This window comes from Molossus molossus, unplaced genomic scaffold, assembly GCF_014108415.1.
Source record: "Molossus molossus isolate mMolMol1 unplaced genomic scaffold, mMolMol1.p scaffold_m16_p_18, whole genome shotgun sequence".
In the NCBI taxonomy this organism is placed as follows: domain Eukaryota; kingdom Metazoa; phylum Chordata; class Mammalia; order Chiroptera; family Molossidae; genus Molossus; species Molossus molossus.
Window position 1 is genome coordinate 30,287,967 of NW_023425353.1, and position 72,089 is coordinate 30,360,055.

General features: G+C 40.0%; 1 protein-coding gene across 2 annotated transcripts; it reads right to left on the reverse strand.

Moving 5' to 3' along the window:
* Positions 1-204: 204 nt before the first annotated feature.
* On the reverse strand, positions 205-38,814 carry SLC25A36 (solute carrier family 25 member 36). Of its 2 annotated transcripts, none has more exons than XM_036266712.1 (7): positions 27,498-27,923; positions 25,478-25,642; positions 21,148-21,225; positions 17,773-17,873; positions 9,955-10,021; positions 6,691-6,980; positions 205-4,005 (listed from the first exon to the last, which is right to left on the reverse strand). In XM_036266712.1, exons 2-7 carry the CDS (start codon positions 25,531-25,533, stop codon positions 3,812-3,814), a joined length of 786 nt encoding a protein of 261 aa, XP_036122605.1. In that variant the 5' UTR covers positions 25,534-25,642; positions 27,498-27,923; the 3' UTR covers positions 205-3,811. The 2 variants fall into 2 exon arrangements, with proteins under 2 accessions (XP_036122605.1, XP_036122604.1); XM_036266711.1 differs by lacking the exon at positions 27,498-27,923 and adding an exon at positions 38,615-38,814 and having other exon boundaries at positions 3,634-4,005.
* Between the last annotated feature and the right edge of the window lie 33,275 nt (positions 38,815-72,089).

Genomic DNA, 72,089 nt, shown 5'->3' on the forward strand with positions numbered 1-72,089 from the left:
AATTATTGAACCTTTTGATTCCCAGAGATTTCACTGGTCTAGCAGTTAGGAGCCTAACACACATCTTGAAAATGGTAATGCACTTTTGTTCTACACATAATCCTAAGAAAGTGTGATCATATTCTCACCATACCAAATATTAAGATACATATATATATTTTAAAACACCATGTTTTCATAAGCATCTTTTAATTTTTAAAATTTTAACAATTCAAATAAAATTCAGCTAGTTAACATAAACACAGAGTAAATGCACATAATTTACAGCTACACACAGAATACAATAGCAACCCTCATATAAATGGTCAAGATATCAACTCTTGAAGTTGATTATTTAGCTATGACTGCAAGGTCAAGATTCAATTGTTCACATATGCAGGGGTACACATTCAAAATGTTTATTAACACAAAGAGAGCGAAACCAGAATCTCCAGTTTCTGAAAGGAGGCATGAAAAGCAGCTCGCCGCGTCATGAGAAATGTGAGGGCATGGCAGAGAAGAGATCTGGGTAGGCAGAAAGTTAGCACATTAAATGTTTTCATACAATTAAAATTCCTTCCAATTTAAGTCATTCAGAACTGTCTCTGTTCTTAGGAATGTTAAAGTCATGATCAACATCAGAGGAAGAAAAAGCTGAACTACTATATTTATCAGCCCCAAAGGGTGCCTATAATACCAACAGCCTGGGCAGAAGAGCATGTAAACAGAAGACAGGCATGGGCAATGCTGGGAGTCAAGGATAGATTGATTTCTAGCATTTAAATCCTTCAAGTTCAAATCAGTATTTTTAGTGATTTAACACAAATCTAAAAATACTGACATGTTTATGCTCCAGTAAGAGTCAACACTCCATTTTCAACCCAAACTCTGCTGGCCCTAATATACTAATGCTTTTCTACAACGGGCATTAGGTTTTAGGAGACAAAAGGCTGGATTACATAATCTAATGATATTCTATCTTGGTTTTGAAGATACAAATCAAAAAGCTGGCTCCACTAAGTTACATACGTAATAAAAATTAGGAGAAGGCTTTGGTGATAGTTCTTTCCTGGATTGATAACCACTGTGTGGGACTCCAGTCACAGGGCTGGTAATTCTCTGATCTGGACTCTGAAATTTAGGGAATTGTTTTCTATGAGCCACCGGTACCAGACTTCTTTCTGCTGCTCTGAGAGTATGCTCTTTCAGTACCTACGGCTTGAACCTGAAAAAGTTCAGTTTAATTTTCTGAGAAGATTCTACAATAAACGTACATACCCATCTGAAGAGTGCTGACTACCTCCATATTGGACATAAACTGTTATCTGACAGAAAATAGATGAAAACAAAACACCGTTTTAAAAAAGGAGTCCAATGCTTTAAGTATGAGCTTTTCTTTTTAAAAACATTTGTATCAATTAAAAACAAAATCTCCAAAGAAATGTTTCAGAGACAAGTTTTATAAATAATTTTTAGGGTTTAAAACAATTATTATCTGTCATACATAAAATAAACTACAGCAGACTGTGCTTTGGGGGGGAAAAGACAAATTAAAATAATATTGTTCCTTTCCGGTTGTCACACAAAGAAACAAAGCCTAAGACTAAGATCTTTTCCTTCCAGTACACACATAAAACTCACTTTGAAAAGCTAAATATAATGCACTAAAGGTCAAAGTAAGTTTTATTTGCTAAATACAAAAGGAATAGAATAAATGTTCATCCTTGAAGGACACTTGTTATGAATTTGCTGTAACTCAGTAATAGGATGCCCCTCAGCCGCTGGTTTCACATCATTCCCAATCACTTGTGGGTACCAAGATCATTATGATAAAGCAGCGTCTCTGTCCTACATTCAATACAACTAACATTTACGAATCTTCACAAGGCAAATGGCACTATGTTAGGCAGGATGAGTGGCACCTGAAGAGGCAAACACTAGAGATGAAGACTTTCTCTACAGATTTAAGTTAGAAACCCCTGTTTTTGTGACTTTTGGCATGTTCTTCATAATAAATGTCAAAGCTGAAATTCACCATAGAAGTTATGAATAATCCCAAAGGTAATGAAACTGAATTTGCCTTTGGTTTCCAAATAGATTGGAATATTCTAAATTCCAATCAAAGCACCTCAAAAACATCCAGTTACTGCTGATTACAAGGAAGTTAAGAAGGTGAAGGAAATTTAAGAGGGCACTGTGTTTAATTGGTGACAGCAGAGAAAGCTTGCAATGACATGCTACAATTTTCTATGTTAGGTTACTATAGCATACATAGAATACTTAAACATTTATTATTAAAGATCTCCAAAACAACATACCTAAAGCCCAGAAAAATGTTATGAACACTGTTTCTGCCTAATACATGACCAATGTTTAAAAAAATAATCTTAACATGGAATTCTCTTCTCTTACTACACCCCCCCCCCAAGGCCACAAAGTGCATTCACAAAGAGTCATTCTTAAGGTAAAGCCATTGCACAAATGTACAGTTTACATTTACCGAGATGAGTACCACACTGGAGTTTAACTGTAGAAGTTTTCTTACACCAGTACAGCAACAACCGTAAGCTAAGTCTCTTAATTGAATGATAGCCAACGTCTTCCTAAGGGCCATACATACAACACATTTGAAGTATTAAAAGGTGCAGCTGAACTTGACTGCACAATGTAAAACCTCTATCCTGTTAGCATACTTAGTCTGAATTAACTTGAGTCTTTCTGATTTACCATTCAAGAACTTAGGATAGAATACATTTCTTTGCAAAAGCAGTTTGTTCATTTACAAAACTAGGTCAATTAGGATCATTTACCTGCTCAGAGAGCAGGACTCAGGTATTTATGTTGACTTTAAAAAACAAAAAAACAACCAAACATTTGTAGGGGTAAAGCTGAAAATTACCATTTTCTCTACAAAATAAATGCAATCTATACAGATCTTCCGGAAGTAATTCAAAGGTTCAAATTCTTAATGTGAAAGCAAACTGGGAAAGACTCGGAAGTGGTAAATTTTTTCCATTAAAAAAAATGCTTAGGAAATTCAAAACCAATAAATCGCTGAAAGACAATTGCATTCATTCATGTGTCATAAAGTTAGAAAAGATATGAGGACATGCTCAAGTTGCTTAAAATCAATTTTACTGGTTCATGTTGTCCCAAACTATTACCAGTTGAGTTTGATAGGTAAAGGAACAATTTAAGTGTCCACATTATGCTAAACATCAAGCACCTGTTAGCAGTGGGAACCAAAACATTTTAATGATTAAAATATCAAGACATTTAGATACTATTTCATTAGTTGTCAAAAACAGTGACAACTGATGCCAAATAATTACTTTAAAGTACTGAGCCAAAGCCTCTCAAGGACTAATGTGAAAATGATACTGAGGATCTCACTATTGTTATTTTTATAATTACACAGAAGCCAAAAGTTAGAAATTTATGACTGTCGATACTTTGGACAGTTTATAGAATAGTACAGCATTCGAAATGGCTTTGTTTAGAAGACTGGAAAAGTATTCATGGAATAAACACTATACTCTGTCCGCCACAAATAAACAAAATGCAACCGAGTCCCGTGGACAGGGTAGAGAAAATGGCAATTTTGAGGAAGGAGTGCTTCTAAAGGCCTTTTCTTGGAGGCAGCCCAGGTTTTGCTCACATTACTGAAAAGATCAAGTAATGTGGTTATGGTTATTTGAATTCCGACAACCATTTCCACTTAGTTACACGTTCCCAAAACATTTTTCTTCTGTCCACCACGCTGGTTCCAATACTCCATGGTCCACTGTAATCTTTTGGTCTTCCCTCTTTATACTTTGGTGGCCTGATGTTGTTATCCATTGAGGAGGTAGACCACCAATTCATAGGTGGCCATCATAATGGCTGTGTTGGGAATCTGTCTCACCAGATGAGTAGTTAGACCACGGTAAAGAGACCCATAACCTTCTTCTTGAACAACCAAAGATAGTGTCTGAAAAAATGATCTGTATTTTGTTCCCTCTTCACGTAGTCTTGTTCTTACAACTTCTGTTAAGGAAAGAAATAAAGGCATTTTATTTAAACATTCGTGCTATCTTTATAACCTCTAAATACTGAGCACATTCCATTTACCGGTAAGTGTAAACTTAGGATAAAATAAGAAGTAATTTTTAATATGTTACTTATTGAAACCAGTCACATTATAATACCACCAAACTTCTAAGAGAGCTGGCTAAAATCATGTGTACTTATAAAATTTCATGGGTTCCTGAATAGTGAAAGACAGAATGGAATAAAAGGAGCAGGTGTATACTAGATATAGATTAAAGGTTGAACAAACATGATAAGGAAAAGGTGAAGAAGAGGAAAAGGGAGTGGAGGTGGTATCAAGAATGAAACAGACAGACAAATGAACAGCACAATGAGAACACAGAATTACTAATCCGTTCACAATGGCCTGCATGTACCCACATAAACTGCATGTAGATAGGCTGAAATGTTTAAAACATAAGCTGCCAGGTAGAAGGCCCCCATCTGGGAAGCAATTAAGCAAATAATCATAAAATTTTAGAGCTGAAAGGGATCTTTTCTTTGTTTTTTAAATCCGCACCCGAGGATGATTCCACTGATTTTCGGAGAGGAAAGGAGAGAGAGAAACATCACTGCAGAGAGAATCCAGGGATCAAACCTGCAACTTGACTATGTGCCCCAATTGGAAATCGAACCTGTGAGCCCTCTGTGCAACACTTCAACCAGCCGAGCCACATTGGCCAGGGCACGCTGAAAGGGATATTAAAGATTATAGTAAGCCTGATTTTTCTTCATTTTAAAAAGTGAGGAAATTGGGACTGAGAGATTTTCCACAGGTGAGAGCAGAGACTGAACAAAAATTCAGAGCTTCCTACAGAACAGTCTGTTCCTTCCACATTTATTATTTGTCAAACTTTCTCAACACGTTATTCTTTTTTTTTTTTATCCTCACCAGAGGACATTTTTCCATTTTTTGTTCAGACAGAGCGGGAGGGAAAGAGAGAGAGAGAGAGAGAGAGAGAGAGAGAGAGAGAGAGAGAGAAATATCGATGTGAAAGGGACACATCGAGTGGCTGCCACCTACAGGACCCAACCAGGGCTGGGGACAAACTGCAACCAAGGCACGTGCCCTTAGCGGGAACCGAACCCAGGTCTCTCTGGACCGCAGGCCGACACTCTAACCACTGAGCCAAACCGGCCAGGGTTCAACACATTATTCTTGATGGGCCCGAGCAAAATGGCCTAAAGACATTTCCACTGTAAATGTTAACATCTGAAATCTCGTGACCTACCTTAAAAATTTATGCCATTTATACATTCCACTCCAAGATATTGATGATAAAAGGTCCCTCTTCTCATGATGACTTCATGTCACATGAAGAAACAGAACTCCCAAACTCTCTCACCTTGGCAGGTCACCATGCTAGTCCTCCCCCAGGAGCCCTGAAGCAAACAATGCTGCTGACACTGTCCTCGTGACTTCTCTTAAAGAAGTCAGGACAACCCTCCGGAAACTGAGCTAAATTCATAGTCCAATTTGGTTAGAGTTTGTTTTATTCATAAATTACATTTTAAAGCAAACACTCATTTCCTAGACTTGTTCATTTTTCCTGATTCGGCTTTAACCACAGAACCTGAGCTTTATGGGGTGAATGTAAATGCTGGTCAGTGTGACAAAACTGAAGTACTTAGCTCTGGCCAGGTAGCTCAGCTGGTTAGATTGTCGTCCCCATACACCAAGGCTGCAGGTTCGATCTCCCGTCAAGGCACATACAAGAATCAACCAGTGAATGCATAAATAAATGGAACAAATAAATAAATGGAATAAATCAATGTTTTTCTCTCTCTCTCTAAAAAGCAATAAAAATAACCCCTAAACAAAACGGTAACAAAAAACAAAACAAAACAAAAAACCCCACCAAAAACCAGTTTGGCTGCTAAAAAAATAAAAGTGAAGCACTTACAGATTAAAAATCTGAATCAAAACAAACCTCAAACACATCGAAATCAAAGGCTACACTTGAAACAAAAAGTTACCAGAAAAACTCAGCATGTTGCAGACCAACTGTTAAGTTATTTCTTTAGCTATTTATGAAACGAGCTAACATTATAAAACTTACACAGAAATAAAAGAAATTATTCATACATACTTATTTGCCAACATGAAATAATGCAAAATAGCTTGATGTTTGGGAATATAGACTTTAAATTCAAATGGGCTCCATCACTGAGTATACTGTGTGACCTTGAGTAAGTTACTTATTCTTCACATTTCTTATTTCCCTCTTGAAAATGAAGAGTTATGGTTATAGTCTAGCATACCTAGACTTGGAAGGATTTTTATGTAGATTAGCAATAATGTATTTCTAGCATGTATAAAGTACATATAGCACCTACACCCAAACTTAAAAAAGAAACTTGCTTAAAATGATCTGGCTGGAATCTGACTGTCTCTGGGTTAAGATCTGTCCAGAGCTCATGCTAAATCACCACCATGCTACTGCAGCATATACTGATATATTAAAATTGCTTTACATTACTTATATAAACTTAATCCCATATGATGAACTAAGAACTGTATTTTGTTATACTGAAATTCAGTGAAATTCTAAATGCTCTAATAAGTGGGCTATTGGCTAGGGTGGGAGAGCATTTCTGAATTAACAAAATATCACATCTAGAAACTCAACTTCTCTTACTTACCGTGTGGATATGCTATGCTTGTGGCACAAGTTTTTGAGGTGGCAGCAGCCAGCATCATTCCCACAAAATCGGATGCTTCTTTTACAGACTCATCATCATTTTCCATCGTAGAAGCAATCTTATATTCCAGTAGTTTTTGCTTAATACTTTCATAAATAACAAAGTGGATAACAGTCTCTGATATGCCAGCATATGAAGCAGACATGCCCCTATAAAATCCTCTAAGTCCATCTGTCTGATACACTTTACGAACACATTCGAAAGCACCCATTTGCTTTTCTCCACGGTTTCTGAAAAGAAAAAGAAAAAAATCATTATAATGTAAATAAAGTAGTACAGGTTTACAAATAAAATACTGTAGAAATACGCCACTCTAATATAAAGAATGAATCCCTTTAACTCATGAAGAAGTAAAATCAGAATTTTGAAACATTCGTTTAAAATTTCGTATTTTTGCCCTGGCCAGTTTGGCTCAGCGGTTAGAGCGTCGGCCTGCGGTCCGGAGAGACCCGGGTTCGGTTCCCGCTAAGGGCACGTACTTCGGTTGCAGTTTGTCCCCGGCCCTGGTTGGTCGTGCGGGTGGCAGCCACTCGATGTGTCCCTTCACGTCGATGTTTCTCTCTCTCTCCCTTCCTCTCTCTCCCTCCCACTCTATCTGTACAAAAAATGGAAAAATATCCTCGGGTGAGGATAAAAAAAAAAACAAAAAAAAAATAAAATAAAATTTCGTATTTTTTTATCTCACATGTGTCACATTAAGATGGGTAGCATGTAAGTAGTTTATTTTACAGAGTGAGAAATACACTGTACTGAATCTTCAGTTTCATGTCCTCACTGAAGTTTGTATTGTAGGGTAAGTAACAAAATCCTTTGGTCCAAATACACTGTGACTGTAGCTCAAGATAAAAACAAAATGAACAAAAATCATTACCATCATTTTAAATCCAGTTCTAAGTTAAGATTTCTTTTGCATTTAATAACATAAAAAGAATGGCTGAGACACCACTGATGACAGTACATCACAAAAGCAGGGAACATAATTAATCTAATTTTTGTGCACTTGAGGGATTCTTCCAACCCCATCCAGTTCTCTTCCCAAAAAGTGACTGGGTGAATTAGACAAATTTACTATGATCCTTTGAGGGCCATGGCCATATTTTTCATTTCAATATCCTAGTGAGTAGTGAATGAGGACCTCTACAGTTATCAAGTATTTACTGAATACTGGGCCCAAGAAAATGTTCTCAGTGTTGCTGCTTCAGATTCTGTACCCTTTTCTTGTAAGTATGTAATTTTGAGTTTATAAAAATATTTATAACCTTACATGATGATTTCCCCAACAGAATCTCATCTATAAGTAATGGGTTTAAATGCTACCCACAGGGAAGAAAATGAAAGATTTACCTATTTATAAATGATTTACAACCTATTTCTGACATGAAATAAAACCACAACTAAGATACCTATCCGATAACCTACAGATTTCTCCAATTTTATGAACTAAGGCCTGTCTTCAACTAATGACACTAAATAAGTACTTTTTAGTTGAATAATCCATGCAACCAACTAGAATGAGTTTCTGCCATCAGATTCTTCCTTACAAAGTTAAAAGAGTCCCAAAGGGTAACAAGCAAACAACCACATCTCAGCTCTGTTCTTCACTACATCCTTATAAATAAGCATCTTTAAATCAATGTTTCATGATTACCCCAACCCTGTCCCATTACCCACTCCCAAGTCTAAGATCCACTGTTAAGTGAAAGAATAACATTAAAGAATTTTAAGCCATGTTGTTTCCTGGATCCTCTACAAATCCACCCTATGACATACTGAAAAATATCAGCAGTAGTTTAAAATAGTATAAAATAGACTGGCATCTCACACTTTCCGTAACCTTTGGTTTGTCTTACCCACCGTTATTACCTTTCAGATTTTTGGCTTTAAGAAATAAACTTTCTGGCCCTGGCCAGTTTGGCTCAGCGGTTAGAGCGTCGGCCTGCGGTCCGGAGAGACCCGGGTTCGGTTCCCGCTTAGGGCACGTACTTCGGTTGCAGTTTGTCCCCAGCCCTGGTTGGTCGTGCGGGTGGCAGCCACTCGATGTGTCCCTTCACGTCGATGTTTTTCTCTCTCTCTCTCTCCCTCCCACTCTATCTGTACAAAAAATGGAAAAATATCCTCGGGTGAGGATAAAAACAAAACAAAACAAAACAAAAAAAAAAGAAATAAACTTTCTGTTTTCTACAACACTTAAGATTTCATTAAAAATTGTTCCAAATGAAAGAATTAGACATTTCTTTTCAAGTCTCCAAACATTATACAGTTCAGCATGACAGAACTTAGAAAACAGATATTTAATCAGGCGTAACTGTTAATAATTTCTTAGATCAGTTTTATTTAGAGTCTACAAGATCTAACACTACTTCCCAAGCCCTAAAATATAAAATAACAATGGAAATTTGTTATGCATAGTCTACTCTAGGCTGAAAGGCTAAATCAGTTTTAAAACTATTAACATTAACATTATTATTATTATTATTATTATACACCAGGTGGGATAATCTCTCTACTTAACAGTATTAGCTTTCCCCCATCCTCTGTCCTAAAGGCCAACAGGAGCTGGAATGGCAAGACTCTAGGACTTCAACTTCAAACCTGCATGGTTTGCATGGATTGTTGCCTCTGCTTAAAATGGGCTCAAAAAGACCATTCCTTGACTATTCCATCGAAGTTGGTCACCACTCTTTCTGGTATATCTCTAGAATCTATCAGTGCCTGCTCAATATAGATTTATCGAATGAATGAATCTTGGTATCATAAAGTTGTCAGTGGTAACAGATGAAGTCTATAAATAAAGGAACGCAAAATCCCATGCCAGGACTTTCTGCGTATTAGGTTACTGAATTTGAGCAATGATCCTCAAAGATTTAGTCTAGACTAGTTGATCATGTGGGTTATTTAGCTGTTGAGAGGCCGATTATAATCACCCATATAGAGAAAATATTACTACTTGGGCTAGGTTAATATATCCTTCTTTCTTCTCCTTTTACTTAAAAACACAACACATAATACACTTTCTTCCCTGAAAGTCTCATACTGCCAACTACTGTATCACTTTTGCTTCTGACAGTAGACCCAAGGTTCTAAAACAAAACAAAATAATACAGCAGTAAAAAAGGAGACACTGAACTTATACCAATATAAATTTATAGAAAAAAAATTAGTTCAAACCAAGTTTAATAATTTTGTTTTAATAAAATCACATACCTTGCATCAAGCTGTAACCGAGTCTTTACAAGCCAAATGGGGTTGGTTGCTGTGATTGCAGTAAAACCTAAACAAACATGTTTAAAATGAACTCTGGTAAAAATGCATACACTATTAACGTCAAGGTTTTTAAAATTATATAAATCTATATTAAAGAAAATGCATATAAATACTTAAAGTATTAACTGATATATACTTTATGGTTTTATTTTACAAATCCATACAAACATGAACATTTGTGCTTTATTTCCAATCTACATTTTCAAATTCTGACCATTATAACAGATAATCTTTTAAGAACAAAATTTGACTATATATAAATTTCCTCTCCCAACACATTCAGGGTATTCTTTGGATGCCCTCTACTCTCTAGCTAAATTCAGAAACCCATTTCTATAGACAAACATACAAAAATTTTGTGTTCTAGGGTATCTTTAGCATGCAAACACTTTCATCACTACATTTGGGGTCCAATTAACATCATAAACCACTATGTTCAAAATGGATTCTCTATGTCAACATTTACTAATATTTGATCTTAGGCTGACTGTATAACAGGAAGGATTGTTGTTTGGCCTCATGAATACTTTATATAAATATACACTTAATACTGTTAAAATAATGGTATCAAAGAGGTAAGATTTCTGTTAGGATTAATAGGACAAATCTATTTTTCATCCACTTAAACACATACAATAACTCAAAAGTTCAAAGAGTAACAAATGGGAACGTCCCTCTCTCTTTTAGACACTGAAGAGAGAAACTCAGGGCAGAGGTACCTCTAGTTTACTTAAAAATGAAGTAGTACTTTCTATCAAATACTAGTAGGTCAAGCACATTCATTTTAGAAACGTGGACTATAACCAGCGCATTTAATGAATAACGTACTTTCAGAAACAAAAATGCTGTGGTGCATATTAGGGATAAATGCAAAATAATTTTACTGAATTGTATACAAAGTGGAATTCAGTTACACAGGTTCTTTTCCTTTCTGGAATGTCAAGATAATTAGGTAATTCAAATTTTACTTCCTTAATACACTGCTTTAACACCGTAGAACTAGCCAGATATTTCACAAAGGGATGCTCAAACTGAATCTATCAAGTAAATGAAATAAACGTTTGATATAACTCCTTTAATAATCTTGTAATGGTTATACAGTCCCCTCTTCTCATAAGTGCTTTTAATACTACATATATATGTAGAAAACTAAAATGGGACCAATAATTTTATAAGCATCAGTCAGCATTAAATAATAAAAATCGGAACTGCTAGATATTGCCAGCACTAAGGTGCTTTCCATGCACATATTCTGGCAACAAGAAAGAGAAGAAAAATATAAACCTGTGAGATCAGTTTAAATATTTTGTTTGGAAAAGATTTCTCTTGCAAGGTCTAGTTTAAGAATAAACTTATATAGTATATATATTTTTCTTCTCTTTAACCTCATTTTTTAAGTAAAAGTCAAACTAAAGATAATTCAAATTTTATTTTAAAGCTAATATGAACCAGTCATCAGTATTCTGGTCATATCTTTAATTTAATAATTCTTTATTTTTAAACTTAAATATCTGTATTAGCTAAATGGATGTACAGCAATATTAGGGGTTTATTAGTGAAAAGCTGCTAAGCAGTCAAACCAACACAATAGTCTACATTACTCACAATGGTTTTTATTAATTATTCTGTAAAAAAATTTTTAAATTGTTTTATTAAATTTTGAAAGGCTGCCCTGGCCGGTTTGGCTCAGCGGTTGGAACGTTGGCCTGCAGACCAGAGAGCCTGGGTTTGGTTCCCACTAGGGGCACGTACCAAAAAAAAAAAAAATTTGAAAGGCTAAAACAGGGCATTCATTTATTAAACTAAAACAAACACACACACGCACACACACAAACAAAAAACAAAAAACCCAGCCTCTCTAGGTGAAAATCTCATTCAGTTATTATACTTTATTTGAAAAGCACCAAAGTATTTTAAAAAATAATTATGTTCTTCTAAAAATATAAACTTAGTACCCAAAGCTTAATATTCTTCCAACTCACAAAATACCTCAATTAGAGGCTGAAAACCTCCAGATATGTAAACTTAAAAATATTACAGTAAATATTTATATTATAAAAGATGATATTTCAAAATATCCATAAATTATAATTTTAGTTATTCTCTGTACATATTAAACAATGACAGGAAGCAAACAACAGGTATTTCTCACTTAACTAAAATTCATTTCCAGACACAAATTAATCTATGAAACAGAACACATTAAAGTTTAGGTGAGAGAATATCGTCATCTAATCCCTATGACTGCTATTACCAGGAATCTGTGCTTACTATAGCTGTTTTGGCTCATTGCTCCCAATAAGCTAGGTCTAAATAAAGACACTGGCCTAAACTGCCAGCAAACCATTGGATTAAAGAATTTAGACACAGGTACAGATTTTTAGCTATTTGTCTTATCTTGCCAAAGACACTCCAATAAATTAAGTAGATATTATTAGGGTAATTAAATCTGGAAAAATAGAATCTATTAGTTTAAGAAATGAAATAAATGGGAAGAATCAAAAATGTTACCACTAATTTAGAATTATCTATGGAAAGGCAATTTGAAGTGAACAAATAGCCAAAATCAAACATATCTTCCTATTTTTTCTAAGAAATACATACACAATGATACTGGGAATGGTGCCTGTGAAATTTAGAAATTTCTAATTATTTTTTATTTTGGCATTTAGATTTTGTAACATTTTGCTAATATGCTAATTCATAGTAATATTCTGAGTATCCTGTTAAATATTAAAACTGACTTAGAGGTATATGAAGGATCTATTTGTGTTAAGAATTAATGTTGCTCCACAGTCAGTTAAAGCAAAGTGACAGTACACTGGCCACAGTTAGTAGTGTGGTTAGTATTTTATTAGCAAGTTCTTAAAAACTTTTAAAATACAATTTTTAAAGTTTTGCTTCATCTAAGATTCCACTTGGTAACATAAACCAGCGACTTTCAACCTTTTTCTTCTCATAGCACACATAAACTAATTACTAAAAATCTGTGGCACACCCAAAAAACATGTTTAGCTGATCTGACCCCCCCCCCCAAAAGGTGTAATTTTGATTCATTCACACCAGATGGCTATTGTTGTGTTGGCTGTTGTCATTTCTTTTTTTTTTGGACAAGCTAAGGGAAAAGATCTTGTGTCCCTGACTAAGTAGTTAGGTATCACATGTTTTAAAAATCCTTTAGGAACATCAGCGTGCCTCTTGTGGCACACAGGTTGAAAATCGCTGACACAAACCAATTAAAAACCAGATTAACAGAAATCCTACTACTTATAGTAAACTTGCTGAAAATGTCTATTTCATTAAGTGAGTGATACCTGTAGTATTGCATTTTTAGTATGTTTTATTTCAATTAAATTCTTTAGTAAGAACAAAGCCCACCTAACTTTCTAAGGAAAATATATTAACACTATTAAAAAAAATAGTTAACAATAGCTAAGATCCTGTATATTCTCACCTTGCATTTATTTGGAAAGTAATGGCAGTTATTAAGATATATGTTTTTGTAAGAGAGTAGAAAAAAGCCAAGTATCAACGGACAAGAGAATAGAAAGCACTGTATTAGACTTTTAAAATATGTTATGCTATGGTATGCAAACAGAACAATTTTCGAGAAGTTGTGGGATACTACAATACCAGTTACAACTATGTATATCTTAACAAGTGTTATCAAATTCTTTGGTAGTTAAGGCCAACCTGAGGACCCCCAGGTTTTTATAACATGATAATTGAAAAGTTACCCCATTTGTCCTTCTAGAAGGAATATTATAAAGGGATCAGATTTAAAATTTTATAAAACATTCAGATAATGCACACACAAATTCCGGAAATACAAGTTCATTTCCCGCCTTCTATCAATTCCACAACTATTATAAATTCCCAGGGGGTGTTTCTTATAACTAGAAGCTGCAAGAGATGCTCAGATCAGTACTCACGAGGTTTAAGTTAGTCCATATTTCTACAGGAAGTGACCTGCGGATGGGGAGCATGAGATGACACGATCTCACTCTTTTCTCGGGAGAAATGTACAGTAAATGCCTAAAATAGACACAGGCTTTTCTGTATCATAACAACAAGCAGTGACCTCATCAGAAACACGTGTACAAAATAAATCCCATTGGAAGGATTTGAGAAATATTTACGGTGAGATCTAACTTTTGAAAATTTTAAGTTTAAAAAAAAAAAAAAAAAGGAATATCAGAACGGGAATATCTAAATCTTTTTCAATGCACCGAGTACTGAAAATTCTGCCATCTGCAGCAGTTTCAAAGTCCAAATACTTACCTAAAAGAAGACCAATTTTGCCTTAAAGAAAAAAATGCTAACCTTGTCAAAGGGGAAACTAAGAAAATATTTGGAGGGGATTATCATATCCCAATTTCCTATCTTCATCACCTACCATGATCGAAGCTGAATCACAACAATCAGCCTACTTAGTAAATCTTAAAAGAAAAAAACCCCAGAATATTCAAGTAACTTCATTTTGTAACGATTTATAATTTTTTAAATAAAATAAAGTATAGTACATGTTGCTACAGTAGTACCTTTCACCTTTTGCACTATGGCCAGTAATATTGCACATCCATTTTTATGGAATATTTTGAGTTATTTTGTATTTAATTTCTTGTGTTCTACAAAACAAAAACAGGAAGAATGTTTACACACAAACACACAAAACATCTGTCCAACCATCAATCGGGTTGAATGAACTGCCATGGACAAATAAAATATTTTATATATGCAAGACAAAATTTCTATTTAAAATTTTACTCAAAAACTTAACCTTTAATAATAAACTTTGAGTCAAATGGAAAAATATATCTTGAAAAATAACAGTGAATGCTATAAGCGAATAAAACCTACTAGGTATCTAGTAAATGTTAAAACGATTATGTGTCTTTTAAAAATTGAGCAATAACTGTCTAAATATATAATCCAATAAGAGAAGTCATTTCTTTTAAATCTGTAATGCTGTATAAAACTATATATATTCCAGATAAAAACTTTTAAAAATTGGGAGCTACCATAAAGAAAAGAAAAAACTTAATTCCATTTTTTGTATACACAACTGTGTGTAGGTATATATACAGAGGAATATGAAAATTCATTTAAATAAAAAAACACAAATACTCTCAACAGAACAAATACCCTCTATAGCTAAGTTTCATTTAGTCTGACAAAGGTCATATGTACGGGGAAAAAGGCAGGTAAAGCACAAAAAGTCAACATTACTTAATTTGATTAAATAGCTTCACAATTAAAAATTTTTTTCAATGCATGAAAATTTAGAGCTCAAATTTAGAGATTTACAAATTATTTTGTATTCCCTTGAAATCCTACAACAAATAAAAAATAAGATCCACTTCAAAATGTCCTTATTAAAAGGATTTAGCATAAGCATTCTAGTTCATATGGATAAAATGCAAATGAATTAAGAGGTTACTTGAAATAAAAATTATGCACAAGGTATATTACTAAGTCCTTACTGTGTGTGCTGTTTGATGTGGCAAAATACAGCAGGCAATATAATTAATGGACTACTTTTAATGTGTGTTTTTTTATACAAAAGTGACAAGGTTAGCATTTTTTTTTTTGAATAGTCAGTTAAGAAACAATTTTCACATGACTCTGCCTCTAAGCACTTTGCACCCCAATTCATATTTATAAGGCCCCTAAAAATGATCCTGAAGCAAACCAGAGCAATCTGGTCTAGATTATTTCAAGAATGAAGGGGGAAAAAGGCTACCTTAATGAGTCTGCATGGGACCATTCTATTTCAGCAACTGTGTAGTTATGTATAAAAACCACGAAGCTAAATGTTAATGCTCATCAACTGTGCAAGAAAGCTCTGAAAGCACAATTCTTTGAAAAAATGTAACTGCAAACAAATCAAAGTATTTTCAAATTACATAGTGAGTATATAGTGCAATAATTTCTGAATAAGTATAAGACAATAAATTAACCAAAATTCAAGGAATTTTAAGTTGGGAAATAGTATCAATGTTTAGAATAAAAACAGACAAAGTTAACACTTGTATATATTTGGGGAGGGAGGTGCCAAATAACAATTCGATACAAATATGGTAAATTCTGATAAGATCTTCTAATGAAAAAAAAAATGTTCCAGTAGGATTTAAGATATTCTGAAACTATAAATTTGCAATACTGAATATATAACAACTTTTCTCCACTTAAAATGATTGCTCATCTACTTTCTTGGTTTTAATTCTTTCAAAAAAGAATGATTAACATTTCTTTACAATTTCCTGGGGTTAAAAACAAAAATGTTTAAACATTGGTAATACAGAAATATATATTTAAAGATCCTATATGTTTGAAATTAGCTACTAACTTTTACCTTATACCCACTGAATGTGCAGAGGGAAAATCTTATCTATTCATATTCAACATCTCTAAAAAGTACATTAAAAAGTAATTCTAGTTGTAACTAGATGACCTCTATTGTACTGAAGAACTAATTCTCAACATACAAATCTATGCAGAGCAACCTACTCATTCCAAGGTTAAGATAATGGAGGTTCACATAAATTACTTAACTTGCCCAAGATCTCTCCACACTGGTAAATAACAGTATTTCACCACCTTGATCTTTAAGGTTTTACTCTCCAGCTTTAAAATTTCAATGAGTTAGTCAACAATTACTAACTATAGAAAGTCTTGAAAATATTTTGTAGGTAAATGCTAGCTTTATTATATAGCAAATGACCTTCAGAAATTAGTATTTCAAACTTATACTTAGTTTGTTAAGTATGTGGTTTAAATTGATCCAATTTATTTCTAAACAGAAAATGGTTAACAGTTTAAGGCACTCGTTGTTAAGCACATAAATGACAATTACTGATCAACAGTGAAGAAAGTAGATATAATTTGCTTTATAAAGCTGTAACATAATTTGGAAATGTGAGGTATGGTTCAATATGCAACAAATGTCAGAAAACTGCAGAGTTTTTTCTACAGAGAACCTAAGGTCATGACTTTGTCTGACATGCAGAGTAGAAAATGATTCCAGAACCAGACTGGTCAAACCAATCTGCCAGTTTATCTGTAAGGCAAGGCAGAGAGAAGCCCAGGACAGGTTGTTTTAATTCAGTATCATATATACTCAATGATAACAAAAGAATTTCTGGAAACATTTCTATAGCATGCACACAGCCAATGCCTAAATTTTAAGTGCTATCCAGTGTGATTTATGTAAAATGCCAAACATTATTTTTCAAAATACATACATTACAGTAACTCTGAGTTATCAGTTAATACTTCACTCACAAAAATGTCAGCATTTGAGCACAGGACAAAATGAATACTTTACCAAGAACTGCCAGCACATTTCAGACAGAAGCCAAAACATGCAGGGAAAAGGAAAAGGCACTAACAGAAATTGAGGAGAGAGGAATAAATTACAGCTCTATAACTTGATAGTATAATTATGGTTGGATTCTTAAATCTGTTCAAAGTAATCACTAAATATTCAGTAAACTACTATACAAGACAATGTAAATACTGTATTACCTGTACGCTATCACAAATTCCTAATTACAAAATGCCAATTGACAACAGCTCTTTCTTACATATACCTCCTGATCAAATTTATTGTATACTAATAAATGTAAAAAATCATGTTTGTGGATGCCAATCAATGAGAAGCACATTGTCTTAACTTTACAATTTAAATTCATCATAATTCAATAGTAAGTCTCTAGGTTTCAGGAAAAAAAATTTTTTAATATTATATAGTCATACCTGCCATTGCAGCTGAAATCATGTGTACCTGGGTAGAATCAGGATCAAATATACCATTCAGCTTTTCCTTGCAGTTTGAATAAGCAGCAAAGTATATTGCTCTAAAATAAATATTTGAATTTTATCAATAAGAATTGCTTAATTCATAAGATTTAAATGACATGTAAATTAATCTTTAAATTTTAGAGTGGAGAAATCTTAAACATAGTTTTAGCAATATGTTCATGTAATATCAGGTTAATAGATACATTTTCCCATGAAGACCCTGATGCACTTTTGTATGGACTCATTAAGAAAAAGACAAACTCAAAAAATAAAATTCCTCAAACAGACACCGCCTTCACCCAGCCCCAATACTTTTGAGAGTAACTAACTATAACAAAGTATTTGTATAAAATTTCGAAAACAAGAATAAAACTGAAAGACTTATGTAACACCAAGTCTAAATTAAATGTACTTGAATTAAGGAAACATGGTATGAGCACTTATAAATATTTGGGGGGGGTGGAAAGAGAAAGACAAAAGCGACCAATTTGATCAAACTGTACGTTAAACCATTTTGAGATACTGTGGTATATTCTAATCTAAACTATACACAGATTAGTTCACAATTTCCTTAAACAGACAAACAATTCCCAAAGAAATCAGCACCATCAGGTCAGGTGATATTTTCCAACACTTGTAAACATTCCATTAAATTTGCAAATTTAACTTTTTGAGGATGACTTGGTGTACCCCAACTACCATCTCAGTTTAGCTATTCGAGCTTGCTGTATCAAATATCCGGTTATCTCCCAACAATCCTGATTACCCGTCCAATAAGGGAGAGAGAAGACAAGCACAACTGGGGAGTCTCACTGTTGTGCCTTTTTAAACATGCTTAAAGAGGGGGGGAAGGAGTATAAACATTTTTAATTTAATTTAAAAAGAAAAGGGGGTGAGGGTTAAGCCCCTTAGTTAGACTGTCATCCTGAACACACCAAAAGGTTGGGGGTTTGATTCCCAGTCAGAGCACATACCTAGGTTGAGGGTTCGCTCTCTGGTTGGAGCGCATTAGGGAGGCAACCAATTGATGTTTCTCCCCCACCCCTCCCCCTCCCCCTTCTGCCTTCTCTAGAATCAATAAATACATCCTCAGTTGAAGATTTTTTTTAAAGGAGGTTAATATAATTTAAAATGAAACATTCTGTTTTATAAAAAAGAAAAATATAGGATGTATTTAATGATGGCAAATTGTGAAGAGGAATGAACAATGCATTCCTAGAAATCAGTAAGAAAAGAAACATCCTAATGAGAAAATGAGCAAGGAATATACATAGGTAATTCACAGAAGACATACAAAAATAATTGCAGAGAGGGTGTGATTGTATCAAAAATTAAACAAATGTATATTAAAACAGTGAAAAATCATGCTTAGTCTATTTGGCAAGTACTAAAAGACATAAATAGTAGCCAACATTGGTAATACATGGATAAAGAGCAACTAATTCACTGTTTGAGAATAATACAGAATGCCTTTTCAGAAGGCAGATGAGCAATATTCATTAATTTTAAATGTGCATGTACCCTTTTATCCAGAAATCCTACTTTCAGGTTAACTATCCTAAAGAAAGAAATAAGCTAATTTAAGTACTCAAAGATAAAGGTCCAGCAAAATTCACAAAATTATTGTTTTGTTTTTAAGAGAGAAGGGAGAGAGGAAGCAGGAATGGGGAGGAGAAAGATCAATGTGAGAGAGAAACATCGATTGGTTGCCTCCCACATACACCCAACAGGGGATCAAAACTGCAGCCTAGGTGTGTGCCCTGATAGGGGATTGAACCCGCCACCTTTTGGTGTGCAAAATGATGCTCCAACTAAGCCACCCAGTCAGGGCATAAAACTACTGTTTTTAACAGCAAAAATCTGGAAATAAATCTAAAGATTTATCAATTTAAAAAATGCATATTAGCCCTGGCCGGTTTACTCAGAGGTTAGAGCGACGGCCTGCGGTCCAGAGAGACCTGGGTTCGGTTCCCGCTAAGGGCACGTACCTCGGCTGCAGTTTGTCCCTGGCCCTGGTTGGGTCGCGTGGGTGGCAGCCACTTGATGTGTACCTTTCATGTCGATGTTTATTTCTCTCTCTCTCTCCCTCCCTCCCTCCCACTCTATGTGAACAAAAAATGAAAGTATGTCTTCGGGTGAGGATAAAAAAAAAAAAAAAATGCATATTAATCATGGGCTAGTCATACTATAGAGTTTTTTTAAAACTACATATTTTCATGGGAAAAGGCTTCAAGATAAATTGGAAGAAATATTTTTAATATGACTCAATATATGTAAATGATAATAACTCTACATTTTATGTACATAATAGGTCAGAAAAGTCAATGAAAGACTAATACACTGAACTGTTTATTAATAATGCTTTTACACAAAGAGAAGTGTAAGTGTGCGTGGGAAGGAAAGGTGCACTGGGTAACAAAGAGGTGATGTGTTTAAAGTGGAATGCCAGCTCTGGCCGGTTTGGCTCAGCAGTTAGAGCGTCGGCCTGCGGTCCTGAGAGACCTGGGTTCAGTTCCCGCTAAGGGCATGTACCTCGGTTGCAGTTTGTCCCCGGCCCTGGTCGGTTGTGCGGGTGGCAGCCACTCGATGTGTTCCTTTCACATCGATGTTTCTCTCTCTCTCTCTGTTCCTCTCTCTCCCTCCCACTCTACCTGAACAAAAAATGGAAAAATGTCCTCGGGTGAGGATTAAAATAAATAAATAAATAAATAAATAAAGTGGAATGCCAAACTTTACGCTATACGTTTTTTTTTTTGTCTTAAAATAAAGACAAAATTTGGGGTAATTTTTAAAGAGGAAAAAATAGCCCATAAAAAGTTCAAACCCAATAAATAATGAGACATGGATCTGGTACAGTGTTTGGATAGAGAAGGCTGGGTATGCATGTTCACTTTGAAGGTGAAATCTGCAGTGTTCTACCATGCAAGAAGTCAGTCTAAGATAAAAACATCAGAGAAAAATGACAAATTAATGTATTATGGTCATTTTGGCTTCTTTAATAGGGATTTAAGACATTCTATTTGTTTAGCTTGTCCTCTAAACCAGAAAATAGGGTTAATTCTAGACACCCAGGTCTTCCCCCTTTCTTTCTGCTAGTCCCTTCAGTTTGTTCTTTGCCTTTTAATCCTGGTGCAAAAACAGCTTCACAATGATCTCACTAGGAGCTGCTTTGCACTGCTCCATGATGCAACCTACCTATCCTTTTAGATGCTTACTGATAACTGTTTGCTACACCACAGTGCTTTATCCTTACCACCTTGACTTCAGCATCTCCCCTCATTAAGCTTGAAACAAGATTGAGACAATTTTGGTTATTGTTATTTTATTTACCTTGATGGAGCCACCCCCACTAAATTGGGGCCTAATCCTCTAAACAAGGAACGAGGCCCTTCTTTTTCCAAGATCACCCTGAAAGAAAAAAAATATTATTTAGAATGAAATGTCTTTCAAAGTCTGGTACTTTATTTGTCAAGCAAACTTAGAGTCTAAATCTTTTATGTTTGTACTATAACGTATTTTGCTGCTCTGGTCAGTTTTCCTTACGAATATCTGTTTTCCTTGACATAGTATACGTTACTGAAGACTGATAATAGAATTACTAGTGATGATAAAAAGAACTCCATTTAGATTATTTCCTAAAAGTTTTAAAGCTGTAACAATATAAATTTCTACATTTATTTTCATGCTACTATTTTCAATCTCCTCCATTTTACTCTCTTTACCAACAAATTCAATTCCCAATTAGAAATATAGTTTCCTCATAGTGTTTAAGGTCCTTTCCTTGATATTGGACAAACCTCTCAGTACTGTAGCATTATCTCATCCAAACATTCCAGTGAAATACTATGGCAAAATCTAACATCCTTGAGAGTACTATGTTTGGCTGGCTACCATTTCTCTCCCTACTTAATTAACATTTACTACACAGAATACTTAATATTTACTATATTGAATATAAAGACTAAGCAGAATAAAAAGATAGAAAAGAGAGGGTGAGGCCCCTGCTACTGAGAAATCTGCTATCCAATTTTGAAAACAAGAATTATACTCAAATAATTTAATATACCATATTAATAAGCAAATACTATACAAAGCTAGATATGTATGCCCAGTAGGTATAGAAACAGATGCATGTCTACGTCAAGGAAGGCTTTCTGAGTGTGAGTCATTAAATTAAATTTTGAAGGCAGGAGAAAAGAGATTAAGGAAGAGAAGGTATTTTAATTTAGAGTTAACAGACTGAGCCAGTGGTTCTCAAACATCTATATGCTTAAGAATGATGCCTTGAAGGGCAATTGAGCATAATGGTTAACTAAGGATATGAGCTGTGGGGCCAACATTCTCAGTATGAAGGCCAATTTTGGTAGCTGACTAGCTGTGAAAGCAAAGCAATAACTTTTCTTTTATCCTTATGTTTATCAGCAGTAAATAGGGAAAAACAGTACTCTTTTTTGGTTACTGTGAGTAATGAATAAATTAATATATAAAAAGCTTAAAAGAGTACCTCCCAGTAAGCACTTGTTTAAAATGCAGATTTCTCTGACCCCACCCTCAAAATATTCTGATTTGATAGTAGGTGTAAGAGAATGTTTAGCAATCTGCATTTTTACCATGCATCCAGGACTAACACAGGTCCTGATATAAAACAAGCTTTTCGTTGTTACTTTTTTAAATTATAAGATAGAGTTTATGTAGAAAGTTACAGAGGTGGACGGGAGGCAGCTGGGCTATGTAGGGTCAGGGAACAAATGACAGAAGTAAAAGGAGGGCCCTTGGAGCTTAGGAGAGGGAAAGGCAAAGGTAATGTCTCTTGGGGGAAGAAGAGGGGGACGGGAAAGGCTCAATGACAGGGAGAGGTCATCCAGAACCAGTTTTGATAAAACTAGATTAGACAGAGCAGAGTTAAGAATGATAATTATATAGCACATTTTGAAGATTCACAGTTTGTTAGTTCTTTCTGTATCACAAGTCTCCTTCAGAAATTAAGGTAAGTATCCTTTTAAAATATATATATTTGCAAATATAATTTTGCATACAATTTCATAAACTTCTTGAATTATCCATGAGCCACCTAAGAAACTAAGAGCCTAGGGGGGATTCCTAAAGTTCTTGGTTAAGAAGCCTTGAAACACTTCATACCCACTAGAATGCTATAGTAAAACAGACAGACATAAAACAAGGGTTGGCGAAGATGTGCAGAAATTGGAAATCTTTTTTTGGCCTTGCGGATGTAAAATGATGTAGCCATTTTGGGCAACAGTTCAGCAGTTTCTCAAAATGCTAAACATAACATAAAATTACCATATGACCCAGCAATTCCATTCCTAATATATCCCCAAGAGAAATGAAGACCTATGTCCTTATAATGGCATTATTCATTAATATCCCCAAACTGGAAACAACTCAAATGTCCACCAACCAATCAGTAAACAATGACATATTTGGCAATAAAAAGATAACTGTTACAACGCGGATGAGCCTCGAGAACATCATGTGAAGTGAAAGAAACCAGTCAGAAAAAACCTGCATATTATATAATTTTATTTTTATAAGCATAGCTATAGTGACAAAAAGTAGATCAGTGGTAATTAAGACTAGGAGGAGGCCAAGAGGGAAGGGAGAAAATGAAGAGTGACTACTAACAGGTAAGGGTTTCCTTCTGTGGTGGTAATGGAAATGTTCTAAATTTAGAATGTAGTGATGGTTACAACTCTGTGAATAAACCAAAAACAAGTAAATTGTACACTTTAAATGGGTGAATTTTATGGTATATAAATTTTATCTCAATAAACATGTTGGAGGGCAAAAAGGAGCAGCAGTCACCATAAAACAGAGTCCCTGAGTAGGAAAACAATGGAAATAAGAGTAAAGAGATGCTAGAGAATGAAGACTGGGAAATCACCTGTATACTGATGAGAGGTAAAACATGTTAAACTGACTATTATATAAGTGGGCCTGAAAAAATGAGAAAATAAAACAGAGGCCAGAGGGTCCTATAGTTCCTGTGAAGAAGGTCAGAGAAAACAGAAACATTGAAAAACAGAAGAGCCCTAACTGGTGTGGCTCAGTTGGTTGAGCGTCATCCCGTGCACCAAAATTGCTGCTTTGATTCCTGGTCAGGGCACATGCCTGGGTTTCGGGCTCAATCCCTGGTAGGGAGTGTACAGAAGGCAGCCAATCGATGTAGTGCTCTCACATCAATGTTTCTCTCTCCCTCTCCCTAAAAATCAATTTTAAAAATCTTAAAAAGAAAACTAGAATTAAAAATATAAGATTGTGCCCTGGCCAGTTTGGTTCAGTGGTTGGAGCATTGGCCTGCGGACCAAAGAGTCCCAGGTTCAGTTCCTGCTAGGGGTACGTACCAAAAAAAATATATATATATATAAGATTGTCACAAAGGTCAAAGGGAGAATTTTAAGGAGAGGTAATCAGTCAGTGGTAATAAATGACAAAATCATATCAAAATACTCTATTATTGCCTGGTCTCTGTGGCTCAGTGGATTGAACGTTGTCTCATGGACTGAAAGATCCTGGTTCAATTCCCAATCAGGGTCAGAGAACATGCCTGGGTTGTGGGCTCAATCCCCAGTAGGGGGTGTGCAGGAGGCAGCCCATCAATGGTTCTCTCTCACATTGATGTTTCTATTTCTCTCCCTTCGTCTCTCTCTAAAAAAAAAAAAAAAAAAAAAAAAAGTCTATTATTAATCAGATATATAACTATATCATTTTAATTCAAATCGTTAAAAATTTTATTCTACCTAATCATGTACTTAGGTAAGTTTAAAAAAAAAGAAAAGACTGATAAAATCTTTTGGTAGAGAAGGTAAACACACATTATGAGTTTATTTACTACTACAAAATAAACACAACTGAACTAAGTTCAAACAGATTATGTCCCAAGTGAGCTGATAAGGCAGACACACAAGGCATTCAGTTACATACCTGTTTAAACATGTAAAACCTACTTTTGATAGTTTTGAAATTTCAAACCCAATTTGTAACACAAAAAGTATGGTAAAATGTAAAAACACATTTTTTTAAATATATTTTTATTGATTTTTTTTTTTTTTTTTTAAGAGAAGAAGCAGGAGAGAGAGAGAAACATCGATGTGGGAGAGAATCATCAACCGGCTGCCTAATGCATACTCCCTACTGGGGATCAAGCCCGCAACCCGGGCATGTGCCCTGACCAGGAATCCAACTGGGACCTCTCAGTCCATGCAATGACACTCAATCCACTGAGTCACACCAGCTGGGAAACAAATATTTTTTAAAGCATCAAGAAATGTCAAGCACTGAATCACATTTTAAAATCAGTGGAAGTCTGCTTTAAATCTCAATTGTTGAGGCCATATAAAAGTCACATATTGCCATTAATTGGATGTACTTACTTAACTCAAAATAAAATACCTATAATGATTTTAGAAAAGAATCCACTGGATAAATGCAAAAAATATTCCAAATATACACGAGTTAGAAATAATATATTTTCTATTATCCAACTAACTGTTCTCTCCATTAGGGATAATTTTTTTAATGAACATAATTCAGAGAAACTGTGTCATTAAGTTTGTAAAACTTTTAAAATATGACAATATAAACAAACAAATATACGGACATCAAGGTAAATTGACTAAAAGAAAGAATACTGAGCTCTCACTTTAGGCAATGGAGAGGTCCAGGGGACACTACTCGGTTGACACTGGCTCCGGCCATGGTGTTCAGCTGAACTTCAGAGATATAAAGCGTCAGAGAAGATGACTGTAGGCGTGTTTTCACAACTTCCAGTGGACATGTCAGAATAGCTCCCACGGTCCCACCACATCTAAAAAAATAAAAAGTAACTTATCTACTTAATTCACAAGTTAGTATACATGTAGGCAACTGGGTCTTTGCCAAGGTGCTAAAGTGTAACATTTTATTTTAGAAGACTAAATGATTTTTTAAATGTTTCATTTATTTGACTGCATACAAAAACACCTTTGGTAGCCAGAAAGATAACTACTTCACACAAGAGTCTTCAGACAAAGAAACACTCAAGAAATTTTCTATTTTGTACCCTTTCTTACACAGCTACTAAAGGATGTGTTCCACAAGTTAAGGGAGTAAACTAAAAAAAAGGGAACACCTAAGCTTAATACAATGTTATATGGCAATGATATTTCAATAAAACAGGGAGGAAGAAGAAAAAAAATATAAGCAGGAACAGAATAACCCAGGAGAGGGAGAACGAAGTCCTAAGATGACAGGGAAATATCAGGACTTTAGGAAACAACCAGGCCAGATAGGATCAGAATGACAGTGAAGAGGGAAAAGGGTCTCCAGGAAAAAAACAGTAGTTATAGGTGAATATATCTGACCACATGAAAATAAATATTCAAGTATAAGTACTCACATAACTAAGCAAACATTTTAATATGTGGGACAGTGGAGGGGGGTGAAGTTATTCAAAGTGAAGTTGACAATATATACTTTAGCTAAGCTATTAACAATATTTATCTTGTCATAATAAGGTAAGCACTGACAAGTGATTTAACAAATATTTGTGATGTAAATAACTACACATTGAGAGAAAATGAAGGGGGAAACTGGGAGTGGTATACTATAACTAAATCCTCATCTACCAGAAAATAAACTATGAAGAAAATACCAAAGGAAACAGCTAAGATTTACAGAAAGTTTCTACTAGGAAGACGATGTGAGGAAGAGCTGGGGAAACGCTGGTTATTTTTCAGCAGCGTTTTTTTTTAAACCTTTGAATACATTTTTACTTTTTAATCAATTTATCAAAATTTTAGCAGTAAGTATTTTTTAAAACAACAGGGGTTTTTAATTAGAGAATGTGGTTGGTTTCTGGGACTCATTGGACCCCATGAAAAAATGATGTGTATAGCATGCAAGTGTCTTTGACTCAGAACCTCAAAATAAATCTAGAATCTTGACCTTCTAACCATTTTCACCCTGATCTAAGCCACTGTATCTGTTTTTATTATTAAATTTACTGCAGTAACACTGGTAATAACATTATTATTTTCAGATGGTAGGCTATAATTTGATTCTGTGTATTCTATTGTGTGTAAGCCACGATATCTTATTGAGGTTATTGCAGTAACCTCCTAATTAGTGTCTTCCTGCTTCTACCCTTGCCCCAGCCCCTCTAATGTATCTTCAGTACAGTAGTCAGTGACTGTATTAAAAAGTTAAGTCAGATCAGTCACTCTTCTGCTCAATACTTTCCTATTCGGGATAAAAGTCAAAATCCTCACAATGGCCTACCAGATCTTACACCATCTGTTCTTCACTGATCCCTCTGGCCTCATCTCCTACTGCCCACCTTCTCCCTGCTCTAACCACACTGGCCTCTATGATAACTTAATTACAGCTGAACCCTGAACAATGTCGGGGTTAGAGGTGCTAACCCCCCACCACCTGCCATGTACTTCAAAATCCACATATAACTTTGAGTCCCCCCAAACTTAACTACTGAATTAGAGTTTAATACACCAAGCATGGTCTTGCCTCAGGACCGCTGTTTTTGCTGTTCCCTCTATCTGTAATATTCCTGCCTAGAATATGGGAGTGGGACACTACCACACCTCCTCATCTTTGCTCAGTTGTCACTTCTCAGTGATGTCCTCTCCGATCACCAAAAATAAAAATCACACCAACTTTTTACCTACCTTCTTACACTGTTCTTCTCTACAGCACATACTGCTACTTATGCTATAATGTAAGCATCAGCAAGGCAGCGATTTCTATCCACTACTGTGAAACAGAACCTCTGAAAATGCCTGTGACATAGCAAACACTCATATGTTGAATGAATGAATAAGCACTGTATCACCTGCTATCCTAGGATTTAAGAGAGAGGAGAAAATGTATCTGGTCCAACTTCCTTATTTTGTAGGTGAGGAAAGAAATCTTGAAAAGGAAAATTACTTGTTCCAGGTTGACAGCCAGTCACTTAAAGAACAAACCATATCTCCTGACTATTAGTCCAGCTCTTTCTCTCCCTTTTATCAGTGGCTTTCAATCTTTGACTTCAACCCATGAGAAATATTTTATATCACAATGCATTATACCCACATGTACAAACATTTCACAGAATACACAGGCTGGCAAAAGTAGATTTATAGTTGTTGAGTATGTGAAACAATTTATTCTTGTATTATTTTTTATTATTATATTATTTTCCATACAAACATGTTGGTCATAAAGCAATCAATTTCATTTCATAATCCACTAATGAGCTGCTTTGAAATTTAAAACACTGTTCTATACTAATTACATAAAATTTAACCAGAAAGGGGTGGGGAAAAAATTGTTTTTCTGCCCTGGCCAGTTTGGCTCAGCAGTTATACAGCATTGGCCTGCGGTACAGAGAGACCCAGGTTTGGTTCCCACTGAGGGCACGTACCTTGGTTGTGGTTTGTCCCTGAGCCTGGTTGGGTCATGCGGGTGGCAGCCACTCGATGTGTCTCTTTCACATCGATGTCTCTCTCTCTCTCTCTCTCTCTCTCTCTCTCCTTCCCACTCAATCTGAACAAAAAATGGAAAAAAATGTCCTTGGGTGAGGATAAAAGAAAAAAAATTCTTTTTCTGCATTACACATCTTGTATAGCTTGTGGATAGAGGTTCTTTTTATGTGCTGGTTAATTTAGTGCAAGATTAAATAAGTGTGCTTCTTAACAGCTGAGGGCTGAGAACAAAAAATTCTCAGCTTCAAAATTAAATGGATGTGAGCACAACTAAAATATATTAGATACACACTATCTGTCTCATTTATGAATCCGTAAGATGGGGCAGCACAATTATTCTCTTAAGCCAAAAACATCATAAAACAATAGAAAAAACTAGAAATTATTTTTAAAGCATTCTATATAAAAATTATAACATTTAAAATTATATGTCTTGCCCTGGCCGGGGTGGCTCCATTGAGTGGGTTTTGTCCCATGCACCAAAAGGTTGTCGGTTCATTCCAGGTCAGAGTACATGCCTGGGTTGAGGGCTTGATCCCCCAAGGGGGCGTGCAGGAGGCAGCTGATCAATGTTCTGCTCTCACATGAGATTTCTCTCTCTCTCTCTAAAAATCAATTAAAATATATTTTAAGCCCTGGCTGGTTTGGCTCGGCGGTTAGAGCATCGGCCCATGGACCAGAGTCCTAGGTTCGGTTCCCGCTAAGGGCACCTACCTCGGTTGCAGTTTGTGCCTGGCTCCGGTCGGGGTCATGTGGGTGGCAACCATTCGATGTGTCTCTCGCATCAATGTTTCTCTCTCTCTTCCTCCCTCTCTATCTGAAGATAAATGCAAAAAAATGTCCTCCGTTGAGGATAAAAAAAATAAATAAAATAAAATAAAATGTATTTAAAAAAATTATTTATTCCACTCTCCCACAAGAAAGTTTCTTAGCAATAAATATTGATTTATATATTTTTTTAATGAGCAAATTCCTCATGAACACCAATCTGCATAACCAACGTAATGCTTTAAAAAATTAGCGAGATAGAAATGTAGAATGTACTGAGGCTGTGAAGAAACCATGATCAAGAAGAGGAGGAATCTGAAATCTAACATGGAAGAGCCTGCCCTTTGCAACAACAAAGACACACAAAGTGAAATAAGCCAGAAACAGAAAGAAAAAAAACCTACAGATCTCACTTTTATGTGAAATCTTAAAAAGTTTAATACATAGACAGAGAGTAGATGGGTGGTTACCTCGGGTGAGGAGGTGGGGGAAATGGGGAGGTACTGGCCAAAGGGTGCAAAATTGCACTTATATAAGATTAATAAGTCTAAAGTCCTAATAATGTATAGCATAATGACTATAACTATATAATTGTGTACAATACTGGAAATTGCTAAAAGATTTCAGGTAATCTCATCGCAAAAAAATATTAGTTATGTGAGATGATGTGCTACATAGTAATCACTATGCATATCATCATGTTGTACACCTTATATAGATACAATTTTTTTAAAGGCCAAGTGAAGAAGCTCCTGTAATTATCTAGGTATGAGGTATTCAAGGCTAACAATCATCAGGTGCAACTGAGATAAAGAGAAACAGGTTTTCTGATATCCAACTATCCTCAAATCTCACTGGTTCTGTATTCAATACTTCCTTTCATATTTCTCCTCACAATCCCAACTCAAGTGTCTGAAAGCAAACCATCATTTTATGTCTTGTCTTCTAACTGGTCCCAAGTCCCTCTGATCCAGTAATGTGGCCAATGAGTTAAGCTTAGGTGTAAGGTGTCAACAATATAATTTGCCACTTAATAAAGACTAAGTTGGATGCTTTACTATTAAAAGAAAAAGTTATAGTTAAAAGTTGCGCCCTGGCCGGTTTTGCTCAGCAGTTACAGCGTTAGCCTGTGGCCCAAACAGTCGAGGGTTTGATTCTTGGTCAAGGGCATGTACCTGGGTGCAGGTTCTATCCCCTGGCCACGGTCAGGGTGGTGGGAGGCATCTAATCAATGTGTCATGCATATCAATGTCTCTCTCTCTCACTCTCTCTCTCAAAATCAATGGAAAAATATCCTCAGGTGAGATTAACAAAACAAAAAATTGCTCATTCAGTTGCTTTAAATGCTTTGACTCACAAAGAACAACCAAGTTTGATAGCAGAAGAACAGAGAAGTTCATTACCCTGTAACATCAGAAATTTACATGGGACAGTTGCTAAGGTTAAGAATCTAATAAAACTCTTAAAGATCACCAGATCCTTCGTATATCCAGGTTAAAGCACCTAAACTATATATTCTTAGTGAAACTACTGGGGTCAATGGCTCATTTTAAAGTTTTATAGGCAGGTGTCATACATTTTATTTCATTTATTTATTTTTTTTAATGTTATTTATTTATTTTATCCTCACCTGAGGATATTTTTTTCATTTATCTTCAGATAGAGTGGGAGGGAAAGAAAGGGAGAGAGAGACAGAAATATCGACGTGAGCCCTGGCCGGTTTGGCTCAGCGGTTGGAGCGTCGGCCTGCCGTCCAGAGAGACCTGAGTTCGGTTCCCGCTAGGGGCATGTACCACGGTTGCAGTTGGTCCCCAGCTCTGGTTGGGTCGTGTGGGAGGGCAGCACTCGATGTGTCCCTTTCATGTCGATGTTTCTCTCTCTCTCTCCCCCTCCTGCTCTATCTGAACAAAAAATGGAAAAATGTGCTCCGGTGAGGATAAAAAAAAAAATTAATCAACGTGAGAGGGACACATCCACTGGTTGCCTCCCGCATGACCCCAACCAGGGCCGGGAACAAACTGCAACCGAGGTACATGCCCTTGACTGGAATCAAACCGAGGACTCATTGGTCTGCCGGACAATGTTCTACCACTGAGCCAAACCAGCCAGGGCAGATGTCATACATTTTAGATATACGAAGGCCAAGGTTGCTTGGTGTGTCAGGTAATCATACAACTATGCACTGATTTTACAGAATACTTAAAATTCTTTAAAAATTCTGGCATGCCAAGTGTTCTAACTACTCAAGGGGAAAGCAGTGGCTAAAGCTACTTAGAATGGAGTTTGTTTTGTTTTGTTTTTTTTGAAGTCAGGTACAGTGTAACCAAAAGATTTGTTAAAACAAATCAGTGCAAATAGGTCTTATAAGAAAGAAGCCTCTGGGGGGGGGGGGGTGTCTCAAAGTGCTCTCCTCCACTCAAGTTATATCTACATAGGAATAAGAGGTTGGGGGGGGGGGGTAAAGTGGATAGGGAAGAGGTAAGACAAATTGTTCACTAAGTATGAATAGCAGGCAGATCAGTTTCAGCCATACTGCCGCCAAAAGTCATCAATCCCTAAGTCAGGTGCACAAACACAAAACCCCATCAGCAGATGGATAGCCTCCAGCTGCATAACCTCCAGCTTTGGAGCAACACTGAATCTTCAGTTTCCCTGGCTTTAAAGGACTTGTACTAGCCACACTAGGGGAGGAATCCAAGACACCCCAGGATTCTGCTCAGGGAAAGGTGGGTTATGGACAAGAACTGGGATTCTAAGACTGTAGTTGTTAGATATAGTTCCTTAATTTTAACCTTCTGAGCATGTATGGAGCAGGACATTTGATTTTAATATGCAAGGTAATTTATAAATGGACAAAACCTATTCTGACTGGGTCCACAATACTTCTGTGTGTGCTTATATATATATATACATATACATCATAGGTACTTTAGGAATATATTTGTGTTAACTTTAAGCAAACCTATTTTGTCAGACAACTCCAGTGTTAGCTTTATGAACAGGTTGAAATATTTTGTCATTTTTCTACCTAAAGGTAACACTCCACTGTAATTTCCTAATGAGTACATTAGTCAAATTAAGAAATACCACTAAGGAAGAAATACATTAAAATGCAAGCCAAGTAGCCCTGGCCAGTTTGGCTCCATGGTTAGAGCATTGGCCCACAGACCGGAGAGTCCCAGGTTCAGTTCCCGCTAAGGGCACATACCTCAGTTGCAGTTTGTCCCCGGCCCAGCTGAGGTTGTGTGGGTGGCAACCAGTTGATGTGTCTCTCTCATGTCCATGTTTCTCCCTCTCTCCCTCCCACTCTATCTGAAGAAAAATGCAAAAATGTCCTAGGGTAAGGATAAAAAAAAAAAAAAAAATGCTAGCCAGTAGTTTTTCAATCTCAAAACATGTAACCTGTTTCTGAAATCCTATAAAAACCATGTAGAAAGTCTTACCAAAATTGTTTCTCTAGTAGTATATTTGTAATTTATCTGAAACTTTAATGTTTGGGCAAGAAACAATACAAGTTCTTTAATTGGTGAATGAAAGACATACTCCATATACTTGCCAGACTAACTTATGAAAAGTCATATAGATACAAAAGTGATTGGGGGGGGGGGGTACTTGTAATGTTTCTGATGCAGGAAAAAAACAGTCCAGGCTTAGTTTGAACAATAATCAAAACATCAATTACCCTGGAAAAAAGAAAAAGGTTAGCCAACAATTTAGATAAGTTGTCGATAAGACATGGAAACACAGAAAGAAGCTGTATCATACAGCCCAAGATGTAGTTGTATGGTCTTCACTTTCAGAAAAAACAGTAAGAGATCAGACTAAGGACTAAAATTCACTATGGAAACAAAATATACTGAGGATATGTGAAAGTTTTAGTAAAGGTAAATTTCACTCCTTAATGATCTCATTTAGGCTCACAGCACCATCTATGTTCCAATATCTACTAAATGTACACTGAGTCCAGACCTCTTTCCAACCAACCACCTAAACAACTGGCTTCTTGACCTTTCTACTTCTCAAACTTAACCATGTCTAAAATAGAACTATATATAGATATAGATATAGATATAGATATTTTCTTATTTTTGGTATGTGCCCCTAGTGGGAACTGAACCTGGGACTCTCTGGTCCGCAGGCCGACGCTCCAACCACTAAGCCAAACCAGCCAGGGCTAAAATGGAACTATTGATCTTCCCCTACTCCAACCCCGTTCCAACTGCAACCTAGCCCATCTCAGGTAACGGCAATTCCCACCTTCTAGGTGCTTCAACTAAAACCTCTGGAATTATTCTACATCCAAACATCACAATGTGCTATGAACAACTGCTATGTCTCACTTTGATTTCTGCAGTAGCCAAATCATCCCATTTCTGCCCTTACCCAATGTATGTATCATCTACTAAACATGGTGACCAGAGTTAGCCTTTAAAACTTCTGCAATGACTCCTCCCATTTCAGAAAAAGTCTAATGGCCTAAAAATGCTCTACTCTGTTTATAAACAACTTGCCTTATTACTGTGCTCCTACACTAGGATCTTTTCACTGCCTGTTCCCTCTGAAGAGTTAACTCGCTCTCCTCCAGGTCTCTGCACCTTTCTTAATAAGACTCATCAACATCCCTGTATTCAGAAATGCAGTGCACTCCCACTATTCCCCCTTACCCTGCTCCACTTTTTAATTTTTTCCATAGCGATGAACACTTTCTCATTAATGATACAATTCAATTCCCCTTCTCGGATAATTGTGGATATTTTTTAATACATTAAAACTGACAAATAGTAAATTCTTAAAGTTCAGTTGCAACTGGAATCTGAACTATACCAATAAACTTTACACACTGTTACATTAAAATCCATTGGTCTATCTTTCATTCTGCGTCATTAACCCATACACTACTCTATAACATGATGCGCTGGTTATTTGAAAAATAATGGTTCACTGGGTTATACAGGTCTTCCAAATGTTGATACATTTTATTATGATATATTAAAAAATTACACTTCTGTCAATCCAAGATTTCAAAAACTATAATTTTTGCTTGCAAACTCAAATTTTATCATATGACAAAAATGTTATCAGTGGTTTTCCTCGAAGCAACAGGCCCAATGCCTTCATGTTTTGAGAAAATGTCTGCCAAACAGTCAAGTCTGAATAGTCAGTCTATCAATTGTTCTTTCAAGAAAGATTCTCATAAAAAAGGGGCTGGCTCAGCTTGAAACTGAAGCAACTAAAGAATTACTTTGATATGCAGAAGTACTTTATTTGTTATTTCCCATTTTGTCACACAGAAATAAAGATGAGTACTCAAGAGTCAAGATTTAATAAAATTATTAATCTTTCTGCTTTAAGAATATTTGTAAGTGAAACTTGTTTTGTTTGTGTTATCCTCACCCGAGGACAGTTCTGCATTCATCCTCAGATAGAGCGGGAGGGAGAGAAGGAGGAAGAGAGAGAGAGAAACATCGATGTAAGAGAGACACATCAACTGGCTGCCACCCACAGGACCCCAACCAGGGCCGGGGACGAACTGCAACGGAGGTACATGCCCTTAGAGGGAACCAAACCCGGGCCTCTCTGGTCCACGGGCCGACACTCCAACTGCTAAGCCAAACCGGCCAGGGCAAAACTGTTTTTTTAAATTGCTAGTGTCAACAACTACTAGTACAAAAAGGTGACTCTGCCTTGATGCACGCTAAGGCCTCAGCAGTTTTACCCATCATTGCTTTTGAACTATCAGTACAAATGCCAATATAGTGAAAAAGCAAATGTCTTAGTATTTTTAGGAAAATAGCTTTAACCTCTCAGACCAATGAAAGGGTCTTGGGAACTCCCAGGGGTCCATGACCCACACACACTGCTGTACTACACTAACACACTTACACAAAAATAGTTTTAAGAATATTCTATGTCAGGATAAGCAACATCCTTTTGTCTTGTAATCTATTAGTAAGAATGAAAGAATGCATTTTTACAAGGAAAAGGAAAAGAAACGGTGGTAAAATTATGGAAATAAAGCTAATAAAAATATCAAGTGGAAATACACCAAATTAATTATATATCTATTTTTTTAATCCTCACTGGAGGCTATTTTTCCATTTATCTTCAGATAGAGTGGGAGGGAATGAAAGAGAGAGCAAGCGAGCGAGAGCGAGAGAGAGATTGATTGGCTGCCTCCCACATGACCCAGGGCCTGGACAGAACCCATGACTTCTTGGTCCACAGGCCTACGCTCCAACAGCTGAGCCAAACGGGCCAGGGCACATTAATTACACTTTTAAGTATTCTACTTCTGACTCAATTTTACAAGGAAGCAGGTAAAGTAATTTAACAAATTTCTGCAGAATCAACATATTTGACACCCAAGTGAGAGTTACTTACTGAATGAATGGATAGATTAATTAATTCCTTAACAACAAAGTTTTTAGATAATTGGAGATATTACTCATTACATGTATTAAGCTTGCACTGTCACAGGAGCTACAAAGGAAAAAATTCATCCACTTAAGCAATGAAGGTTTAGTCCTCTCATTTGAGACAATCTCTCTCTCAAACAGAAAAGAAAAAAATGAACTGCCTCTCTTGGTGGACATATACAGCTGACACAATACTAGACAATGTGTAGTTCTATTAAAGAACTTAAAAATATATTTCATATACAGACTATCTTATTCGAAGTACAGCTGAAATTAAACCTTACTGACATCCTTTTGCAGGTTGCTGTGAGTTGCCTCCATAACCATTAACATAACCAATGACCTTACAAACTCTGAATGTTAACTCTGGCAAAACATAATGGGACCAAAGGGTGTCTTAAAGAAAGCACGAGTTATGCATGTGAGCATGTCACCCAGACCCAAGGTCCAGTGCTGGACTCAAATGTTCCTGATTTAATAACACAGCCACTAACTAGGCTATTAGAAATCTCTCTGAGATGCTGATAAACACATACTTTAATAAATACTGTAATAATCATCAGGAAAACAATGCAAAGGCTCCATCCACATTCAGACAATTTTTGCCTAAGAGTAAACATTACTGTGAAAGGTTACTTAGTTCCTTTAAAATATAGTTTTCATAATTTAATTCAAATGATACCTGTATTTGCCCAGGCAAACAGCTAAAAAAAAAGATCTCTCTCCTTTTCTTTACCTAGTTATTTTTAAAGTAAAAACTAAATTCCCTAACTCCTAATTTATTGACTCTATGAGGATAAAAAAAATAATGAGATCTAGTTTTCTACGAAGTATGTCCTAAAACTGATTGCCGAAGTAAGCCACTGTGAGAGTAGAAGAATTAGACATCTTCAATTAAGAACAATGTTACCGACACAACCGGATTTGCATTTCCACAATGCTGTATACTAATACAGACTTCCAGGATATTCTACAGAATTAATTTTATATAATACAGAGCTGGAAGAATCTTTAGAGATTATTTATTTCTCATTTTACATGTATGAAAAACTGTTTGACCTTGGGTTAAGTCCATTTTCCACACCTCAGTATTTTTCCATATTTTGGAGGGGATAAAACAAATCATCCTTACCATCCTTCCTAGTTCTAATGTCTCTCTAAAACAGGTAAGCCAGGTTTTATATTGAGTGACTTATGCAACCACATCTAAATGTAAAATCAAGACAAAATGCAAAGGAATGGAATTTACAAGTAAAATCAAGACAAAATGCAAAAGAATGGAATTTACAAGTAAAATCAAGACAAAATGCAAAGGAATGGAATTTACAAGGCTGAGCATCTATCTTGTGTCGGGCCCTAAATACTAGTATCTTGTTTAATACTCTAAATAACCTGCACAGGCTAGTTCTTTCCAGAGGGGCTTCTAAATCTATTTTTGTTTAGATGCTGCAAAAACACTCCATTCCTGTTTTTAAAGAAAAAGTTAACCAGAAAGGCTTTTATGTGTAGTTACAATAACAAAGTTGAGGATACTAATCCAAACTGGGAAATTAGTGCAATCAAGCTAACATTTCGAATTAATGTGCCCTACTTGAAGAAAACTTGATATATGCATCTCAAATGCAGAGTAATGGAAGTTAGGGCCTAGAGAAGGGCCTTAGGGATCACACAGTAAGACTTCCTCACTTTACAGACGAAGCAATTAAAATCAAAGGGTGTATCCCTTTTTTTCACTCAAAATAGTGGCCAGTGGCAGTGCAGGCTCCTAACTTTCTGGAATTTGCTAGCGATCTAATTACAAGAGAGAATCCAATTATTTTCATAACAAGGTATCTTTACAACATCTACATGGCCATTTGAGTTTTTTAAAAAATGGTTTAATTTGCCAAGATTATCGGTAAATGCATCAGCACTGTGGAAAGCAAACTTTGCCTAAACTGGGGCTCACGGATTAAAAGAAATATTTTAAATGTCAGAACAGTGGTTGATCCATAAATGGGGCGCAGTGTATGTTGAATGAATGTGCCAATCCTAGGAAAGTCATGCCATCATCGACAACAGAGTCCATATGGCCAACTCAGATCAAGACATTATGCCTAGAACTGCGTATGTACTACTTGAATATTCTTAACAAGATTGATTTAAAAACAAACTGTATGGCCTTAAGGGGATGCAACTTTACATGGTCATGTAGGCAGGGGGAAAAAAATATGCCTCAGTATAATTTACCGTAGCTATTTTTTATAAGTCTTTATGATCCTGCAGTTAACTCCTAAACTTAAAATTGTTACGATTCTCCAGATAATTTGGAAGGAACAAACCTAAAAGGGTGACTGCCAACTGGCTCAACAAAATAACTGTAGCTCTCACAGACGGCTGATCCACAACTTGAGGCTCAGTCGGGGCTGTACGCACACTACCCAGGCCGGGCTGCCGGCCTCTCCCCACCCCCACGCGGCTCGTGGGGAAAGGGAAAGCAGCGGCGCAGCGGCGGGTGGCTTTCCCGAGTCTGACCTCCGAGGCGCCGCCGCGTCTCCTAACCTGGAGGAGCTCGCGAAGGAAAATGTCCCAGAGCTAGAAACTCACAGCTGCTGCGGGAGAGAGAGGACCAAAGCCCCTGTGTTGCGGGAACCCCGGGACCCACCCGGCAGAGCGGGCCCGGAAACCGCCGGCGCGAGCCCGCGGCGGCGGCCCAGCGACTTGAGGAGGCCCCGTAGCCCGCACGGCGAGAAGAGAAGGAGGAGGCGGCCCCGGCGCCCATTTTGTCCTCTGCCTCCGCACTTCCCGCCCGGCTCCCCAGCCCCCCTCTCGGCCAGCTCGCCTTCAGGGGGCCCGCAGCCCGGAGGCCTGCAGCCCGGGCCCCCGCTAGGCCTCGGCGTGGCGTCGGCTCGCCCTGGCCCCAGGGACCCCGCTGACCCCAGCCCCGCCCGCCGCTCCCGGGCGGCAGATCAGGCCCAGCCTCGCTCCAGCCCCGCAGGCCCCAAAGCTCCCGCCTTGCCTCGGCTCCGTCCCCCTTCCCGCCGGGGCGTACCCCTCACTGGGCGGACCGAGCCCCCTCACCCCTCTCGCCGTCCACCCGGCCCTCGGCCTCGCCCAGCCCTCAGCCCCGGCCCACACGCCGCGCCCTGACCGTACCCCCCGGCAAACAGATGCACCAGCGTGTCCCTCTGGCTCATTCTCTCTCCCGCATGTCCTCCGGGCGCTGGGGCAGGACGCGGATCTGGCCGCCTGCGACGGCCGTCGGCTTCGGTCCGGGGCTGGGACCGCGCGGTCCCCAAGGGCGGCGAGGAGGGCTGGCGGAGACGCGCCGCAGAAGTACCGGGCGCGGCGCTCCCCGCAGCGTGAGCCGCGCCGCCTCCCGCTCTAGCTCAACGCTCACGACCCGGGCCGGGAGCGGAGGCGGCGGGGCGGGGGTGGGCTGGACTCGGGGGAGTGAATCTTTGGCGACCCCCCACCCCTGATATAAACAGAAGCTCCCATTGGTCAGCGCTGCTTGACGTCAGGAGTCCGGCAGGCCTGTTTCACGTGATCGCTAAGGGGTTTCTCAATGAAAGGGGTCGGTAGGCGGGGCCAGAGCACGTGCCCGAGGGTAGTAGGTCATTGTGCCCTCGCACCTAACCCGCGGGGGGCGGAAGCTGTACCCCGGCGCACGTATCCAGCGCACAACGCTTCCGACTGGACTACCGTGAAAAACCGCCTGGGCGGCTGGTGCGCCCCCAGAGTGGAGGCGCGAGCGTGCCCAGTCTCTGATTACTTTTTCTTTTTTTTTTTAAGGTATTTTTTAGAGCAGTTTTAGGTTTACAAGGTTGGGATTTCCCATTGACCGCCCATTTGATTCACTTCTCTGCTTCTTGGTGTCTCCCTCAGAACAACAAGCAATGCATGAAAAGGTCCCTACAAGGAAACTCAGGATCACAAACAACAGTAATGTTTACAAACAATGTTTGTAATAGTGGAAAATTAGCATCAGTAGGTGATTGGAGAATTAAATCATGAAAAATTCCCATTGTGAATATTATGCAATTATGACAAAGGGTGAGGTGGATCTCCAAAGCCTACTAACTAAAACAGGCAAATACAATTAATGTACTAAGGTTTATTTGAGAAGGAATAAAGACATTTACTCATTCTTCTCATCAGCAAATGTTTCTATGTATGTGTGTGTGTATTTAGGATGGGGCAAAAGTAGGTTTTATTTCTCCAAAACAGGGTGATTAAATATTTTAAATGTTTGCTAATTAGTAATTATTTCTAAGGTACAGGAAAGTAAAGAGAATTCTATAACACATAATCTGTACCATCCTTTACTGAACAAATGTTAATCATTCCCACCTCGTTGTTCAGTAGCTTCCATTCCACCTGCAAGGCCCTCATCATGCTTTCCTACTCATGTGAGTATCCGTGGCTCACCTTCCTTTCCTTCCTGGGCTACTTCCTTCATGAATTCCTCCCTGACTGCCTCAGCTCTCTATGCTCATTACCTCTCCTAAATTTGTACCACACGTACAGACTGCATGCCGCTGGCATGTGTTCGTCCACTGCACAGTGCATGTCCATCTGTAAACTAGGCATAAGCACACCCACCTCATAAGGTAGTTGTGAGGACTAAATGTGTCAAAATATGTAAAGCTCCTACAGAAGTGCTAACTAGGCCTCATAGAAACAGTAGCAGTGTTATTTTACTGCCTTGTATTCTTAATAACAAAAATGGCAGCTGACGTTTCTTGAGCACTTACTAATGTGCTAAGCTCGGATCTAAGACTTGACAGCATTCTCTTATTAAACTCTCACTACTACCCTATGAGGTAAATGATCTTATACCCCCAATTTTTCATGAGAAGACTAAAGTGTAAAATAATTAAGTGACTTGCGCAATAGTATCCAGTTCATTCAGGAGCTTGGGTATGAATTCAGTTGGTGAAGTAATAGTGCCTATTAGAGGGGGACATTTTGAAAAACCAGAAAAGTAGAAATAAAATGTGGCACCCTGGCCATGCTTCCCCAAAACCGTTGCATTTACAATTAGTGGGTATATTTTTTATAGCAGCTTTATTGAGGTATCATTCACATGCCATAAAATTCACCTATTTAAAGAGTATAATTTAGTGAGTTTTATTATATTCTTATGGATGAACAATCATCACCACAACTTAATTCCAGAACATTTTTCTCACCAAAAGAAGAAACTTGTTAGCAGTCACTCCCATTCTCTTCTCCACCACCATTCCCCCCAACCACTAATCTACTTTCTATCTCTCTAGATTTGCATAATCTAGACTTTTCATATAAATGGAATCATACAATATGTGGCCTTCTGTGTCTGATTTTTTTTAAAACTAAGTATAATGTTTTCAAGGTTCATTCATGTTGTAGCATGTATAAGTGCTTCATTTCCTTTTATTACTGAATAATTTCCCATTGTATTGTTATACCACATTTTGTTTATTCATTCTCATTTGATAGCCATCGGATTGTTTTCACTTTGGGGCTATCATGAATAATGAGGCCGTGAACATTTGTGTATAAGTTTTAGCCTAGACATATGTTTTCAGTTCTCCTGGGAATATACCTGGGGGTGGAATGGCTGGGTCATATGATAACTCTATGTTTAACCCTTTGAGTAACTGTCATACTGTTTTCCAAAGTGACTACACCATTTTAGATCTATTTGTTTTAAGACAATAGTTTTAGCTCCATGTTTTTGATATAGTAACTGCCATGGTAATTACATTTAATGAAGCTTCAGAAACTGGTAAGGAGGGAGCCAGAGTTCTCATGTGTAGTACCGGTTATTCCTATCATGAGCAATAACAATTACAATGCCACCTTTTCCTTTGGAACCTCTTTCAGATGACATCGTGGAAGGAGACTGCCCCAGATGGAGTCATGAGGGCAGTTGCTCCCGAATGCAGGTTTGATGTCTCATTGAGCCACTACTTCCATCAGCTACTCTGTGTAACATGTCTGGTCAATGATGGTTAAAGGTTCTTTTGATACACAGGTGACAAGCAGAGCTAGCACTGGAAATAGATAACAAGCTTGTAGAAATGGATTTTTCCCACAGTGAATTAACAGTTTGCTTGTAGAAAACACTATCTCTCAGGGACTAATTCAGAAGTGTGGCCCAGGAGGCTTAGAAAAATACCAACTAACCAACTTTTTCTACCCTCTAGGACAAGAGTATTAGAAGGGTGGGGAGACCCTTCTAATGCATAGATTTCGTTGACATAAGGGTATAACACACTTAATTTTATCTGGATACTGCCCAGGACTTCAATAGTTTGTGGCAATACAGTAGTACCCTGGCCCCCACATTTAAGAACCTATCTAAGGGCCCTACCAAAAGTCCCTGCTTTAACACTCAATTTGTCTGTTAGCATTCGGATCTTGCTTTTGGCATGAATTCTTTGTTTTTATTACAAAGTAATAAAGGTAAACAAACAACCCAATTCAAAAAAATGGTCAAAAGACTTGAATAGAAATTTCTTCAAAGATTTACAAATGGCCAATGAGTACACGAAAAGGTGCTAAACATCACTAATCATTAGGAAAATGCAAATCAAAGTTACAATGAGATACTACTTTACACCATTAGGTTGGCTATTAGAAAAACAAAACCAGAAAATACCTAGTGTTGGCCAGGAAGTAGAAAAATTGGAACCCCGTGCATTCATTGTTGGTGGGAATGTAAAATGGTGCAGCTGCTCTGAAAAATGGTTGGCAATTTCTCAAAAGCTTAAACAGAATTATCATATGATACAGCAATTCCATGTCTGGCTATATATTCAAAATAATTGAAAACAGACCCTTAAACAGATACATTCACACCAGTGTTCAGTGCAGCACTATCTGCAATAGCCAGTAGGTGGAAACAACCCGTGTGTCCATCATCAGGTGAATGGATAAACAAACTATGGTATATATATACAATGTTGAATATTTATTCAGCCTTTAAACAGAGGGAAATTCTGACACATGCTATAACGTGGATGAACCCTGAAGACATTATGTAAGGTGAAATAAGCCATCACAAAAAGACAAATATTGTATGATTCCACTTATATGAAATACCTAGAATAGTCAAATTCATAGAGAAAGAAAATAAAATAGTGGTTGCCAGGGGCTGGGGGAAGGTGTAATAGGAGAGTTAACATTTAGTGGGTATGAAGTTTCAGTTTGGGATGATGGAAATGTTCTGGAGGTAGATGGTGGTGATGGTTGCACAAGAATGTGAATGTACTTAATGCCATTGACTTGTATGCTCAGATATGGTTAAAATGGTATATTTTATGTTACGGATATTTTACCACAATAAAAAAAGATAATGGAAGTAATGTGCATGGTTGTAAAAAGGTGAATATATAGTATTAGAAAAGTTATAATGAAAAATATGAGACTCCTTACCCTGTTCCTCTCGTTTCCCCATTTTTGCTCCTAGAGGTAGCCACTTTCAACTTGTCATGTTTTCTTTAGTTCCATATTTCTCAGTAATAGCAGTTCATGCTGTTTCTCTTGATTTATTAATTTCAGACATCATCCATTACACTTCTGGATAAAATAGATGCAGATTTGGCTTTTTTACTCCACTCCTCTATTCCCCATTTTCCTTGTTCCATACATCTTCCCAACAGTCATGTCATGATTTTTTTAGTTAAATCGGCAGTTATTTAATTTTATTATGACTATATACATTTTGTTCCCTGAAAAGCTACATGGTGTACATATTTTTGGTACAAATGTGTACTTTTCTTGGTTAAGAACTGCACTTTTTGCTTACTTTTCTTTACCTATCTTTATTTTTTTTCCACATAGTATATCATATCTAACAATGACCTAAAAATGCATTTTTCTTAATTTTTTTTTCCTTTACTGATTTTAGAGAGAGAGGAAGTGAGATGGAGAGAGAGATGGAAATGTCAGTAAAAGAGAACATCAATTAGCCACCTTCTGCATGCCCCCCACTGGGGATCGGACCCACAACCTGGACATGTGCCGTGACCAGGAATTGAACTGGCGACCTCTTGGTTCATGGGTCGACGCTCAACCACTGAGCCACACCAGCCAGACCAATTTTCTTAATGTTTAACTATCAGGCTATCAATCCCATATTTCTTGCTCTCTAGAGAAGTCCCTGGTGGATTCTTCCATCTTCCTACTTCAACCTGAAATAGCTGCTCTCTTGGCTGACAGTTGTCACCCTGGGATTTACATCTCTCTACCTGTTTCCTAGATCTCATGTGTATTCTGTTTTTATTTGCTACTTCATTTCATTTTTCCAAAGTACATCCTTCAGTAGCTGCCAAAGAAATGGTTCATAGGAGGCATTATTATTATTTTCAATATTATTAGATCTTACGTGCTTTTCTTGTATTCTTGTATTTGATAATTTGGCTAAGTATAGGATCCTGGATTGCAAATCATTTTCAGGGTTAAAAGGAGTAAAGGTCAGGTATCCTCAACACTGCTGGCTTTGCCTTCCTCTTGAGTGTTCCTGGAAATGGAAAACTCAAGTTCTGATGGCAGTAAAAGGGATTTCTCTGAGGATGAACTAGATGAAGAAAGTGTGATTCTCACATTGGTTCCAGTTAGCGAGGAACGTAATGAAAAACAGCAAATGGAACCAAGTGTTTCTTCACCCTCAGAAGCCACACTGAGGATGCCGAGACAAACAATAAAGTTGATCTCTCTCAAATGAATGACTAGTTCAAAGCTTGCCCAAACCAATCCTTCCCTTGCAGACCATTTTGCCTTCAATTAATAAAGTGTGTTGTGACACTTGGCAGAACCGGTGCCAACAGCTGAATTTGAGTACCAGTGGCAAGAACGTGGAAGTTTATCTGAGGCTCAGGGAACGTGCTTACTCTCAAGAATGAATGAGCGGGAAGTATGGAGACAGTGTAAAGAGTATTGCTGAAACACCACAGGAGGCCGCATTGCAGTCATGTTTGAGGAAATGCAAGATGGTGACCAAGAGAACAAGGAATGAGAAAAGTTGTCAGATGAGTAAGAGAGAGGAAGGGACCAACACAGTTGATGTGACAACTTCAGCTCAGGAGGCCATGTTGGCAGCGTGGTCAAGAAATGCTGCAAGAGCCGAGCAATCCAAGGCCGTGAATTCATATTCTGTTTCTGTTCTGCTGAGGATTTTCTGTGGCAAACATCTGGTGTCAGGTGGTGTGTGGTCCATAGCAGACCTCCCTTGGCAGACAAAAAGGGTTGGGTTCGCCTGCAGTTCCATGCAGATCGTCCCAAGAAGATGATCTCCCTTTTACTGTCACCAGCCTGCACTTTCCCATCCTCAGACCTAGAAGATAATAGGTTTTGCCCTGAATATATTAGGAGGAATAAAAGAATAATGGGAAGATTAGTTAAAATGAGGAAGAAAAAACAACCTGGTTTGAATACTCTCAATAAAGATTAAATGGTGGCCCTAGCCACTGTGGCTCAGTTGGCTGGGCATTATCCCATGCACCAACAGGTTGTTGGTTTGATTCCTGATCAGGGCACATGCTGGGCTGCAGGCTTGATCCCTGATAGGAGGCTTGCAGGAAGCAGTCTATTAAAAAACAAACAAATAATAATAATAATAATAATAATAATAATAATAAATGGTGGAGATAAATGCTAAATGCCAGCGATTGCTATGCTCTGTCCTGGACGTCTTCAGTGCTGCCTGACACCTTGAGTACAGATGTGGATGTCTGGGTTCTGTATGTGAGGTTTGCCGAAAAGTGACGGCCACTGCTGCTTCAGGTATTTACCTATGTAGAATATATTTTGGTTTTGTTTTAATTAATAGATTTTTTTTTTTTAAAGCAGTTTGAGCCCTGGCCAGTTTGGCTCAGCGGTTAGAGCATCGGCCTGCGGTCCAGAGAGGCCCGGGTTTGGTTCCTGCTAAGGGCACGTACCTCGGTTGCAGTTTGTCCCCGGCCCTGGTTGGTCATGCGGGTGGCAGCCACTCGATGTGTCCCTTCACATCGATGTTTCTCTCTCTCTCTCCCTCCCACTCTATCTGTACAAAAAATGGAAAAATATCCTCGGGTGAGGATAAAAAAAACAAACAAAAATAAAAGCAGTTTGAGGTTTGCAGAAAAATTGAGCAGAAAGTAAGAGTCCCTAAATTCTGCCCCCCCGCCCCCGCTCATTTCCTCTGCTATCAACACCCTGCACCAGAATGGTAAATTAATTGAACTTACATTGACCCGCCATTATCACCGAAAGCCCAAAGTTGACATTAGGATCACTTTTTGTGTTTTATATCCTGTGGGTTTTGACAAATGTCTAATGAGATGTATCCACCGCCACAGAATCATACAAAATAGTTTCACTGCCCTAAAATTTCTATATTCCTATTTGACACTCCCTGCTCCCAATCCCAGGCCCATTGGTATTTTTACTGTATCCATAGCTTTGTCTTTTCCAAAATGTCACACAGTTTGAATCATACAGTAGCTTTTTCATATTCTTTCACAGCAGTGTGCACTTAAGGTTCCTCCATGTCTTTTCACAGCTTGATAGTCGACTTCTTTCCATGTCTTTTTTTTTTTTTTTACATTTTTAGAGAATTTTAATCTATGAAACATAGTATTAAATTAAACCTGAGAGCCCTGGCCGGTTTGGCTCAGCGGTTAGAGCGTCGGCCTGCGGTCCTGAGAGACCCGGGTTCGGTTCCCGCTAAGGGCGCGTACCTCGGTTGCAGTTTGTCCCCGGCCCTGGTTGGTCGTGCGGGTGGCAGCCACTCGGTGTGTTCCTTTCACATCGATGTTTCTCTCTCTCTCTGTTCCTCTCTCTCCCTCCCACTCTACCTGAACAAAAAATGAAAAAATGTCCTCGGGTGAGGATAAAAAAAAAAAAAAAAAAAAATTAAACCTGAGAAATACTCTGGGCCCACTTCTTTTTGGCACTAAATATCCCATTGTCTGGATGTGCCATAATTTGTTTATCCATTCACATATTGAAGGCCATCTTGGTTGCTTCCAAATTTGGGCAATTATGAATAAAGCTGCTATAAATAACAACAACGACGACAACCAAAAACAAAGAAAATTATTTTCCCTCTGACTTTTGAAGCCATTGTCCCATGGTTTCTAGCTTCCAGGGCTAATATTAAGAAATCTGAGCCCATTGGTACTTCTGTCTTTATATATAACATGTTTTTTTGCTTTTTTAACCTTTTAGTATCTTTCTTTAATCCCTGGTTTGGAGAAGTTTCATGACAAAATGCCATGTTGGTGGTGGGGTCTCTTCATTCACAGTGCTGGATACTCTCAGTGGGCCTTTTCCGTCTGGAAATGAAAATCTAGATTTATCCTTGGAATGTTCTTTAACGGCTTCATGTGCTAATTTAGATCTTTTAGTCCTCAAACCCAAAAAGTGCAGCTGATATTTTCTCTCCCCACTCTACCTGGCGAGAAGTTAGTGTTGGGTTAACATCCATAGTCAGGGGCCAGTGGTTAAAAGGACAGGTCTCTGGTTTGGCAGCAAAGTGGTGAGAAGCAGTACTTGACAAATATTTGGTGGAGAAAACAATGATAACAAGTTCACTTTGCAAGTGGCCAGTTCCTTTGAGTCTGGGGTGAGGAGAACCGGTTCAGCAACTTTTTACCTTTTCCAGCCTCCACTCCAGGCCATGCCCTCAAATACTGCCTGGTAGTCAAGTGAACATAAGGGGAATGGAGAACAGGACTGGAGAGTCTCACTGTACTTGGAGTCAGGATCAAAGATCAGTGCTGGAAGGGAAAGTCCCACGCCCTCACAGAATTACTGTGGAAGGCCCTTTAAATCTCCCAGAAATACCAAGAACTTTCTGTACTTAATGTTTCTTTCCGCTCTTCAATTGATCCTTGAATGTCTTCTTCCAGGATGTCAGTGAAACCATCTCTGCTCAACTTCCTAGCCACAGTTGAGCAATTTGTTTTTTATCTTTTCATTGGCTGGGAAATACCTAACGTTGTTTCCATAGCTCTCTCATAGTTTTGGCTCTATAAGACTTTTACTTCCAAACAAGATAGAGTCACGGGGATCAGAAATATCATTAAAACCAGGCAAAATATATAAACCTATGGTTTTTAAGACACTTGATAGGCAGTGAAAGATGACTCCTGAGAGATGGGAAACAAACACAAGCCATCCTCGCCCCGGCTTATTGCCTGGAGAAAGTTTCCAGGCTACAGTGTAGGGAGACCAACAGGCAGTGCCTGGCAGACTCTGGGTTGAGGACACGCAGCTGACAGTCCAGAGAAACCAAGGCAGCTCTGGGTTGTGGGACAGAGTGCCGGGAACGCCAGACATCTGCAGAGGGTCCTCCTGATGTTTTAGCTTGAGTACTGATCATGCACATGAGAAAACTAACTGAGGAAGGGAAACAAAACCAAACCCAAAAACCTCCTCATAGAATTAGAGGGAACTGTACTTGGCTCCAAAGACAAAAGTGGAATGATTCCCAACCTGGGAAGCACGGTGCCTGTTGTAAGCCAGGAATCCGGACGCTCAGGACGTGCGCAGGCCTGAGGAGTGGACAGGGCACCTCTGGAGAAGCCAACACAGAGTTGTGGAAGGACAAGGACTGGAGGGCGGTGTTTAGACATGTCTGAGAGCCCAGAGGGTTGAAACAGCTGTGTGAGTGTGAGCAACAGCAGCACTTCAGCTGGCGCTGAGGGGCCTGCTGGTAGGAAGGGGTGTGAGAATGGGAGGAAGACAGGCAGGGACTCCACCAGGAGGTGCCATGCTAAGGGAGCTGACCTTTCTTCTCTTTCTGTCTCTCTCGGTGTCTCTCCCCTCCTTCCGCCTCCCCCTCTTTCCTTTTATTCTTCTTCCTCTACTTCTTCACCTTTGTTCTCTCTCTGAGTTTATATTCTAGTGTACCACAGACAATATGGTGGTCAACAAATAAAATAATTTCATACTGTGAAACTATTTGACTGTGAAGAAAAGCAAATGATGGGAGGATGTAGTTTAGACTGAGTGGTTATGGACATACTCTCTGGGGACATTTATGTTCAGAGCAGAAAGTGATAGGAACCAGCCATGTGAAAATGGGGGTTATATTCGTTTGCCAGGGCTGCCATAACAAAAATTCCACATAGTGGGTGGCTTCAACAATAGAAACTTATTTTCTCAACTTCCTGGAAACTAGAAGGCCAAGATCAAGGTATTGGCCAGTGTGGTTTCTTCTGAGGCCTCTCCTTGGCTTGCAGACAGCTGCCTGCTCTCTGTGTTCTTATATGGTTGTCCCTCGGCCTGTGTCCTAATCTCCTCTTATAAAGACACCAGTCATGAGGGATGTAAAAATGGCAGCAGAGTGAATGGAAGCTACACAGACAATCTCCCAGGACCAAATGGGGATTACAACTAAAATGAAGACAAATCATCAGAAAAAAGCAACAGAAAAGCATCAGGACAGGACCATATAACCAGGGACACCAGTAGGATCTTCAGAGACACAAGAGGGTGGCGGGCTGGGAGCCCAAGGACAGCAGAGGTCTTGGCTGTGAGCAGTGCCCTTGGGGATAAAATACTAAGCTTGCTACAGTGCAGAGAGCTAGGACAGAGCACTGGATTGGCTACAGCCACTCACCTGGGGCTCCAGCAGAGGGAGGGCAGACTGGACTGGAACTCTGTGGGGACACCCGGGATTTGGAGGGCGCTCAGAGTTTTTACTGAGTTGCAGCCACAAAGGATGGCTGCCAGCTTGCTCCTTCCCAGAGCTGTGGGGAAAAGCAGCAGCCACCCCCCACCTCCTCGAAGATTCAGCCCCTTCCAGGTGAGGCAAAGAAATGCAAATTGAGGCTCATTAACAACCAGCATCTGTCCCACCCTTTGGAAATCCTCTTACGCAGAACACTGGGGCTACATTCCAAGGCCCTGAGTAACTGAGACCAATAGCCTCCAGGAAAAAAGCTAGAGGATAACTGAACATTTTCTGGGCTTACAAATCTACCCAGGAAAGTAAGACTTGTCAGTGGTGTTTAATGTGGGCCCACTCAGGCTCATCCAAATCCAGGAGAGGGAGCCACAAACAGCAGAACACCAACACCCACAGGGAAAATTTGGCTGGTTTCAAAACCCATTGAGATAGCCAAAATGGTGAAACAAAGAAACAAATCCCAAATAAAAGAACACGAGAACTCTATTGAAGATGAGATAAATGAAATGCAGTACGAAAATTATCAGAGGTAGAGTTCATAGCCATGATCTTGAGGAAGTTCAACAGCATGAGTAAGGACATCAACACAATGAGTAAAGATATAGAAACATTGAAAACCAACCAAGTGGAAATGAAGAATGACATAGCAGAAATTAAGAACACATTGGAAGGACTAACCAGCAGAGTAGAGGAAGCTGAGGACCGGATTAGTGAATTAGAAGATAGGGTAGAAAAAAATGAACCAATCAGAAAACCAAAAGGAAAACAACAATTAAAAAACTGGAAGGTAGCTTAAGAGAACTGTGGGACAATGTAGTAACATTTGCATCATAGGAATCCCCGAAGAGGAAGTAAATGGACAAGGATTAGAGAATATATTTGAAGAAATAGTGACAGAAAACTTTCCTAACTTGGTGAAGGAAGAAGACATTCAAATTCAAGAAGCACAGACAGCCCCAAGTAAGAAGAACCCAAACAGGCCCACACCAAGACATATAATAATTAAAATGCCAAAAATTAAAGACAAAGAGGGAATCCTAAAGTCAGCAAGAGATAGGCAACAGGTTACCTACAAAGGAACCCCCATAAGGCTCTCAGCTGACTTCTCAACAGAAACACTACAGGCCGGAAGGGAGTGGCATGAAGTAATCAAGGTCATGAAAAACAAGGATCTGAATTCAAGACTACTCTACCCAGCAAGGCTATCATTCAAAATAGAAGGTCAAATAAAGAGCTTCCCAGACAAAAAAAGGCTAAGGGAATACATTAGCACCAAACCAGCACTGCAAGAAATGTTAAAAGGACTGCTGTAATTAGTAGAAGAAATAGGAAGAAAAATATAACCACACTAAAAAAAATGGCAATAAAGCCCCGGCTGGTTTGGCTCAGTGGCTGGAGCATTAGCCTGCGGACCAGAGAGTTCTGGGTTTGGTTCCCGCTAGGGGCATATACCAAAAAACAAAACAAAACAAAAACCCAAAAATATAAAACAAAACAAAACAAAAATACAAACTTTGCCCTGGTCGGTTTGGCTCAGCGGTTAGAGCGTCGACCTGCGGTCCTGAGAGACCCGGGTTCGGTTCCCGCTAAGGGCACGTACCTTGGTTGCAGTTTGTCCCCAGCCCTGGTTGGGTCGTGTGGGTGGCAGCCACTTGATGTGTTGCTTTCACGTTGATGTTTCTCTCTCTCTCTCCCCCTCTCACTCTATCTGAACAAAATATCGAAAAATGTCCTCGGGTGAGGATAAAAAAAAAAAGAGAGAGAGAAAGAGTCGCTGACTGGCTAATAAAGCATGACTCACATATATGTTGCTTCCAAGAGACCCACCTCACAACAAAAGACTCACATAGGTTGAAAGTGAAGGGATAGGAAAAAATCTTTCAAGCAAACAGAAAGGAATAAAAAGCTGGGGTAGCAATACTAATATCTGATAAATTAGATTTCAAAATGAAAGCCATAACTAGAGACAAAGAAGGCCATTACATAATATTGAAAGGATCTATCCAACAGGAAGATATAACCTTGGTAAACATATATGCACCCAATATAGGAGCACCACATATATTAAAAATCTTCTGGAGGACTTCAAAGGAGAAATCGACAGCAATACAATCATAGCAGAGGACTTCAACACCCCAATGACATCACTGGATAGATTATCTAGACAAAAAATGATCAAGGAAACACAGACTCTAAATGAAGCACTAGATCACATGGATTTAATAAATATCTACAGAGAATTATACCCCAAAACTGCAGAATTCACATTCTTCTCAAGTGCACATGGGACATTCTCAAAGATAGACCACATGTTAGGACACAAAGTCTCTACAAGTTCAAGAAGATTGAAATCATATCAAGCATCTTCTCAGATCACAATGGCATGAAACTAGAAATCAATTGCAACAAGAACATGCAAAGACATTTGAACACATGGAGGCTATAGAGCATGTTATTGAACAATGAATGGGTTACCATGGAAATCAAGGAAGAAATTAAAAACTTCCTGGAAACCAATGAAAATGAACACACAACAACACAAAATCTATGGGATGCAGCAAAAGCAGTTCTGAGAGGGAAGTTCATAGCACTACAAGCCCACCTCAAGAAACAAGAAAAATTTCTAATTGACTATCTAACCTCACAACTTAAAGAACTAGAAAGCACCCTGGCCGGTTTGGCTCAGAGGTTGGAGCGTCGGCCTGCAATACAGAGAGACTGGAATAGTAGATGCCATTTACTTAGCCTCTCTTCTGTGACACGTACTGGCTTTTTTTTTTCTTTTTAAATATGTTTTTATTGATTTCAGAGAGAGAGGAAGGGAGAGGGAGAGAGAAATATCGGTGTGAAAGAGAAACATTGATTACATGCCCCCTATTGGGGATTGAGCCCGAAACCCAGGCATGTGCTGAACCAGCAACCTTTTGGTGCATAGGATGATGCTCAACCAACTGAGCCACACCAGCCAAGAAAACATGTACTTGCTTTATATAGTTTGAGTTCATCCTCAGGACAATCCCGTGAGAGGGACTTGTCACCATCAGGTAGAGATGAGGAATGGAGGCTCCAGTGAAGCCACTGGTGAGCATCGGAGCCAGAAATGCCTCTCCAGCTCCCCAGCCCCTACCTGACAGCCCTCAGTACCTGCTCTTTCCCCTGGGCCCTCCCAAGGCCTCCCACTTGGGGCTCAGAGGAGGACAGCTGGCTCTTTCTCCCCTGAGCAGCTGACCCTGCCTCTGATCTGCCAGCAGAGTGAGCCCCGCACTGGAGACCTGAGGCCTTGGGCCTTAACGAGATAGAGTGCCCAAAAGGGAACATTTCACTGCATGTTTTATTAATTGTTCTCTGTGAAATATTAATCATGAACTCTTGCGGACACAGTGTCTAGGGAGCAGTGAGCAGCTTTGAGTTCTGACAATCTAGAAAGTGCCCAAACTTGCCCAATGCTGGTGGTTTCTCAGCTGAGTTCCATCTCTTGGTTTCTACTCTGTCTCAGCAGAGACAACCCCTCCGCCCAGAGAACTCTCTGCTCATCTCCGTGCAAGCTTATTTTTATGAAGAAGGAAACAAAATATTTAAAGGGAAAGAAAGAAAGGGGAAAGCCCAGGGTGGGAAGGATGACAGCTGGCAATGCTGGGAAAGCAGAAGGGTCCAGGAGGAGGTGCCATATGGGAGGGGGAGAGTCACGCTGAAGACCTCCTCTTCCGGCCCAGACCCTTGAGCAGAAGAGGGAGAACCCGACCTGAGCTGAGTGCTGTGGGGTGAGGGGAGGCCACCCTCCAGCCCCAGGTGGTTTTCTGCTGGCCTGGAGGAATGTCAGCAATGAATACCAAACAGAAGTGGTCTTTATTTTACTGGGACCACAGAGCACATTGCCACCTTCTCTTCAGGGAGCCCCAGGAACAGTCTTAAGAAATAGTCAACAAGGAGGAGGGAGTGGCCAGTGTGTGGGGCAGGAATCCAATGATTTTCAGAGGTCCTACAGCTTCATAGGACATTCCCATCTTCACAGGAGCAAAAGGGCCCTTTCTCCAATGAGGAAGCAATATCTATTGTGTGAAGGCTGATATCGTAGGTAACTGGATTGCTGCCCTGAGAGAATGCTGGTTTGAGGGAGTAGATGAGTTTAAGGGGGACCCAGGCTAATGGTCTCTGTTATCAGCGAGCCCCCAATTTGTCCTTGGGGGACATTTCAGCAATATAGTTCAGACAACCACTATCTATAATGAATTCTGGGATATGGTGAACACATGCACGAAGATGACTAGGGTACCTTGTCATATTGAAGAAGTTTTAGGGCCCTGGCCGGTTTGGCTCAGCGGTTAGAGCGTCGGCTTGAGGTCTGGAGAGACCCGGGTTCGGTTCCCGCTAAGGGCACGTACCTCGGTTGCAATTTGTCCCCGGCCCTGGTTGGTCGTGTGGGTGGCAACCACTCGATGTGTCCCTTTCACGTCGATGTTTCTCTCTCTGTCTCTTCCTCTCTCTCCCTCCTACTCTATCTGAAGAAGTGTTAGGTAGTATACAGGCATCTCTTGTTTTAAGTAACCTGTAGATACAGATTTTAAAAAGCATTCTGTTTTTAACTTCTTTTTTATTTGTTTATTTATTTATTTTTCTTTATTGATTTGAGAGAGAGAGGAAGGGAGAGAGAGATCAAAACATCAATGAGAGAGAACATCAATTGGCCACCTCCCTCATGCTCCTGCACCGGGGATTTGGCCCACAACCTGGGCATGTGCCATGTTCAGTAGTCAAACTAGTGACCTCTTAGTGCATGGGTCAATGCTCAACCACTGAGCCACACTGGCTGGGCTGTTTTTAACTTCTTTTAATATTTTTCCCCAAAATATGTTTTTATTGATTTTTTAGAGAGAGAAAGGAAAGAGAGATAGAAACATCAATGTGAGAGAGAAACATTGATTGGCTGTCTCCTGCACACCCCCTATCAGGGATTGAGCCCAAAACCCTGGCATGTGCCCTGACCAAGAATCAAACTGGGACCTCTCAGTCCACGGGACGACGTTCAATCCACTGAGCCTTAGTTTAATATACGTATATATATTTTATTTATTGATGAGATAGAGAGAGAAACATTGATTTGTTGCTCCACCCACCCATGAATTCTTTGGTTGCTTCTTGCATGTTCTCCAACTGGGGATGGAACCTGCAACCGTCACCTATTGGGATGAGGCTCTAACCCACTGAGCTACCTGACCAGGGCAAAAAAGCATTCTGTTTTGTAGATTCAAATACATATTTCAAATTAGTGGGGGGAAATGAATTATGTAATAAATCATGTTGGGACTACTACCAGATTATCACATTAGCAACAAACAAACACACTTTGAATTCCCCATGTCACTACTTGGATCAAAACAAATTCCAGCTAGATCAAAGATATAAATACAAAAAAGTAAGCAAGTTAAGAGAATGAGAAGAAAAGCCACAGAAAATATTTGCAAAACACATGTTCTTTAAAGGACTGTTATCCAAAATATAGGAAGAACTCCTAAAACTCAACAATAGGAACACAATGAAATGAGAACACGGACGAAAGACCGGAACAGACACTTCACCAAGGAAGATATACAGATGGCAAGTAAGCATATGAAAAGATGTTCAGCATTATCCATCATCAAGGAAATACAAATTAAAGCAATGAGCTACCACTACACACCTCGTAGAATGGCCCAAATTCAAAACACTGACACCGCGAGCTGCTGACGGGGACGTGGAGCAGCGGGAGCTCTCGTTCGTGCTGGTTGGAATGTAAAAGGGTACAGCCACTTGGGAGACAGTTTGGTGGTTTCCTACAAAACTGAAATTCTTTTACCATATGATTCAGCAATTGCCCTCCTTGGTATTTACCCAGAGGACTTGAAAACGTATGTCCAGCCCAGGCCAGTTTGGTTCAGTGGTTAGAGTGTCGGCCCGCGGATCAAAGAGTCGCGGGTTCAATTCCAGACAAGGGCACGTACTTCAGTTGCTGTTCAGTCCCCGGCCCTGGTCGGGGTCGTGCAGGAGGCAGCCAATCGATGTGTCTCTCTCACAGTAATGTTTCTCTCTTTCTCTCTCTTTCCCCCTCACACTCTATCTGAAGATAAATGGAAAAATATCCTCTGGTGAGGATTTAAAAAAAGAAAAAAAGAAAATGTATGTCCATACAAAAACCTGCACACGATGTTTATAGCAGTTTTATTCGTAATTGCCAAAACTTGAAAGCAACCATGTCCTTCAGTAGGTGAACTATTAGATTCAGGCAATGGAATATTATTTAAAACGAAAGGAAATGAGCTACCAAGCTGTGGAAAGATCCTTAAGCATTTTGCTAAGAGAAAAGAGCCACTCTGAGAAGGCTACGTACTATGTGATTCCAACATGACATTCTGGAAAGGGTAGAACTGTGGAGACAGTATAAAAGTCAGAGGTTGCCAGAGGTGGGCAGAGCGAGTGATGAATAGGCAGAGTACACTGATTTTTATGGCAGTGAAACTACTCTGCATGATACTATACTGGTGGATATATATATGGTTTTTTAAAAATCCTCAACAGAGGATATTTTTCCATTTCTCTTCAGATACAGTGGGAAGGAGACAGAGAGGGAAAGAGAGAGAGAGAGAGACATCTACTGATTGCCTCTTGCACCACCCTGACCAGAGCCAGGGACCGAACCGCAACCGAGGTATGTACCCTTGACCGAAATCAAACCCGTGACTCTTTGGTCTGTAGGCCGACACTCTAACTGCTGAGCAAACTGGCCAGGGCTGGTGAATATATTTTATTATACACATGGAAAAACCCATAGAATGCACAACGCCGTACGTGAAACCCAAGGTAAACTATGGACTTTGAGTGATAATGATTTGTCAGTGTAGGTTCATCAATGATAACAAATGTACCTCTCTGCTGGAGATACTGATAGTGATTATGTGCAGACAGAGCATGTATAGAAATTCTCTACTTTCCACTTAATATTGCTGTGCACCTAAAACTGCTCGAAAATATGAAGTCTATTTAAAAAATTGTAACCCTCAAAAACAAGACAAAACAAAACAAAAAGGGAAGCCAAGCAGCTTGATTCATAACATCCCCAAACTGGAAAGTATCCAACGGACAGAAGGATAAACAAACTGCCTAAGCCTTTTCTCGCAACCTGGTTTCTGATTAACCGAAGTCTGCCCCCCGGATTAGACTGGCTGACCCCGCTGCTCTCACACCTGGCCCCAGGCTCCTCTCCCTCATAGCAGCTAGGTCTGGAGCCTAAATAAAGACAGGCTGGCTTTTAGGCCAAGGTTGATTGGGTTTGCATGGTGGTCAGGCCCAGTTGGAGGCTGCGTCCTCTCCAGAACTGGCTTCCTGGTCTCCGCCTGGCCCTGGGACCCAAGTCGTCCTGCCCAGCCCAGTGGGAGTGGTGTCTGTGCTCTGACCCCTGTGCTGGACCCTGGCTTCTCTGAGAGGAAGGCCTTTCCTGTGTCCCCCAGGATTCTCCCCTGCTTTCATGCCAGTCATCATTTGCTCTGCAGTTGCTTGTTTCTCTTTTCTAGGAACTGTCTATGGCTCTGAGCTTCTAGAAGGCCTTCTAATCCTTCCTGGGTACCTAGTGTGAGCCAAGTACTCAGCTAGATGCTGGGATCAGCCCTGCCCTGAAGTGGCTCACAGTTTAGAGTAATGGACAGACAACTGAATAGGCCATAAGAAATCGTGGCTGTGATGAAAGGAAGCACGGGGAGGGGAGGAAGAGTGGGAGCCTGGACGGCAGAGCAGCTCACGCAGCTGAAGAGGTCAGGGGGGATTCCTGCAAGGGATGATGTTTGAGCCTCAATCTGAAAGACAGGCAGGCGGCTGGGACAAGCTGACTCAGGATCACTTATGAGGTTGCAGTGAAGCTGTTTGCTGGGCCAGGGTCATCATAAGCTTTGACTCAGTTTGGGGAATCTGCTTCCAAGCTCACTCACATGGTTGTTGGTAAGCTTCAGTTTCTCACCATGTGGCCTCGCCGCAAGAAATGCTTACAAGGCAGTAGCTGACTTCAGGGAGAGAGGGAGAGAGCGGGGTGAGGGAAGGAGAAAGGGGAAGAGTGCATACAGGAAGCAACCAGTTGATGTTTCTCTCCCTTCCTCTCTCTAAAATCAATAAATTTATCTTCAAGTGAGGATTGAAAAAAAAGAAAGAGCATGGGCTTAGGTTGCAGACAAACCTAACTCTATCATTGGTCAAGGTCCTTAATTTCTGAGCCTCAGTTTCCTCATCTGTTAAATGAGTTGCTCTGAAGATTAAATAAGATAATTCATACAAAGCATTTAGTGAAAGTAGGTTGTAAAATTGGCACTTTCTTGCCCCACCAGTGTGGGCTCAGTTGGTTGAGCATCATCCTGGCACCAGGAGGTCCCAGTTTGATTCCCAGTTGGGGCACATGCCCAGGTTGTGGGCTTGATTCCCGGTAGAGGGCATGCAGGAGGCAGCCAATAGATGTTCTATCTCTCCCTCTTCCTTCCTCTCTCTGAAATCAATAAAAGCATATTTTTAAAAATAAATTTAAAGAATTGGTACTTTATTTACTTTTTCCCTTCTGTGAATGGTACTAGTTTTAGTCCTATCACTACCATCTTCATTCAAGATCCAACTCAATTTTACCTTTACTTCAAATCTATCACAGTAATCAAGCCACCATTGCCATCTTTGTTCCCTAAACTCAAATAACACTCTAAATCAACTTTTCATAATTTAATACTTAATTACCTGCCATCTTATGTTACTTTCTGTGGGGGTGGGGGGTTGGTAGATGGATGATTCGTAACCTTGTGATAATGCATTCTCGCAACCTGGCCAGCCTAGGATCAAAGTGTGCGTATAGATAGATAAGGTTTGCCTGAAGGGTAGGAACGCCACCCTGTCTGAACTGAGTGTGTTGTATATATGTGAATAGATAAGGTTTGCGTGACAAAGGTTGGAACACTACCTCGAGTGGACAAATGGGTCATAGGACTCAGGAATGTTTGGGTTTGTTAGTTTTTAGCTTCAAAGTCTCTTTCCGCTGTAAAAAGCGAGAGATAAGGCTAGGCTGTATGGTTTGCAGAGACACCATCTCAAGGAAATGATTTACATAAATCCACTTGTAACCTGGGGGAACCATTTTGCAAATAAATGGTATTGCATCCAAAGATCTGAAGCATTTGCTCCCTTACAAAGCTCCCCCTCACTCCAACCAGCGTGTGCTTGTAGTTTCATTGTGTTGCACCAATCCTGGCTGGCCGAGAAATGGCAACTTTCTATATATTTTGTGTCAGTCCTGTCTTCACAGTTATATTTTAATGCCTTTCCCTAAGTACCTCGAGTGAGGTCCAATACAGTAGTCACTCAATACTTGTTTGGCAGTTCAAGATACCAAATGTCCTTGGGAAGCTGGTGGCAAAGTGAGCCCCCTGCTCTGAGCTCAGAAAACTTCCAGGAAGGGAAGCAAAGGAAAGGAAGAGGGAGCAAAGCAGCTAAATAACTACAGTTGGGAGTCTCTGTATATAAAGTTTTGCGTGTTCTTTCTCTTGCTATGATTGTGTTGGGTTTCCAAATTAACTACTAAAACTGTAAGTATGGCTAGCGATCGGCAAGGAAACGACCAAAGCAGATTGGATTCGTTTATTTAGAACAGTGTGAATTAATCTTACTTCTTCAGAGGAAAACAGGCTCTCACTTTTTCAAACTCTGCTCAAAATATACCAGTTTAATAGTAATCTGAAATATAACGTAAACAGACAGCAGTGGTACTATTTAAAAACAAAAAACAAAACAAAACCCCAAACTTCCTTTTTAATGCTGCAGTCGACAACATGTTTATCAAAGTGGAGACGATTTTGCAATGAGAGAAGAATGGTTCCATTAAGGCATCAGCTCTATGGAATCTAGTGGCTGGCTTCAAGGGCTATTTTAGGGCCTTCATGACCCGTATAAACGTCTGTGTTGACAGCTCTAGCTTCCTGTTTCCAAATGTGAAGAAAATGAGTCCTCATTTAAAAAAGGAACCCATTGTATAGAGAAAGTTGGATTTCAGGTTTATTAGTGAATCCATTCCTTTTATAGAACATGATATTGCAAAGGGGAAGGATTTCTAGCACACTGTGTATCGTTGGAAGTATTCACAGAAGAATAACATTACAGCTTTACTCTGGTAATGACCCTAAGCAGCAGATCATTTTGTGGGTATCTGATGAAGCCAAGGAAGGAAGTGTTCCCCAGAAAAATTCATTACAAGTCAATGGATCCTAGGTTAAGAAACTGTAGGGTCAAGGTGACTAGGGAGCTTGGAATTAAGAGGAGGCCAGGCAGTCAGTGAGGGATTGGAGGGTGTGGCTGTGTCTCACTGGCTCTAGCAGCCAGCCTGGTGTGCTCAGGTAATGTTTGAGCGAATGAATAAATGGCTAAAAATATGATTAGAGCTGATGTCTCCAATTTCATGACAGAGTAGGACAGGTCAGTGGCTTTAGGGAAGACTACCAGTGTAAGTGAGAGTGTCACACAGGGGTGGGCAGAAGTAGGTTTACAGTTGTGAGTAGACGAGACAGTTTATTCTTGTATTATTTATTGTATTGTTTATTATTAATAACCTACTTTTGCCCACCCCTGTATATACCTCTTTTGACCTATCTCATGTCTGTCCTTCTGATGAGCACGGTTGGCCTTGGTGAATGCAGCCAGAGAGGTTGGGCCTACACCTTGATCTCTATCTCCTTCTGCGGGGACAGAGTCTAGACACAGCCAGAGGCCAATCTGCTGTCCTTCGGCTGGTCCTGGTTCTACTCTAAGAATCGCATGCCGTCAGGTGCTTGGTCCCCCACGAGGGACCACCTTACGAGAGTTTCCCTTTCCACATGGCACTTGGCACTCTGCCTGTGCCTTCCTGATCCTCCTGGCAATATGCCCATGCCCTTGGTGCTGTGATCTGAGGAGGCAATCTGATAACTGAATTTGCACCAGTCACTGTATAACTGCTCAACTCTGTCACTCAAAGGGACGACGCTCTAACCGTGCTAATTTGATTTGGAGGGGCGGTGTTTGTGAATGGAGTATCCTTGTCCAGGGTGATGACATTTTTCCCTGCCAATGAGCATCACATGAGATCTTGGCACACAGGTCCAGGTTTGGGCCCTGGCTCCCCACTTACCAGCTGTGGGATCTTAGCCAAGTCATGTTCATTTCGTTGAACTTTAATTTCCTCTTCTCTAAAGTGGGGAAATGATTCTTCCGGCCCTCACAAGGTGGTCAGAAAGAACAGGTGAGTGTAAATGTAAAAGAAACAGTTGGGCACTTGACAAATATTTTAATGACTATTAGGCTCGGACTAGCCTTGTCACGATTGGGGGTGGTAGTGGTAAAGGTTGGGGTGTTGTGGAAATGAATCCAAATAGTCCCATTGAAATTCTGGAATTAGGATTTAGGTTTGGAGATCAATTTAAAAAATGATTGAATTCTGTGGGGTTCCCCTACCCTCAAGCTCTGTCTCCATTGCCCCAAATGGGCTCCAGGTCTTGCCAACCACACACTGGAGGCTACTCAGAGCATCTCTTCAGGAATTCTTGAATGACTCCTCCAGGCCGGGGCACCCCAAAAGCAGGAGTCCACATGGCAATAGAGGGCATGAAGTGAGGAATGTGCCCTGTGTTTTGTTCCTTGTCTTGTCTGAGAAGTGGCTGGGGAAAGCGTACACTGTGTGTCTTGGACATTTGTGAAAGAGATTTGTGAATAAACAATGTCAATGTCAGGTCACATTTGCTCAGCCCAGTCGGCTGAGCAGCACAGAGCAGTTTGAGAGAGGCCTTGCTGACTTGCCTTGAAGATTAGAGATGCAACCTCATGCATCCCTGATAACTTCACCGCTTGTTATACAGATGCATCTTTTGAGATCAGAAGCGCAGGGAGAAGCAAGTTGGAGTTCAGTATCAGACATAGTGGGACAGTTAAGTGGAAATGTCCTTCCTGCAGACAGCTGATAATGCGACCCAGGGAGAGAGCTATTTGGAGGCCACAGCCAGGAGGTGGTGGGTGAAGCTGCGGGAGTTGTTTGGCTCTCCGGGGGAGTGTGCTGAGTGCGAGGAGGGACTCGTACATCAGTGGTGGGAGCCATTGTCCTGAGTGCAGGACTTAAGGTGTGTACTGTCTATAGATCATTTTAAGAGTAGTAAAAATGGACTAAAAGTCAGTAGGCTTTTGTTGTTGTTGTTAATCCTCTGCCAAGGAAATTTTTTCCATTGATTATTAGAGAAAGTGGAAAGGAGGGAGGGTGGAAGGGAGAGAGAGAGAGAGAAACATCGATGTGAGAGAGACAGATCAATTGGTTGCCCCCTGCAAAACCCCAACCAGGGCCAAGGATCAAACTTGCAACCCAGGTACATGCCCTTGACTGGGAATCGAACTCAAGACCCTTAGGAGCATGGACCGATGCTCTAACCACTGAGCACACAGGCCAGGGCAACTCAGTAAGCTTTTTATTATCATGAGTGATTCTAAACAATACCAATGATAAAATTCTTCTTTCCACAAGGGTGGATGGCTCCTGCCACTGCACCCTTGGCATGTCACCCGCTATGTCCCCTTGCATTTGTTCACTCCTTGCTTGGAGAATGACTTCCCAAAAGGCACAGCACTCTCCAAATGTGCTCTGACCAAGTGCTGGGCCTGTGTTTGCCTGAGATGCTTAATGAGAATCATAACATGGTGACTTTAGCAAAAAGGAAGACAAGAGCTTCTAGAGGTGGAGAGAGATTCCTGCATTGGGACAACCATGCCTGGAGATCACCCTAAAATGATCATTTACGGAAGCCAACAATTTTCTTTTGTGCCTAGTTTGATTGGGTTCTTGTCACCTGTAAGAGAAAGATTCCAGCTATAATGTCACATTGATAGCTAGAGGCACAGGAATCTCCAAAAACATTTGGTTGTACATGAGGTATTCTTTTTTTTTTTTTTTTTTATCCTTACCCAAGGACATTTTTCCATTTTTTGTTCAGATAGGGTGGGAAGGAGAGAGAGGAAGAGAGAGAAACATCGACGTGAAAGGGACACATCGAGTGGCTGCCACCCGCATGACCAACCAGGGCCGGGGACAAACTGCAACCGAGGTACGTGCCCTTAGCGGGAATCGAACCCGGGTCTCTCTGGACCACAAGCCGATGCTCCAACCGCTGAGCCAAACTGGCCAGGGCTGGTTGTACACGAGGTGTTCTGATTGTCACCTAGTGAGTGGGGCAGAAACTGTGGTTTCTAGGTTTTTCCTGGCTTTGGTGACCCTTGTCATCACTAAGCAAACAATCACACTGGTAGGTCACAGAGACACCCTTCTGTACACACCAGAAGGCAATAGGAAGTTGCTTGGACCCCATCCAATGCAATTATTTACAGAAGTTGTCAAAACACATAATGCAGGGCCACAGTGCAGGGACCCGTACCGTGAACGCAGTTCCTGAGTGCCTTCTTCGTGTCATGGCACACATAAACTAATTACTAAAATTCTGAGGCACACCAAAGAATTATTATATTTTTTGCCAATCTGACAAAAAAAAAAAAAAAAGGTATAATTTTGATTCATTCACACTGGACCAATATTGTGTTGGCTGTTGTCATTTTTTAAATTTTGCAATCTAAGGGAAAGACGTCAGTGCCCTGACTAGTCAGGTACTGTGTGTTTTAAAAATTCTTGCGGCACACTGGTTGAAAATCGATGCTCTAGAGTATTAGATAAGAAAGTCATTGACCTAGTTGAACTTACATTTAGGGTATAAAAAAGAAACATGCCACTGCGTAAGCATAGTGTGAGGTGACCTGCGTCAGTAGCATTTCACATGAGAAAGCTCTGAAGATAAAATTTTTAAAGAAGCAGCCCTGCCTGGTTTGGCTCAGTGGCTAGAGTGTTGGCCCGCGGACCGGAGAGGCCCGGGTTTGGTTCCCACTAAGGGCACGTACCTCGGTTGCAGTTTGTCCCCGGCCTTGGTGTATCTCTTACATCGATGTTTCTCTCTCTCTTCACCCCTCTCTCATTCCCACTCTATCTGAAGATAAATGCAAAAAGAATGTCCTCGGGTGAGGGTAAAAAAACAAAAAACAAAACACTTCTAAAGAATCAGAAGCAGATGTTATAGGGTTTTTAATTGATCCCAGGTCCAACACTAGCCAGTAGTTGACACAGAGGCTGAAAAAGCTGACGTTACGTTCCCAGGCGGTCCCTCTGTCTTTAGTTGGAAGATGATTTCAGCACCTTCAGATGTACAGGGTCCTTATAGGGCATGATATCTTAAAGTGGGACACTTTTTTATGCCCAGTAATTCCTCCAATTGGTTGTGAACAGGCCGGCTTGGACCCTGCGCCTATCCCTGAAGTAACCACTGCCCAAGAGCATAGAGGTATTGATGGATGGGCTTGTTTGGGTCTCGTGCCCACCCCTGTGGGGTAGGAGAGGACATCCTCCCTGATTGACAGAACCGCAGAACCCCATAGGTCAGCGATGGGCAGTTCCACCAAAGCCGGAGATGAGACTCCTAGGAGCTGATACATGGCCACAGGAATCCCGTGAGTTTCAAAACTGTCACTTTCACTTTGCTGCTCCCTCCTTTCCAGTCACTTTGCTGGAAGACCTATGCGCTGGATGGAGTCTGTCATCAGCCAGCTTCCCCTCTCTACTCCCCCTGCCCCGAAAGCTGCAAACTTCATTTCCCAGAATCTCTTTCAGTTTGCTTCCTTAGGCTCTTCCAATAGGAGGCACTGGCCAAGAGCAGAAGGCCAGGCCAAGGGAGACGCTGTTTTCCCGTCCAGGGTCTGGCAGAGCCTCTCGGGGCAGCAGGGCAGAAGTGTGGCATCAAGAGCAGGCCCCTGGGTACAGTAGCCTCAGAGGGGCAGTGTTCCCCAGCTCTGGGTGACACCACTGTGTTCTCCTTTACTTCTTCAGCTCCAGGGTTCGTAGCAGCTTCCTTCAGTCACTAAGGTTTTGGTCATTTCTGTTGGCTCTTAACTTCCATATTACTGCCCTAAGCCTCTCATTCCAAGAAACCGAAACCCATCACTCCAGTCAGGAGGAAGGAATGATGGGACCACCCTAACCCACCCAAAACTGCAACCGGTCGCTCGACAAGAAAAACAAGTTTCAGGAGACCCCAACCCCCAACCAATCAAGAACTGGGGAGACCCCGGGCCCGACCAATCAAAGACGACCACATCTCCTCGGCTGAATGACCACCCCCCAGCCCCTGAGTTTAAAAATCCCTAGTCTGTACAAACCGGTTGCTACTCTCTCCTTAGAGGTAGTCCGGCAGGCTGATTCCCAATAACCCTGCACTTCTGGAGACCCTGCACCGCCTCGTTCCACCTCGTTCTTACAATTTCCTTTTGCTCCTTCCAACACTTTATAAGCAACTCCTGATATTAACTTCTCTTTGTTTAAAATATCGAGAGTAGCTCCAGAAAAACTCTCTGCGTCCGACCACGATGAGCTGGAATTGTTTCAGAATGGGAGCTGGAGGCACAGTCGTGATTACATGTTTTTCTGTTTTACTTAATTGATTAAAAAATTAATGGTGAGAATAAAATAAGCGAACATTTCTTAGGGAAAAAACCCAAACCTAGAGTGGTTTCTGTTTTCCTAATTGTACTAATGTGGTTTTCATTTTATACTGTTACCAGAAATTCTTATATTTTTAATTTAAAATTTTTTTTTTAATTATGACAAAATATATTGGTTAATGTTGACAGCAATAATGGCACCAGGTGTTAGACCAGTGGAGTCAGACCAGACCTTGGTTCAGCAACCTTGGTACTTGAGGTCTGGCTAAGAAAGAATTCAGAGTCAAGATTCAAACTATAAGAGAAAGTTTATTTAGAAAGTCACAGAGGTAGAGGTGAGGCTTAGAAGAGATGGGATCAGGAAACAAGTTACAGGCAAAAGGAGGGCACAGGTGTGCTTCCAGGAGAGCAGCTGGGTCCTCCGTCCTAAGGGCTATATTAAAGGTGGGGATTTTAGGGGAGGTCCCAGGGGAGGATCCCAATAGAATTTTCATCAGCTCTCCAGGTGTGTCCTTTCAGGGCTGTGGTCGCTACTGATTGGTTGTCACCAAAGCAGCTGGTCCTGATGTCAGCCATGGCACAGCTTGTCTGGTTTTGCTACTTTTCTGGGCCTGGAGCTGAAACACAACTGAGGCCTAAATGTATTTGATACAGGTCAGAACCTCATTGTCCTGGCGGCTTAATGCTTAAGGGCTATTCTCTAGTCCCTGGTTTGTTCTCCCTCTAAGGGGGTCTAACCCCCATAACTAGCAACATGCCAGGGGAGAAAAGGTCAGGGGAGGGTCCGAACCATGTGACCAGCAATATGCTGGGGGAGGAAAGGTTACCCTGGGGGCAAGGTCCTTGTTTCTCCAGTTTGGCCTGTTGCTAGGCACCCAGGGCTTTCTGCCCTGGTGACCTTCTATACCTGGCTCTTTGTGCTTGCTCTGCTCATTCAACGGGGTAAACGTGAGATCTAATTGGCTTTATTAAGTGATTCATGAATTTGGCATCTAGAAGGGCACTTCCTGAGGTACAAAACAAGGTTCACAGAGGAAGAAAGGTGGGGCAAGGGAGCTAGTAACAGAAGAAAAGAAAGGATAGTTTTGGGCGGAGAAAGGTTTTTATCATGCAGATTGGATTGCTTCTTCTTTCTGTGGTTGTGTGTGTGTGTGTGTGGGGGGGGGTGAATGAAGAGGGCCCATGTAACAGATTCCCTCACTGGAGCTGAGTAGAACATTTCAGACTGGTTGATTCAGATTGTTTCTGGGAGAGGTTGAAACAGCAGTTAGGTCAGACATTAAATCTTGGTTTGGTATCATGGGTTTCAGCACAGATGATGGCATTTTGGCCCCCTCGACTCCTCTTTAACAATACACAACATAAAATGTATTATTAAAACATTTAAAAGTATACAGTTCAGCGGCATCAAGTACGTTCACCTTGTTGTGCGATCATCACAATCCATCACCAGAACTTCTCCATTATCCCAGACTGAAACCCTGTATCCATTCAGCACTGACTCTCCATTTCCCCCTTCACCTGGGCTCTAGCAACCACCCTTTTATTTCCGTTCTCTACGAGTTTGACTACTCTGGGCACTTCATGTACGTGGCATCAGGCAATATTTGTTCTTCTGAGACTGTCTTGTTTCAATTAGCATCATGTCTTTGAGGTTCATGCATGTAGTAGCATGTGTCAAAATTTTCTTCCTTTTTAAGACTAAATAAGCCCTGGCTGGTTTGCTAAGTGGTTAGCGCGTCGGCCCGTGGACCAGAGAGTCCGGGGTTCAGTTCCCGCTAAGGGCACGTACCTCAGTTGCAGTTCGTCCCCGGTCCCGGTTGGGGTCGTGTGGGTGGCAACCAGTCTATGTGTCTCTCTCACATTGATGTGTCTCTCTCTCTTTTTCTCCCTCTCTCCTCTCTCTATCTGAAGATAAATGCAAAAATGTCCTCGGGTGAGGATTAAAAAAAAAAAAAAGACTAAATAATATTCTGTTGTATGTATCCATCACATTTTGATTATTCATTCATCTGTCGATGGACAGTTTGTTTTATGTTAGCTTGCTAGGGCTATAACAATGTACGATAGACTGGATGACTTAAACAAGAGAAATTTATTTTCTCTCAGTTCTAGAGGCTAGAAGTCCAAGATCAATGTGTCCACAATGTTGGTTTCTTCTGAGGCCTTTCTCCTTGGCTTGTCGGTGACTGCCTCCTCCCTGTGTCTCACGTGGTCTGTCCCAATTTCCCCTTTTTATAAAGACACCGGTCATATTGGATTAGGGTCTACACTAATGACCTTATGTAACCTTAATTGTGTCTGTAAAGGCCCTGTCTCCATATACAGTCATATTATGAGGTACTGGTTGTTAGGACTTCAACATACGAAGTGGAAGGTGAGTGGACACAATTCAGCCCAAAATAGGTTGCTTTCACCTTTAGGCTATTCTGAATAATGCTGCTATGACCATGTTCAGATATTTATTCAGGTCTCTGCTTTCAGTTCTTTTGGGTGTATTCCCAGGAGTGGAATTGCTAGAGCACATGGTAATGCTATGTTTACTCTCTGGAGAAATGGCCGTGCTGGTTTCTTCACAGCAGCCGGACCATTTTACATTCCCACCAGCAATGCGTAGGGCTCCAATTTTTCCATATCTTGCCAACACTTATTTTCTATTTGTTTATAGTAACCTCCCTTAAGGGTGTAAAGTGGTATCTCATTGTAGTTTTGAACTGAATGTGCCTAAAGATTAGTGATACTTTCTTTGTGCACTTTTAAACATTTTTATTTTTGAAAGAAATTGTATAAACACTATAGCAACAGTAATTGAACTGCCAATGAAATGGACAAAATATTCACTGATAATCCCCAGATCTGAGATGACCACACTGTGAAGCAAACAGGTGGCACAGGCTTTTAGAGTCAGCTAAAGCAAGTTTGCAAAGCAGGTGGACTGGCTAGCCCATATTGCTTGGGGTTTGATTCCTGGTTCCTCCACTTACAAGTTATGTGAAGTCATGCAAGTTTCTTAATCTCTCTGTGCCTTAGTTTCTTTACTTATACAACAGGAATAATAATACTGCCTACTTCATAGGGTTGTTACGAGGACTAAATGTGTTAACAATTAAAGCAGTGCCTGGTACCAAGTAAGCACTTAGTAGAAATTAGCTATTACCGTTTTCTGGGTCCCAACCTTCTGGCTGCCTTAACAGCTGGGCTCCTTTTGATGCTCCCTACCGCCATGCTAGTGTTTCTCGTTACCCATTTATTCACAAGGCAAAAAAAAAAAAAAAAGTCTATGTATGTAGCAACTACAATATGGCAAAATATTTTGACTATTAACTTTAATATTCACGATTACTTTCAACTATAGCCTGGTGATCATGAGCTCTGTCTGAGTCAGAGATCAGCTGGGAAAGAATCTGGGTTCAAATCCCACATCTTCTCTTACTGTGTGACGTTGGGCAAGTCACTTCGCATCTCTGGGCTTCAGTTTCTATATTTGGAAAGTGATGAGTCATTCCTACGTCACAGGGTCTCTGAGGAGTTAAATAAGATAAGGCCTTTGAAGCACTTAGCACCACAGTACCTGGCATGTAGTAAATGTTTAATAAATATTTATTATCATTATACCCATTTTACTGATGAAGACACTGAGTCTTAGAGAGCTGAAGTTCTTGCCAAGATTATAAAGCTGATGTTGAGAAATGGACCAAAGCAGTGTTCTTTATTATTTCCTTCTCTTCTGTATACATAATTTTTGTGCAGTTCCTGTTGTATAATAAAGGTACCAATGTAATTTTGTATTTTTTATTTATTTTTATTTATTTATTTTTTATCCTCACTCGAGGACATTTTCCCATTCTTTGTTCAGATAGATTCTTTGTTCAGATAGAGCAGGAGGGAGAGAGAAGAAGAGAGAGAAACATTGACGTGAAAGGGACACATTGAGTGGTTGCCACCTGCACGACCCAACCAGGGCCGGGGACAAACTGTAACCGAGGTACGCGCCCTTAGCAGGAACTGAACCCGGGTCTCTCTGGACTGCAGGCCGATGCTCTAACCGCTGAGCCAAACTGGTTAGGGCTAATGTTGTATTTTTTAAAATTTGACATTAGAACATAATTTTCATATGGCAATATGAAGATCTTACTATACATATCCTACTGAAAAATACAGTATTTTCATGCCTGTTATTTTCTTTCTTTCTCTTGGGCTATTTTCTCAGGATAAATTCCCTGAAATGAAATTTAATATGTCAAAGGGTGTTAACATTATTTTGATTCTGGATATAGAATATCCAATTGCTTTGCTAAAGAGTTTATCAATAGGAATTATATTTCTGTGCTGCAATGTATCCTTTAGTCTCTAAAATAATTGGAACATTGATAAAGAGTGAATTAATAACTTTGATATAGATAAATGATCTCCAGGCGGAAAAGGAGTGAATAGGTTGGGAAGAGGACAATTCTGCTTGGAAACGTGACTAAGTATAAGGACTAGGCGGCGCTGAGTAACCGGAAGACTGCAGGTTTATTGAGGGAAAGACCTGCTGGGCTGCCTCTAAGGAGAAAATAGCAACCGGCTTGTACAGACTAGGGATTTTTAAACTCAGGGCTGGGGGGGGGGGTGGTCATTCAGCTGAGAAGATGTGGTCGCCTTTGATTGGTCGGGCCTGGGGTCTCCTGAAACTTGTTTTTCTTGTCGAGCAACCGTTTGCAGTTTTGGGTGGGTTAGGGTGGTTCCATCATTCCGTTCCTCCTGCCTGGAGTGATGGGTTTTGGTTTTCTGGAATGAGAGGCTTAGGGAAAGGTTAAAGATAAGAGTGATGTGTTTTGATTTCTTGGAATGAGAGGTTTAGGGCAGTAATATGAAAGTTAAGAGCTAAAACTAAGTAGCCCCAGTTTCTGTATGTGGGTAGAGTGATTCTCATGTCCCATGGCTAAGGAGTATGTATATTATCTATATATGACCAACCTAGTCTCTGGGCATATGAGGGACCAAGAGCTACCAGAAGGGTGTGACTTGTATACTGGGTCCTGCCAATCACTTGGCTCACCTCCAGAAGAGGCCTCTAGCTTTAAAAAAAAAACCTGGATTGCCCTGGCCAGTTTGGCTCAGCGGTTAGAGCGTCCACCTGCGGTCCGGAGAGACCCGGGTTCGGTTCTCGCTAAGGGCATGTACCTCGGTTGCAGTTTGTTCCCAGTCCTGGTTGGTCATGCGGGTGGCAGCCACTCGATGTGTCCCTTTCACATCGATGTTTCTCTCTCTCTCTCTCTCTCTCTCTCTCTCTCTCTCTCTCTCTTCCTCTCTCTCCCTCCCACTCTATCTGTACAAAAAGTGGAAAAATGTCCTCGGGTGAGGATAAAAAAAAAAAAAAACCTGGATCTGGGAGCATTTGAGATCTTGCTTCTCAGCAATTGTCAGTTGGTTCAAATAAACTCTTATTTTTAAAAGAAAGAAAGAAAGAAAGAGAGAGAGAGAGAGAGAGAGAGAGAGAGAGAAAGAAAGAAGAAAGAAAGAAAGAAAGAAAGAAAGAAAGAAAGAAAGAAAGAAAGAAAGAAAGAAAGAAAGAAAGAAGCCGGATCTGAGATGTAGGTGTCTGAGTGGGAGTCATTCCTCAAATTGTCACTCATGGTGTGGAGTCCAAGAGAACAGGAGTGTCATCCTTCCTCTCTCATTCTTAGTCTTGGGATACACAGAAAGCACTGACAGCCTCTGTTCCTTCATCTGTGCAAGGCAGGTGATAAGGTAGATAGATAGTGGATATTTAACAAGCTTTCAAAGGGCTTTACATATATTAAATCATGCAGTTCTTAACAACCCTATGAAGGAGGTATTATTATCATATTTTACAGATGAGGAAACTGAGGTACAGACTGGTTGCCGTCTCTCTCAGCCTGCCGGGGTCAGCACAATGCAATGAACTACAAGCACACGCTGGTAGGAGTGAGGGGGAGTATCGCAAGGGAGCAAATGCTCCAGATCTCTGGATGCAGCCCAATTTATTTGCAGAATGGTTCCCCAAGTTACATATGGGTTTATGTAAATTATTTCCTTGAGATGGCATCTCTGCAAACCATACAGCCTAGCTTTGTCTCTCGTGACAGAAAGAGTCTTTAAAGCTAAAAAATAACAAACCCAGATGTTCTTGAGTCCTACAACTCATTGTTCACTCAAGGTGGTGTTCCAACCTTTGTCATGCAAACCTTATCTTATACACACGCAAAGGAAGCATTTAATGCATCCAAGGCGGTTTTCCTGCCTTCTAGTCAAACCTGTCTGTCCACACACACACTTTGACCCTAGGCTGGCCAGGTTTCGAGAATGCATATCACGAGGTTGCAAATTGTCCATCCACCAACCCCCCATCCTTACAACTGGTTAAATAATGTGCCCAGGTAATAGATGTAGTATGTGGAGGAGCCATGGTTTGATCCCAGGTACTCAGGCTCGAGAGCTTTGTCTTCAACATCACACACAGTGCTGACAGTGTGGAAGGTTCACTAACTCTAAGGGCTAGTGTGAAGATTCAGGATAATAGCATATTGGATATATAACTTCTGGTCTTCCTGTTCTACAAAAATGGTCACTCTTGCTAAATTTGTCAATGACTCATACATTGCCAAACCTAAAAAATGCTTTTATTTCCATCTTCTCTGACCTCTCAATGGCATTGAATCCAGGTGACCATTTTCTCATTATGTTTTTTTAACCCACAGGCCATGAGGTTGGGTTTTATTTGTTCGTGTAAACAAATGTGCACCACAATGCATCAACAAGTAAGGCAAATGTCACGGATATGAAAGCTTTAGTTTACAAGAAAGTGCATTTAGAACCCAGGGGAGGAGGCGAATTAGACAGAGGTGGTAGTCATTCTAATTAAACATTCAGGTGACATCACAAGTTGGTTTGCGGCAGGGGACTGGACGGGGGAAGGAGAGAGAGGCCAGGCTATTTACATCTCCTCCCTCTTCTCCCTACATGTTTTTGTTCCTCCGTGGCGGTGGTTCTCAAATTGTGGGCACCACACCAGCGGCCTCTGCATCACCTAGGAGCTTGTGAGAAGCGCGGGTTCTTGGTCATCCTACCACTTTCCAGGGGACCCAGCCACCTGTGTTTGACCAAGCCTTCCAGGGGATTGTGATGCTCTCTGAAGTTTGAGAAGAGCTGACACAGGCCACAGACCTTCCTCAGCAGGCCTAGCTTTGACTAGGTTCAGTAATTCTCTCCCTTTTTTTTGTTCCTTCAGATCTGGGGGTAGAAAGGGCTTCTCAGCACAGGTAGTACTTTGGGAGCTCATAACCTCTCATTGGTTGCTGTTATCCCTGCCTATTTGTGCCTTTGTAAGTCTTTTCAGTTACATCGTTTGAATGTACTGCCTGATGCCTGCTGGCAGCGTGCTTGATACACAGAGACACCAACTGTGGGCAAAGGCTGGAA

What these genes read in the sequence shown, in the direction of transcription:
- SLC25A36 (XM_036266711.1), bottom strand. Translation starts at nt 38,655, where the DNA reads ATGAGCCAGAGGGACACGCTGGTGCATCTGTTTGCCGGGGG. An exon ending in GGACCTCTCCATTGCCTAAA is followed by an intron (nt 21,226 to 25,477) that starts GTGAGAGCTCAG and finishes TTTTTCTTTCAG; the next exon opens with GGTGATCTTGGAAAAAGAAG. An exon ending in GATTTCAGCTGCAATGGCAG is followed by an intron (nt 10,022 to 17,772) that starts GTATGACTATAT and finishes ATGTTTGTTTAG; the next exon opens with GTTTTACTGCAATCACAGCA.